Source organism: Pongo abelii, chromosome 8 (genome assembly GCF_028885655.2).
Source record: "Pongo abelii isolate AG06213 chromosome 8, NHGRI_mPonAbe1-v2.0_pri, whole genome shotgun sequence".
NCBI lineage: Eukaryota > Metazoa > Chordata > Mammalia > Primates > Hominidae > Pongo > Pongo abelii.
In genome coordinates, this window is record NC_071993.2 from 60043818 (window position 1) to 60115906 (window position 72089).

Genomic DNA, 72089 nt, shown 5'->3' on the forward strand with positions numbered 1-72089 from the left:
GAATAAACCTCTTGTAATTTCTGGATAATGATTTTATAATTACCTTGAATCACTGAAGTGTGTGTTGTTATTTCTTATCATTTAACTACTCTCGTACTACTTTAGAGTGTCTAATAAATGTTGATTTAATCTCTTAAAACAGTGGCTTCTAATGATTAACATTCCCCACCCACAGTAAAGGCTTCTGCCTCCAGCACTGCCTTCTCTCACTAGAATTAGATCCTCCTAGCAGTTACCCACTCCCACTGCTCATTGGATGCTGTCTTCTAGAACGATGGGTTTCCAGCCATTCATCCTTGTGTTTCCCCACAGCTGGTGCTAACAGTTCATTCCCTCAAGGTGTACTAAATGGAATGAACCTATTAAATCCCTAACTCTACTAACAGATCATACCAAACCAGTAACGTGCCCTCTCTTAACTTCCATTTATATTCCTGTTTGGGAGTCATTCTGTGTTGCCGACCTCAGTCCGTTCAGCCTGCATACTTAAAAGTACGTAACTGGGCCTTCTCTCTTCCTCCCCCGACCCCACCATGTGAGGACACAGCAAGAAGGCTGCCATCTACAAGCTAGAAAGTGATCCTTGACTGAGTGTGGTGGCTCACGCCTGTAATCCCAGCACTTCGGTCTCAGAAAAATAAAAGTGATCCTTCACCAAAAACAGAACATGCTGGAACCTTGGAGTTGGATTTCCAGCCTCCAGAACTGTAAGAAAATAAATTTTTGTTGTTTAAGCAAAAAAAAAAAAAAAAAAAAAGAAAAAAGAAAAAGAAATCTTCAGAAAAGTACATAACTGGGTGGGGTGAGCTTGTTTGTATTTCAGAAGATCCCCTCTGAATCATAAGTAAGTAATAATTAGTTACTGAGGTCATTTATCAAAAGACAATGCTTTAGATATCTGTTCTTACAGGACAGTGAAGTATTAGAAAATCATGGGAAAAAGAAAATCACCAGCAAATTTTTTCCATTTTAAAATGCCCCATGCTAGTTTTGAAAAAAAAAAAAAAAAATCCTGAAATAGAATATGCACTTCAGAAATGAAATGCAAAAAAATGCTGTATCTTAGAAATGAGATAATTCAACTACCAAGCAAATAAAATAAACCTGTAACATTCCTCCAGCGAGATGGCCATGGGCCTGTTTTCTCTGTGGACTGTGTAAAAACACTCTGGGCACACAGGTGAGGAAATCCGTCAGGCATATGGAGGGCTAACTTGGAGGAATGATGGCCCACTGACACCATACCTGTGGGTCATCATGCCGCTTTTACAAATTGCCCAGTGGAAAGCATAAATTGAACGTTTAAAAACTACTAAACTTGTGTATACAGTTGTGAGGAAAAACGTCCATTCAGTCCTGCCAGAACACATTAATTTTATCTCTGAGTGTAGCCACGGGGATCCCCGCACTTCTACTATCTGTATCCAGTGAGGTTGCAACAACCTCACCATCCATCAAGCTCCCTCTGGAAGGTGGAAGGTTGAGAGAAGTCCCCTGAGGAAGAAGAGTGACATTGTGCTGGGTGACTCAGTCTGACGCAAGCCACAAATGAGGCAGAACAGGATGCTGAGGCTGAGGGGAAGAGCTTGTGCAAGACCTCCCCTCATGCTAACTGGGCAGCAGCCCATGAGAGGCGGGCCACAGTGGTCCTTATGATTCTCCTCCCCCACCAGTCTTTTATTTAGGTTCATTTTTGCTTGTGGCAAAAAATACTCTCTTCATGGTTCTCAAATGTTAATGAATTGAACGTTCACTGTCCATCTGCCTGAACTGCTTCACAAAAGAATCTTACTTTAAAGGTGGAAAGTCCTCAAGGTCACAGCTTTCTAATCTATTCCTGAAAAATCATTTCCATTTTGTGCTAGTTAAAAATGGAATGCATTTAGGAAGAATTTCATCTTATTGATTAAATTGACCTTAAAAAATGGTTTGATTTGTAGCTCGGAGTGAACTGGGCAATACAAAAAAGGACTATTTTGTACCGTAAGAAATAGATGTGAGGAAGGCACGATGATTTCCAGTATCCTTCACTGAGGTCAATTTTTTTTCGCAAAAAACTTAAATGTTCCTGTTCTATTTCCTTTAATTTACTCAGAATACTGATTCCCAAGATTTTAAAACTGACTTACACTTTAATAGAATCTCAACCTATTTAATTTGTATAGTGCTTTTGTGATTCTCAAGCAAAATTTTACTTCAACTTTTACTTTGGATTCATGGAATAGATGTGCAGGTTACCTGCGTATATTGCATGATGCTGAGGTTTGGAGTACCAATGATCCCACCACCCAGATACCGAGCATAGTGTCCAATAGTTTTTCAACCCTTGCCCCACTTCTTCCTCTAGGAATCCCAGGTGTCTATTATTACCATCTTTATGTCCATGAGTAGCCAATGTTTAGCTCCCATTTGTGAGAACATGGGGCATTTGGTTTTTTGTTCCTGGGTTAATTTGTTGTTTGTAACAGGATGATGGCCTCCAGCTAACTCTATAAGGACAAGCTTGCTTTCTTTTATATGGCTATGTCAAACACGATTTTAGATCTATCATCTATCTTCCCAGCATAATTGGTTAGGGAGTTTGTCTCATTATTCTTCCCAGCCATATGACCTTGTTCAAAGATCAAACTTTGGGCAAAGAGTTAAATTCAAACATCAGCTATTGCTAGTGTAGCTGGGCCATCCTACCCCACTGGAATTATGTCTTGGGTATCACTCAGTTTTAGTACCTTTAACCTGGACACATCCTACCCAGATACAATTTCAAGGCAAACATCCCTGCCTGTCTTCCTAGGTTTTTTTTTTTTTTTGTCCAGCAGGAGTGCAGTGGCACAATCGCAGCTTCGAAATGATATCCTTAAGCAATCCTCCTGAGTAGCTGGGACTACAGGCATGCGCCACTGCACCCTGCTGATTTTTAAATTTTTGGTAGAGATGGGTTTTTTTTGTTGTGCAGATTGGTCGTGAACTCCTGGGCTCAAGCAATCCTCCTGCCTCAGCCTCCCAAAGTGTTGGGATTACAGGCATGAGCCACCACGCCTGGAGGTTTTAACATGTTAAGCAAAGCACACACCCGCAGCCAAATGGGAAATCCAGCTTCAAGAGAATTTCCATTTCTTACTATCTATTTCCACTTTGTCCATCTCTCCCTGCAAACCTCCCCCATCAAGGATCCATTGTATGAAATGCCCATACTACCTTTTTCTGTGCGCTTTACCTACTATGCTTACTCTTGAAAATTTCCTCCTGGGCCATCTTAGAAACTTATTATTCAGTCTGCATTTCCATTTTGCTTACCTTTCTGTGACACTCATCCAATGGCCTATGGCCATGTTTACACGGATTTGATATGCTTTAGAAGGCAATTACTTTTATTCATCATTGTCTCCCCTGGGCCCAGCTAGCATAGCACCTGTTACATAAAAAATTCATGTTTTCTGACCGTTCAGTAGATGCCATTTTAAGCAACAACTCAAAGGGCCTTTTTTCTTGGGATTACTTTAAAACACGTTTCATTTATCCTTTAGTATTTCAGATGATGTCAGAAAATGAAAAATGGACATTTTCCTTTTTTACCTAAAGCCTATCACTTTGCAGGTCATTACTCTTCGCTGTGAATGAGGAAAAACAACAACTCTGTGGTATGTTAACAAGAGCCAAGAAACTAGTGATTTTTTTCTATTACCATTTACAACTGGTATATTTTACAAATGATCACATTTTATATATCAGCTTACCTTTTATATGTTATTTATTTATTTATCTTTTTGAGACGGAGTCTTCCTCTGTTGCCAGGCTGGAGTGCAGTGGCACCATCTTGGCTCACAGCAACCTCCGCCTCCTTGGCTCAAGCGATTTTCTCGCCTCAGCCTCTCAAGTACCTGGGACTACAGGTGCACACCACCATGCCCAGCTAATTTTTGTATTTTTAGTAGAGACAGGGTTTCACCATGTTGGCCAAGAAGGTCTCCATCTCTTGACCTCATGATCTGCCTGCCTCGGCCTCCCAAGTGCTGGGATTACAGGCGTGAGCCACCGCACCCGGCCACCTTTTATATGTTATTTTACATAGCCTTCATTGTCTTAGCAAAGTCAGAGGAAGTCCAATAACATAATGTCATTAAATTAACAACAACAACAACAAGACAACCCAGGATGGGGGCGGTGGCTCAAGCCAGTAATGCCAACACTTAGGAACGCCAAGGTGAGTGAATTGTTTGAGCCCAATTTAAGACCAAACTGAACCCCTCTATTAAAAAAAAAAAGTACAACAGTAAAAAATCCTTGGTTTTCTAGATAAACTGCCTGATACCATCACTGAAATGATATCATTTTGTATGTGAGTGATATTAATTTAAAAAGACATAAACTTTGGGTTCTAAAAGGTGACTAAAGAAAAACAGGCACTTTAAGATCACACTGATATGGGTATCAGGATGGGGAGGAGAAAAATAGAAAATTGGCATTTACATTTTTACTAATAAAAAAAAAGCATCAATAGCTAAGACTTATGTAATGCTTACTAAGTGCCTGCACGTTTAACCATAAACCTATAAGACAGGTTCCAATATATTCATTTTACAGGAGAGGAAACTGGGCACACAGAGGTCAAGTAATTTGCCCAAGGTCACATAAGAAGTAAGAGTTGAGATTCAAATAGAGGTAGTCTAGCTACAAGTATCATGTACTTATCACACTGCACTATACTACACTGGCAAGAAATTAAGTTGCTTTCTTGAACAAATCCCTATTCAAATGGCATGCATATGATTCACCTGGAAAAATTAGACCAATCAACATCTGGCTAAAACTTTTGTTTCAGAAATAAGCCTCCCATGTACTCTGAGATGATTAATAGTATTTCTGGATTACTGTAATAAACATTTGTCAAAAAGAGCAATCACCTCAGTCATCATAGACTTCTTTCCCTTCATTAAAGACTTCTAAAAGTAACTCTTCTGTATCAAAAAACTTACAAATGTCTCAAGAAAGTAATGGTGTAGCAGTGTAAGAGAAGTAAAATTCTGCTAGGGGAAACTAATGAAGCATTTTCCTCATTACACTTTTGGGTTGATATATTTCATTAAGACAGAACTAGTTCTGTTTTGCTTTGCTTTTTAGTGCTTAGTCTGAGAGGCAATGCAAGAAACCAAAAGTCTTAGGAGAAAAACTGCTTTCATAATTTCGAGTGTAAGCCACAAAGAAGCTTTTCTATAAAGGCTTGAAAGCTTGAAGAGGTGACAAGAGCAAGCTGTATTCAATTAGACAGTTCAATATATATGCAAAAATAAAAAAACACTTAGCAATCATGAGTATACTGTTTGTATTCTGGAAAAAGCAACATATTTCATGCTTTGAATATTTTCTCTTGAGAATAGTTTTAAAGTTATTTCCTTTTGTAACATTCAAAAGTAAAACACACATATATAATTCCATCAAGGATTCTCTGTATGATTAACATTCTGTACAAGTGAAACATGACCACATCTATATTGGAAAGAGAGCACTGCGAAGCAACAGCAGGAGAATGCATCACCTGTGTCTGTTTCAGGATGAACAGTTTTGTTAAGTTCAGCAGATGAATGTAACAATGAAGACTTGTTTCCAAATACCCAGATGTTTCTTACTGGATACTCACTAATCAATAACACAAGTGCTAAGTCCTAAGTATTTAAAAAAACAAAAGACTGCAGGTGACTCCTTCTCTCTGGTCCCTTTACCAAAGCTCCAAATCACTTATGACATTAATTACAATATTCTGCACTCCAAAAAAATATGCAAACACAGGTTTGCTAAATTTTACTTACTCAGCAAACCTACTAAATTTTAAAGTAGAAAAAACACTTACATTCTCATGACACAAACTTTAGCTTTCACATTCACTAAAACATTTTAAAATCACTCAAACATGAGAATTGAAAATGTGTGTGCTTATTTGGGAGAGGATTACTGCATTTATTCTCCAGAAAAAAAGGCAGACCTGAGGCATCACATTACTGGAACATTTAAACATGATGACACATTTCTTATCTTCTAAACTTCAACGAAAGCTGCTTGTACAAACTATTTAATGCATATCTGCCCCATTAAACAAGTAAGATGTTTGATGTAGCAGAGAAGCCAGAAGCTGAGTCACTTCATTTCTTTCTGTTGCCTCCAGTTGCCAGCATAGTTGCAACTCGCATAAATATATTTAATGTATCCATGTAGATACCCAGCATCCTAGAAAAGAAAATTATGCCCATTATATATGATGCAATTCTAATAGCGATGTTGAATTCTTAATATAGAAAAGAAGAAAAATACTATTTGTCTTAGTGATATAAAATGGAAATTAAAAATAAGATGTTTAACTGCCAACTAATGAAGTCCTAGACTAGAAAATGGTTAAGGTCTTCCTTTTGGCAGACTCATCTTTTAAATGTTAAACAGCAGTTTAAAAAAATCATTATTTTATTCTCTGACACTCTGCATATATCAACTTGCAAAGAATACTAGGTGGCAGACAATGAAATAATCAAAACAAGACCAAAGAAACACCTTTATTAAAACCTGTTAGACACAAGTCTAGCATTTTTTAATATAAAAGACCCACTTCACCCCTCTAAAGAAAACTTCTACAAATCTGTAAGCTTTACAGCAACTTTTTCTTCCCCCTAAGCCATTACATTAAGTTTTATTTTTAGATAAAATCAAATTACTTTAAAAAAATGTGACAGACACAATGAAACTCAAGAAAATTGTTTAAATAAAATAACCCACTTTGGTAGACTCCAAGAAAAAAGAAAAAAACATAATAACACTTAATACCAACTAAAGTTGCATATCTCTGAAACTAGAATCTTTATACTGAAGAATTTCTAATTTCTAGAAGTATAAAATAGGCTTTTCTATTAAAAATTCCATGTCAATTATATACATTTTCCAATAAATAATACTTGATTAATACATTTCTTCAGTTTTAAAGTCTGCAAAATACACTACCAAAAAAATTAACTGACCAATAAGAGCACATTATTTATTGCACCCTGAGGCTGGCTCACAAAAATAGACAAAATATTCTGATAATGGAATGAATACCTAAGTATTACACTAAGTTGCAATAAAATCAAGAGGTTTTTTGGATAGTTTACTAAAGAGAGAACAGACAAAACCACAACAGAAGTAAAACAGGAAATCTGACAAAGCCATTGGTGTGGTTTAGGCTGTGACCCTCCTCCGCCCCCCAAGAAAATATGATAAAATCATAATCCCTGGTACACAGGAGGAGCACCATGTGAAGATGGAGACAGAGACTGGAATGATCCATCTACAAGCCAAGGAACGCCAAGGACTGCCAGCAGTAACAAGAAGCTGAGAGGCAGGGAACAGATTTTCCCTCAGGGCCCTCAGAAGTACAACTCTGCTAACACTTTGATTTTAGATTTCTGGCCTCCAGAACTACAAGAGAATCAAGTTTTGTTTTAAGCCACCCAGTTTGCGATACTTTGTTAACAGTATCCCTAGAAAACTAACACAGCCATAAAACAAAACAGGTCAAATACACACAAGCATCCTTACGTGACAGAGTAACAGTGTTAAGTAAAATGCATTACTTACGAGTTAATGGGATCATATTTTTGAACTCCATACATTGGTGATACTTCTGCACGCTTGATTACTTTCTGGGTATCATACAGAAGGAACATGCTGAAAAGAACTAATCCACCGTACATTGCCACTGAGTAAAGAGTGGCACCAGCCACAGTGGTAGGTGGAAGAAACATAGATCCTGAAATCAAAATGCGAAAACAATTAAGATTTTTTTTAAAAAAGGATTTCCGATACCTGAGTCTATGATTTATATTACTTAAAAAAAAATCTCCTTGGTATACTGTGTAGGTAAGACGACATCTGGGTACACCTACTGTCTAATCTTATTTACATTAGTTCAAAATCCATGATACTCATTCCTCCAATGAGCCACTTGCCCATTTCATAGGAAGGTTCTTGCACCAGAGCAATATTCATGTTCTCCAGACCAACTTTCCCATTTTAGATATGTTTGGTAAAGCCAGTAATAATCATTGACCATGTTGCCATGATTTTTATATGATGCCAGGTAGTAAAATCCAGTCAAATTAGCATAAATCTTTAAAAAATCCTTTAAAATAAATGACTCAATCAATTAGGAAATTAGAGTATTTCAGGTTACAGGAAACTATGCACCAAGAATTAAATGTTAAAACACAGCAGCTTACCCAGTGAGGACACAAAGACGAGACCCAGGCCCACTCCCAGGGGTGCACCCATGTTCAGAAACTTTTCACTGGGCGCACACATGGCCACAGTGGAGAGGCCTCCCACAATGCCAGCTGTGTACCATGCAGCTCTGATGAGAAGAGGACCCCCTAATATTGTCAGAGGAGCCACCACTGCACCCATCACACCTGAAGAAAGAGCAAGTGCTCATTAAGTATTTACTAAATAACAAGCAAAAGGAAAAATACCATTTCTAACTTGCCACTTTATATTACACCTTACTGTTTAAGCACTATGATTCAAAAAGTTCTGCCTTTAGATAATACTACCCCCACCAAATTCTACAACCCAAACTGGTGACTACTCAAATTCTATATCACAACATTAACACTATTCCTAATCAATCACACTCACAAGCAAACACTAATCTACTTATTTAGTAACCATCAAATTCCATGTAGCTATTTGAATCTGAGCTTACCACTAGTTTCTACAACATTCATGTAATAATTGAGATAAACAAGCTTAAAACAAATAACTCAAGGTCAAACCTACTGCTGTCAAAAGGGAAAGCATATGATGATAAACTTAAAATGTGGGAACTTCTAAGACAGACACTGCTGTTTCTTTACGTAATAAGGACTGCTAACAGCTTATAAATAAGTAATTTTAGTTGTCAGATATTTATAAACAATTTCATAAAAATTACAGTAAAAAATTTACCAGTAATTCAACAAAGGTAAATGGAACTCCTTAATTGAAAAAAAACTTAGATAATGCATTATTTCAGTGCTAAGCAGAGTAAGTTACCTTTTCCTTAAATGTCGTTTGCCTCATAGACTAGGCACAAAGCTATCTTTACACTGAATTTTCAATACTAGTTTAAAGAGTAACATTTCTAGATCAAGTTATATGGTTAATAAGGTATACTATCTCATGATGATGAATAATTTAAAAATACTTTTTGCTCTAGGCAAAACAGTGGGTGAAATTTCTACACAGAACACTTCTATTAGGACTCCTCTCAGTTTTTTGTATTTCGCAGCAACATTTTTAGCACAACTTTCTCTATCCTCAGTTTTTAATTTTTCTAAACATACCAGACAAAAACAACTCTCAAATGATGCGTACTAGATATAAAACCCTCCTGGTATTGAACAAAATACACAAAAGTAAATCTCTGCATATACTAGACTGTCAGAAGACACAAGTTTCGTATTGAAGAAGTCCATGGTCTTAGTAGCAAAATCAACTTTTCAAAGCAAAGGTCTGGCAATAATGCAGCCAGTAATGACTGCAGAAAACAGTGTTTTCTAAACATGAGGTTTAAATTCCATGTAGGTCATTTACAACTGTGAAGAGACACCCAAAAAAGGTAGTAGTCAAGGTTGTCTCATAACAATTTAAAACAGAACATACCAGAATGTAGCAACCATGCAAGATGCTTTGGGCCTGGGCTCTGGTCATATGGTATTGATCGTACCAGCATTCCAGCTCCAACCATGGCTGCAAAGGTCACACCAATTGTCTGAAAGACAAGTACTATTAAGAAAAACTGATCCTTATATGAAAACAAAGCAGAAACCCACAGGTTTGAAGTACAATTAGTTACTTCTAATAAACTAGTTGTAAAAATATTAAAGATAATAAATCAAAGCTTAAGGCCAGGTGTGGTGGCTCACGCCTGCAATCCCAGCACTTTGGGAGGCTGGGGCGGGTGGATCACCTGAGTTCAGGAGTTTGAGACCAGCCTGGCTAACTGGTGAAACCCCATCTCCACTACAAATACAAAAACTAGCCAGGCGCAGTGGTGCGCGCCTGTAGTCCCAGCTACTTGGGAGGCTGAGTGAGGCAGGAAAATCACTTGAACCCGGGAGGTGGAGGTTGCAATGAGGCAAGATCGTGCCACTGCACTCTAGCCTGGGCGACAGAGTGAGACTCCATCTCAAAAAAAAAAAAAAAAAAAAAAATCAAAGCTTTAATTTTTCTGGCACATTAAAAGCTCTGGGTTTATTTCAGAGTTTTGGCTAAGTTAGCACGAGTGCCCCCTACTGCCATATATGAGGTTTTGCAGACAGCTTCAAATGCATGTCTTAAGCTTGGACTGGCAACACATCTTTTAACAATTTTATTCTTGTTGGACAGAGGTGAAACAAAAACCCTTTAGAGATCCCAAGATAATTAACTCTTAATTAAAAAATATATTTTTGTATAGCACAAACAGCATTTTCTTTAAAATCAATAATGCTTACAAATTAGTAATTTAAAAAAATATATATACAGCACATCACTTTGAATTCCGTATTTGCTAAATGAAGACTTGAAAAATAGAAAGTAGATTATCACAGCACATGGAAAAGAAAAATGAGAAATAAGATTCTACACTTCTACCCTTCCAGGTTTATGGCTAATTTGGTCCTCATTCCTTTTCTTTGCCTATCTTAGATTTCCAGTGTTATATTTAAATATTCCTTGTGTACGACAAGAAGAGATGTATTAATATGTAATGGAAAAAAGACGATGCTAATCTCTAAGAAATTTAAATCAGAGATTGCAAACTTGTAGCCCTTGGAATCAGGCCACAGATGTTTTGTTTGTTAAACTATGTAAAAAAAAAAAAAAAAAAAAGAACATGGTGAACGGTTTTAGTTGAAAAGGCTACTCTAGATGTCAGTAAACTCTAGATGTCAACGATCTCCTGTGTGACACGCTAGGCCTCCTCACTCATCTGTATTATCTGTCTCACCCATGAACATCAAAATATTCAACCTCTAATATAAAGTACAGGTAAACAAAACAGCTGGTTTTGCCAAGAATGGGAAAATCTTAACACGAAAAAGCATACTGAGCTGGGTGCAGTGGTATGCACCTGTAATGTCAGTTACTTGGGAGGCTGAGGTGAAAGGATCACTTGAGCCTGGGAATTCAAGCCAAGCCTAGGCAAACATAGAGATCTAGTCTCTATTTTTAAAAAACATTAAAAAGAAAAGAAAAGCACATCAAGCTCCACTCCACCATTTTCTAATGAGAAATAATTACTACAAACTATTTCACACATCCTCTGTGGACAGCACTTTTGGGATATTTTCTGCAATTAAATTTTTTTAAGATCTTCTATGATCCAGTCTCACTCCAAACTCTGCATTCCAACCATACCGAACTGGCACGGCTGCCAACATGCCCCAAAATTTCAGGCCTCCTTAATTCAATCCATCATGCCTAAGAATATCTCCTTCCATATGGTCGACTTACTGAGGTATTATCTCCTCATCTCAAAAACTTTTTCTAGTAGGTACCCTGGCTGCCCAAGAGCAAGATCAGATACCTCTCCTCAGAAGCACTTGGGACAAACTTTGACATTTTCTCTGTGTCTATGTGTGTGTTTGTATATATATGTCTGTCACACCCAAAAGGTTACATCTTCATCTCTGCAGCACTCGTCTTTGGCTTTCCTGAGTATTTTCTGTATTACTAACAGTGGAAGAGGGTAATCTTTTGTCCAGAAGGGACTGAGGATATGGCCCAAACACAAAACTTCTTTGAAGCCTCATTTTAGGGCCTAAAATTTTAGGTAAATATTGCCATGTTTATTACAAAAGTATTGTTTTAAATTATTTGCTTTTGATTAAAACTGACATCCCCAGTGAGAACATTCTGTGCCTTTGTGAACCTCTGGGCTGGGAGATTCACGACATCTATGTGAAAAGCATGATCCTAAGAATATATAAATGTCCAAATGGCTGCTACTGTAAATGGTTATCCTTTAGTAAAGTACAACACAGTGAAAATATTATGGTTTTGGTCCCTATGTAAGGAATCAGTGTTACATGAACTCTCCTTCCCCTCCAGTCTCACACTCTGCTCTAGTTCAGGTTCTTATCAATAACAAGGGCTCCAGAGAAACTGATTAAATATAAAATCTTCTATGAGGTCAAGAATCTTAGGAATAATAGTAGCAGCACTATTCTGCTCTTAACTGCATAGGCATTTCCCTCTGACTTCTAAGATGATTTTGCATTTGCTTTATTTTTTTAGTAAACTGCCACAAATTAGAGGCTGTCTGATATCTGCTGCTAGACAAGAATGCTGTCCCTGTAAGTTTGATTTCTAACTCCTCTGGTATTATTCGAATACATGTTTAATAAAGAATAATAGCTGACCTACCTAGAATGAACTTCCTACTTTTATCTCAGCTGCACTAATACAGGTTGAGTATCCCTCATCAGAAATGTCTGGGACCAGAAGTGTTTCAGACTTCAGATTTCGGACTATTTATCACTACACTTCATTGTTGTTAGGGTTCAGGATCCCTAATCCATAAACCCAAAATGTGAAATGCTACAATTTTCTTTGAGCATCACGTTGACACTACAAATGTTTTGGATTTTGGAGCATTTCTAGATTTTAAATTAGGGATGCTCAACCTGTAATTCATACATTATTTGAACAAAAACTTGTTCAATACAGTATTCTTTCCATTTAATAAGCCTTCCCTCCAATATATTTTATCTAATCTTTTGATCTTTAGATGAAAAAGGAAAACAAAAACTGATGACTTACCACCCAAGAGCCTCTCATCATGAAGTTCATGAGAACAGGCGTTCTGCTGATTGCTATGGCAGACAAAGCTGTTAAACCAATACTCCCTGCTAAGTACATATAGGTGGAATGAATTCTATCCTTGACATACTGAGGCCAAATTCTGTAAGAAACATGACATGATTAATTTATGAAATTACGGATTTGTTTTCTGGTTGAGTCACACACTAGCTGGGTGACCTTGGGATTAATCATTTTACACTTTAAATGTTATTCACTTCATTTATCATGGAAATAATTATGATAATTATGCATACTTGGGAGTTACTGTAAGGACTAAACGAGATAAAACATACAAGCACATAAAAAAACAACATATTTTTGGCTGGGTGCGGTAGCTCATGCCTGTAATCCCAGCACTTTGGGAGGCTGAGGTGGGTGGATCACCTGAGGTCAGGAGATCGAGACCAGCCTGGCCAACATGGTAAAACCCCTTTGCTACTAAAAATACAAAAAACAGCCGGGCGTGGTAGCGTGTGCCTGTAATCCCACCTACTCAGGAGCCTGAAGCAGGAGAATTGCCAGAACCCAGGAGGCGGAGGTTGCAGTGAGCCAAGATCACGCCACTGCACCCCAGCCTGGGCGATACAGCAAGACTCCCTCTCTCAAAACAAAAAACAAAAAACAAAAAACATATTTTCTCTTTGCTTAAACACATATAACCTTGCTAAAAGATTTTTATTTAGATTTGAATGAATAAATGTCAAAGAAGCAAAAAGAGATTCTCTATTTGTGTGTATACACAAAGACTAGACACAAAACATTCCAAAGTGACTAAAGATAGGAATGAGAAGAAAATTGGAATTTTTGTTTTAAGGCTGGAGTTGTTTAGGAACAGTTTACTTAAAACGATTTACTTACACAGCCTTTTCAATAGCTCCAATCTCATTAGACAGTCCTAAGCCATAGTAGCATAATGCTCCAAGACCAACAGCAGCCCCTCCAGCAACAAACCATCTTCCCATCTGATCAACTGCAGAACACAGAAGGAAATGCAGGTTAGTACTGGCACGTCTGGACAAAGCCTTTAAAATATTTATGAAGGGAATCAAATCATGTACCATATTTAATAGAAGCCATAATCAGTGCATATGGGGTACAGAAATTGTCTCAATGTTAGGTAACCAGTAGAAAAAAACACTCCTGAAACAAAGGTATAAAAATCAGTACAAAAAAGAAAGGATCAGGCTTGGTGAATCTTCAACCTCACTCCAACAATATTTGAGGGAGCAGTATACCTGTAGATGTGGAGCTACTTCTGTGATACATATTATTTTACTAATAAGAGGTTGAAGTATATTCACATGACATTCATGGAAAGCAAAAAATGAGAAGGAAATGTTAACAGTCATACCATACTGCATGGTATTAATACAAATGATGCTTTACGTGGAAATCAAGAAAAAAGAGAAAGAAAATATAATCAGTGTTTATGCAGCAGAATCAAGTGAGAGGAGGCTCCCGTTTTAGGGTACTGAGAGACAACTAATCAACTCTAACTCAATAGAGGTATTCATAAAGGGCATCTTATTCTTTTAGTCTAATTCGTTTACTAAGAATATTACTAGGCTGTCACTACATAATTTGCATGATTTGGTCTCTAGGGTCAAATCAGAAAGAAATGACCTGGAGGATACTGATTAGGGCTCTCTCCCACTGTAAAGACATTTTGCAAGATTATTAAGGAGCAGCGGTATTCTTTGAATAGCTTTAGGATGATTAACAATCTAGTTTCTGAACTTGCAAAGTTGATATCCAAATTGAACCAAACTGGCAATATATTAAAGTACTGCCCTCCTGAGGCCCTATGTGAGCAGTGAGTTAAAGGACTCTTCTTGGACAGCTAGGCTTTTATTAACATCTATGTGTTGGCGATTTATTCTTAATCTGAAACATACACAAATATTATATGCTTGAATGAGGATTCTACACACTTAAAATGAACTTTCTCAACAGAGTATACCTTTTGGACCATGGCATATTAATAATCCTTTTCTTTAAAAAAAAGGAAAGTAAAATTTCCACTGGAAGAAATATGACTGATAACCACTGAATCCAGTGCAAAATACCAATCTTTTCTGGGTCGTCAGATCTCAGAATAACAATGTGGTCTTCCCAGAAAATGCAGAAAATACACATATATTTTTAGGAAGTTGTTCATGGACCTCTTAAAACATATCCATAGATTCTAGGTTAAAAACATAAGACAGTCACCTACTTTTAAATATTTTTTCCATCGATGGTTCCAATGCTGCCTCTTTGAGTTCTTGGCCAGTTCTCCCACGCCGGATCCCAATTCTTGTTTTGGTGGCATATTCCTGACACACACACACACAAAGACACGTACCACCCACAAGAAAATAGAATGTTAATAAAATAAAATGCAAGATCTCTTTACACTAAAAAACTCTAGTTAAAGAAACTTGGTACTTTCTATATACCTAACTTCACTATGGAAATTTATGTGCCAACTTAAAAAACTAAATGTAAAAATAAATAAATAAATGTAGACCTTACCTGTGCTCCACCTTTGGAAGTTAGCAATTCATTATATTATTCTTAGTTTCAATTTCAGAAAAATTGTTTCTTTCACAAACTATAGATTTACATACCTAGAATTGTTATATTTTAATCCTAACCAAATACCAAGATGAGAATCTATTAGCATTTTTAAGATATGCATTCTACAAGCATTATTAGCTGTATTTTGTCATCTGGGATATGGACTCAAGAACGGCGTCTTTCCTTAACACGAAGCCAAGAAGAGGGAAGACTACTACTTCCATTTTGGCTCTTTTTCAACAGTGGAACAGTTAATTTAAAAGAGAAAAAGTCTCCTAGCTTCTGTATATTGTCCTCATTACCTCACACTTCAAACCTTATAATCTGAATGCTAGAAGATAAATCTATAATAAAGATGGGTTTCTTTCTAACCTGACAGATATTATCAATCTCTAAATAAGAGATAAAATAATATATTTAGTAATTTATTAATAAGCTATTGGCCAACTGGTAATGTCCCTGGGTTCTTAAACTTCTGACTATGCTCCAGGATCTCCGTTACACTATATAACCCTCAATCCCTCACAACGTACTCTAAATTTTCTAAATGAGAGACTCCAGAAGCTGTAAGCGAAGACAGAGTTACATAAACTCATTTTCTATTTCATATGGGATAAGGAGGGACCAGAATGATACAAACTAATGGGGAGAAAGAGCTGATTGGGGATATTATCAGGGCTAACTGACGTATAACACACTAAAGGCAGAGCAGCCATACTCTGCCAAAAAGAAAGGGCACAAATGGAAAAAGAAGCAATATAAAAACATTCAGATTATCTTTACCCTGCTAGGTGTTAACAGCCATTGATTCTTCGTGATGGAATTCTTCACAACAGGGGAGGCCTTGGTGAAAGCTGGGTGGAAAACCCTAGAAGGTAGTGTCCGGAGACACACCAGCCTTGCAGCCAACATGGTGGTGGTGCACCAGGTCTACCAAGCAGATCTGAAATGCTAGTTAAAAAAAAGGCAAAACCAACCAAAAAAACATAAATAAAACAACCCACTAACCAATTAAGAGAAGGACATATGAGAGTCAGAGTCAAGGAACAAACAATTTTTTAGTAGAACAGGAAATAAAGCAACCTTTTTAATTTTCAGCGATTAATTCTTTGCCCAACCATCCACTGTAATGCAAGAAACCCATCCCAGAGAACATAGCTGAGGATGGAGGAACAAACTAGGTTTAAGTCTCAGTTTGACCAATCAAAATAGATGACTGCAAAAATTATGTGTAACATAGAATGGCGGTTAATAACTGGACGTGATTACAGAGTCTGTGATGGCTTTTACAAATGTAGTTTTGGCTGAAGATTTATACCAGCATCCAGTGGGAAAATTTAAAAGAATCTACATAACTTTTGGGCAGAGGAATAGTGTCATCCAAAGAAGACATGAATAGCTTTTCAAGGTTATACTGCATTACAAAGCTAAAAGGTATTAAAAGAAGCCAACTATACGAATTTCAGCTAATCATACCAAATATTACTTTCCTTCAACATAAGATATAAAAATATTCTAAGTTAACCTATTCTATATGTCCTACTATAATGCGTAAAGGACATTTAGTCTTTCAAAGTAAACAAGTAAACTCAGTTACCAACCAGGTTTCCCTTACATTAGACTCCCTCAATGGTGTCTTCAAAAGAAAAGCATGCTAAAAACTGGATTATCTTAGCTCCAGGGCATATTATACTAGATGGGTGGTCAACCAGAAGTCAGCAGATAGTGTTTCTGTAATGCTAAGGTGAGGTGACTACGATAGGTCAGAATGAAATGACAAGTGTAAACCAACTGGGGCTACTACCAGCTCATCTCTGCCAATGATTTGTAGTGAATTTTAAGCAAATGATATCCTTCTGGGTCCATTTCCCCATCTGTAACATAACGATTCCGTGTTCAGACTACAGTGTTGACCCTTAGACTACCTGCTTGAAAGTGCCCCGGACGCATCTTAAAATGTAGGCTCCTGGGTCTTTCTTTGCTCCTAATGATTCTACCTCTAGGAATAAGACCAAGAATATGTGTTTTAACGAACACTCCAAAAGCTAAGAACTATTGCTTTAAGATACCCGAGCGTCCTCCGAGCTCTGCAACTGAACTATTAAGGGTCTTAAAATTCGGCACCCGGCCTTTGGGAAAACACCCAGCGCTTTTGGAACTTTCGTGCCATTACATCATCTCAACCTATGGCTGTCCTGTATCTTCCCCAGTACTCAGTCCACTGGTTGGGGCCGAAGAGATCCAGCTCAGAGTGACCTCCATGTGGCGTAACAGCCCACAGTGGGAATCCCGCTTCTGACACGTTAGAAGTGACCTTGTGAGGAGTGTGGATCTCTAAGACTCAGATGTCGTTGCTATAAAATGGGGAAAATACTACCGACCCTAATCCAACGGCTTATGCCTTCGTGAGCATTGATGAGTTTGGGTGCATGGTCCCCGAGAAAGTTCACCCAGCCCGCTAGATTCGGATAAGAACCCGGCAGCAAACCTCCCTGTCAACCCACAACACCTCTGCCCCTGCCCCAGGTGCCGCTACCAGCGCAGCGGCTGTACGGCCTCCCCGCAAGGATGACTCAGCACCCTGTTGCCCGAGAACAGAAGCACAGCTACACTGAGCCCTTGCCCGCCTGACCAGGGCCTTGTGGCCGCTGGCCTCTCCACCAGGTCACCCACAGGACTGCGACCCCAACGCGCAGGCCGGCCCTGACGCAGCCAGCAGCACCGCTGCTTCCAGCCCTTCCCCCCGCACCCAGCGGTCCTGTGAGGGCGGCTGTCAGGACCACCGGGGATCCCGGGCGTCCGCCAGCCAGCCGGAGCAGTACCTCGGTCCCCGGTCACCTTCGCCGCGCACTTTCCCTTCCGGGCCCCCAGCGTCCGCCTGAAAGAGCACAGTTCCTCCGGCGCACTACATGACGCAACATCGAGAGGAGGTAAATAGTACGAGCAGCCAATCACGGGCAGGCCTCTGTCGGAAAAGCGGGCACATTGAGGGAGGCGGGGTTCCGGGTTGCGGAGGCGGGGTTCCGAATTGGTGGGAGGGGGCCAGTTAAGGATTGTTGCAGGGAACGTCATAGTCAGCGTCCATTTTGCGTGTGGGCATGGGAGTCGTCTCGGCCATCTTTGTTTTGGGCAGTGCAGCTGTGTTTTGCTTTTGTTTTAGTCGTTTCACTCGCCGCAGATATAAGAATTATGTAAAAATTGAAAGTAATGTAAGAGTTAAAAATTATTCCGTTTATTCTGTTCCTTTCTTTTTGAAGGCCTTTTTGTCCCTTAATTTATTGTGAGATAAATATCTTTCCAAATGTGTCTGCTTCTGAGCCGAGTCATCCGGTTCCTGGGGTCTCACGCCAAAGGTTAGATGGTGAAATCCAGAAAAGACTTTTTTCTAGATGGTTTTTCCATTGCTTTGTGACTTTCCCGCCCACATTTTCAAGTTTCACCCTAAACCTGTGTAATAGGCCTGATAACAGCCGCTTCTGCCTCGCACCCGGGGTTGCTCTGAGGCCTAAGATGTTTCCATTGCACGTAATTTGATAGGTGAAGAGCTAGTTGTGGAATATGCGAGGGAGTTACTTTCTTTTTCACTCTCCCTCTATTTCAACAAATATTTACTGAATGCTCAACTTGGTACCAAGCTCTGTTCTAGAAATATATACAAATAAATCAGCCGGGCGTAGTGGCTCAAGCCTGTAATCCCAGTACTTTGGGAGGCCGCGGCGAGTGGATCACTTGAGGTTAGGAGTTCGAGACCAGCCTGGCCAACATGGTGAAACCCTGTCTCTACTAAAAATACAAAAATTTGCCGGGCGTGATTGGTGTCTGTAATCTAAGCTATTTGGGAAGCTAAGGCAAGAGAATCACTTGAACGCGGGAGGTAGAGGTTGCAGTGAGCCCAGATCCCACCACTGCACTCCAGCCTGGGCGATAGAGGGAGATTCAGTCTCAAAAAAAAAAAGAAACCGAAAAAACAAAAACAAAAAAAGAACACATGAATTAAACTCGTGCGTGCTACCACTATTTTAACAAAATAAAGTCCTTGCTCTGTGGCTTTACTTTCTGGTAGAGACCGAACATAGAAAAAATATAGTGTTGTGATAACTTAATACCATGAAGAAAGAGCAGGTTAAAACCCTGAAAGGGTGATAAGGTGATTAACAACATGCAAAATTCATGAACCTTTATCTCCTAAGCAGTAGTTAATTGTGATTTATGATTCCTAATCATGTAAACCTTGACAAATATAAAGACTTGCCTTCTATGTGGATAATAAAAGAGTCTGGCAGCAACACGATTCTTATCTCTTTACACTGAAAATGGCAGGAAAACACTAGAGAAATCTCACGAAACTGAACAGATCAAGCATGATCAATTTAATTTTTATTTTGATCTATGCCCAATTTTATTAGCTAGCAAATAGGTTTTCTGTTTGGCTCCTTCAGTGATAGTCTTTTTTTCTAGAGCTTCTGTTATCAGCAAAGAGAAAGGATTTACAACACAGTACCAGAATAAAGATCTTAAAGTCAATGACTCAAGATTTCTTCAAGATTCCTATTAAAGCGTATTCTCTCCATATTGGAAGAAAAATGTCTGATTTCATATTTTCCTTTCTCAAGTAAAGGGCTTGTGTTGTTGTTTCCACAGGGGTCAAATATTTTGAAGCAGGGGAGGAATCTGGTCATATCATTGGGAAATACATGCTCTTGTGGCAGTGTAGGAAGGGAGAGGTTCCATGGACCAGGAGACCAATTAGGAATTTATTGTAGTTGTTCAACCAAATGGCGATAAAGGCTAGAATTAAGCCAGTAGAAAGACACAGAGGGGTTTATGACAGAGATATATTGCTGAAGTGGAGTTTGCAGGATTGAATGATCGATCAAATATAGCTGATAAGAATGAGGAAGGCTCCCTGAGTAATCCTGAATTGGGTGGATAATTATATCATTAATTTAGCAATAGGATACAGGGAGAGATACAAGTGAGGGGAAGTAGATACATAAAACTTAGTTTGAAGTGTTAAATTGTTAAGTTCTCTGCATCTAAGGTCTTAGAGTGTAGAAGAGAGAAAAGGACAAGCCGGGAATGGTGGCACATGCATGTAGTCCCAGTTACTGGGGAGGTAGCCCAGGAGCTTAAGGCCAGCCTGGGCAACATAGGGTGATGCTGTCTTTATAAATAAATAAGTAGGCTGGGTGTGGTGGTTCACGCCTGTAATCCCAGCACTTTGGAAGGCCGAGGCGGGCAGATCACAAGGTCAGGAGATCGAGACCATCCTGGCTAACATGGTGAAACTCCATCTGTACTAAAAATACCAAAAAAAAAAAAAAAAAAATTAGCAGGGCATGGCGGTGGGCACCTGTAGTCCCAGCTGCTCGGGAGGCTGAGGCAGGAGAATGGCATGAACCCGGGAGGTGGAGCTTGCAGTGAGCCGAGATTGTGCCACTGCATTCCAGCCTGGGCAATAGAGTGAGACTCCGCCTCAAAAAAATGAAAAATAAAAAGTAAAAGAATAAATAAGTAAATAAAAAGGAAAAGATATGATTAGTAAATTCCAGTACTATATATATGTCACGGTTTTTATTACAGGCTGCTGATGAATTCCTTATTCTCCGCTTGCTGGCCAAGTGAGATATGCTGCGTTATAGTGGAGAAAACTCACAGACAAGGACAAAAGATAAAATACTTTATTTACTTTCAGTTAAAATAAATGCTGTCACCTTGCCCTACTATGCTTTCCCATCAGAAGATGTGGTATGAGTGCAACAGAGTTGGAAAGGGAGTTTGCTGGGGCTTTAACCTCTGCCCTCCCTGATGGAGTCTCCCAACAAAGGGAAGGTGCTTCTTCCTGAAAGGTTGCAGATGTTTCTGAATGTAGGGACCAATTGGCACCTGCTTCTCATGTGGTTGCTAAGTGGCAGACAACAGAGCAGGTAGGAAAGTTACAAGATCTTCCCCATCTTGGCCTTGTTTTCCTTTGGAATCCCCAAGGCCTAGATAAACACAAGAATGTGATTGTGAGCATGCACCTGCTTGTCTGCACCCTTCGAGATGCTGCTCAGTAGTGAGGCGACACTAGAAGTATGTGTGGGTGAGATGCCCAGATGGGCACCAACAGACCACTTAGTGTATGACAAGGCAGAGCCATTTGACTCTGCTTCGGTGAGAGATCAAACTGTGCCAACTTCAGAAGTTATATCCTGCCAGCCATAGAAAGACAATGAAGCCATGGGGACTACTCCGTTTAGATTTTGCTGAACGGCAGCTGCATGACAATGCAATGACTAAGAGGTAGAGTGGAAGGACAGAGAAGCTACACTTTTCCCCTCCTGTTTAATGTAAATGTTTCTAATCCAGGTGGGGCCCAGGATAGGAGAAATGACTTTGAACTCCAATGTGACTGATGGTGATAAATCCTGAAACTGACAGACAAATTGTCAGACTGTTCTGAGCTTGCAAAATGGAATAAATAGGCTGTCTGCTCTAAACTGACTGGGGCCTTGAAAGTGACATCTATGGCAGTTTAAAGAAAAATGTAGCTCAATTTTGCATTCACCTAACTGACAATATATACCCCTCACATATGTGCAACTAAATGCTGTAAGTGGGCCAAAGGACAAGGTCATTAGTGGGGTAGTATCTGTGGATGGACAGACATTGGCAGAAAATTGAGAATAGTGTCGTGCTTTCTGGTCAGGCTTCCAAGAGGAAACCAACACTCAGAAATTGTAGTGGCTTTTCTTAAGAAAAAGGTATTAGGTTGTTCTTGCACTGCTATAAAGAAATACCCGAGGCTGTGTATTTTATAAGAAAAGAGGTTTAATTGGCCCATGGCTCTGCAGGCTATACAGGAAGCATAGTGGCATCTGATTCCGGGGAGGCTTCAGGAAGCTTCCAATCATGGCAGAAGGCAAAGAGGGGCAGGTACATCACATGGCAAAAGGAGGAGCAAGAGAGAGAGGGTTGGCGGGGAAGGGCCACACACTTTTAAATGACCAGATCTCCTGAGAACTCACTATCTCAAGGACAGCACCAAGGGGATAGTGCTAAACCATTCATGAGAAATCCACTCCCATGATCCAGTCACTTCTGTCAAGGCCCCTCCTCCAATAACGGGAATTATAGTTCAACATGAGATTTGGGTGGGGACAAATGTACAAACTATATCAAAAACATAGCAAGGTAAATGGTAGATCTGGGTCTAGAACATGTGATGGAGGCAAAAACTGGTGCTTGAGGGATTAAAAGAATCTCTCTTTTAATATATAATGCATGGATATGCAGACAGCACATGTGCCAGTAAAGCTATGACATTAAGATGTCAAGGGGGAGGGAATCAGGCAAAAACATCTGAAATGAATTCTTAGGGAAGCAATAATAAAAAAAGGCTGAGGAGCACTGGCCTAGAATACAGGATTTCTGTGATTCACTCTGATGTCAGGCTTATCAGAAAAATTTTTGGTGTTACCCTCTATGATTCTATCAGTGAGTTGTTATTTGAGGTGATTTTGTGATCTTGAAGGAAATGAAAATATTTCACCCCCAAATATATTTTCTTGACATCGTTCAAGATGACTATTCAGAAAGGCTGGAAATAAAATAATAGCTAAAAAGCTGTCTTTTGTGGGAGAGATTAGCATTTGTAAAAAAAAGTCTGCATTGATAAAGTCCCGCATTCTCCGAAGGTCTTCTCTTGTCTGGCACCATAAAGGTCTGAAAGAAACATTTACCATCTTTCTCTCTGAAGGCTACCAACTGTGAATTTACATCTGCATAACAGGATCGCTGTTGCTAGCCAACCCTCCTCTTCTCTCTCTGCCATAACCTGTCTTGCCGCTGTAACCTGACTTACCACCATAATGTATTTTTGGCCATACTCTGAGCCCCCATTCTTTCTGTAACCTGGAGACAATGTATAAGCTTTTGTACCCCATTGTGGGGTTGGGGTTATCACTCTGTGATTTCCCCCATACATGTTAACAGACTTGTGTGTCTTTTCTCTATATTAATCTGCCTTTTGTCATCTTATTTTTCAGCAAAACTTCAGAGGGTGAAGGAAGAATCTTCCCTTGGGTCCTACAACCTCTTGATAAATATTCCACAACTATATCCCTTGTGCTTCAGTATCACCTTTCCTTTTCCTTTTCCTTTCCTTTCCTTTTTCTTTCTTTTGAGATGGAGTTTCGTTCTTGTTGCCCAGGCTAGAGTGCAATGGCCTGATCTCGGCTCACTGCAACCTCCACCTCCTGGGTTCAAACAACTCTCAGCTTTCCGAGTAGGCAGGGTTACAGGCATGTGCCACCACGCCCAGCTAATTTTTGTATTTTTAGTAGAGACGGGGTTTCTCCATGTTGGTCAGGCTAGTCTCGAACTCCTGAACTCCAGGTGATCCGCCCACCTTGGCCTCCCAAAGTGCTGGAATTACAGGCATGAGCCACTGTACCTGGCCCCAGTATAATATTTCTAACTACCTTAGGACATCTCTATCTAACATATCTGAGGACATCTCTATCTAGCATATTTGAAACCAAATTATAGCCTGGAATCTGAAATGGATTAGAAAGCATTTATTACTGGGAAATATCTCAAACTCCAAGGGTAGGAAGTACAGCTGGGTACCATAAAGACTCAAGTCAAGAACTGGAAAGTCAGGAAACACAATCCCTGTATCAGCTTTGATTTAATCAGATAATTTGGACTGTTAATATGGAATAAGGAATACATGAGAGAAATAAAACCTTATGTAATTGTGGCAGGATCTGAGGAAGTAAAGATCCAAAATGCATCAGAGAAAATTCACTGACGAGACTTGGTGCTATCAAGGTTGACAGGAAGGTGAGCTGGATGTGGAGTGAGAACAGGCAGGGATGACTTGGAAACCACTAGCACCTCTGAGTCTTTCCCTTATGGCCCTTGATCAATGATGATCAATGGTGAGTATCACCTACTCAGCCTTCCTTCTGCCTCCTAAGTCTTATCAAGTTTCTCTTGCAGCCAACCCTAACTCTGAACCATGTAGGGAGGGATTTTTTTCTTTATTGATCCTGTTTTGTATCTTTTTTTTTGACACGGAGTCTCACTCTGTCACCAGGCTTAGTGTAATGGCATGATCTCAGCTCACTGCAACCTCTGCCTCATGAGTTCAAGCGATTCTCCTGCCTCAGCCTCCTGAGTAGCTGGGACTACAGGTGTGCACCACCATGCCCATCTCATTTTTGTATTTTTAGTAGAGATGGGGTGTCACCATGTTGGCCAGGATGGTCTTGAACTCCTGACATTGTGATCCACCTGCCTTGGCCTCCCAAAGTGCTAGGATTACAGGCGTAAGCCACAGCACCTGGCCCTGTTTTGTATCTTTCTTGCATATAAACTATACCTGTGACTATAATGGCTTCCGAATCCTGTGAGTCCTTCTAGTGAATCTTCAAATCTGGAGTTCATCTTGAAAACCACCGATACAGTAAGACATCACATTAACCTGATTATTGAGAGAGTCCTCTAGTAGGCATATACATGGTACTTAAATATGTCCATATTCTGAGCCAGTTTTTATAAGTCCATTTATACCTCTCTCCCAGATCATCTAATGCCAATCTTGTTTTTTCAAATTCTTACCAGTAGGCCAATCTTGTAGCCACTGTCCAAGAGTCAGTGTAGACCTGTATTTTAGTTCCTATATCCTTTTAGTGCAAATTGAACTTTCAAACGGTCTTTTCTCCTAAGCTCTTACTTCCCCACTGGGAAGACTTATTTTCATCACTGTCTTTCAAGGCTGTCCCTGAGTTAGGGCTGTAATATAGCAACATGCAGACCCAACTATAGGTTAGGCCCATGTCTATGCTCTTAGGTTAACTGGTCACAGAAAAAGGTCCATGAAATCATAGATTTGGGTTGAGAAAAAAGGGGGCAAAGCAGTAATAAAAGGTACTATGAGAGTCTCAGACATTTACCCAAGGAGTTATTTGTGTCCTCAAAAGCTGCTTGAGACTATTCCTGTAAATACTATCTCCATTAACAAAAGCATAATGTTGAGAATGTCCAATCTTATTGATTTGGAGGATCAGGCAACACCCAGTTTATGATCCTGGGTCCTGAAGTCACTTGGATTCCTTGGCCATGTACTCATGACCTCTGCTGCCTTACCAAACAGGTGCCACCTTTTTGCCTTGGCAACTAGATGCCGCAATTATCTCCCAATTAATTTCTCTGGACTTACACTTCATTCCTCGTCACTACCAGTAACAATTTGGGTAACTACGATGGCACCACATGTCTGCAAAAGAGGTGATCTGTCCTCTAATCAAATGTGTGAGCAATTTTAGAATCCTATTTTGAAGGTTTGTCTCCTGGGTACCACTTATTTTGTTAGCATCTGGTAGGAAACAGATGGTACATCAAAAAGAGGCAATTGAAGAATGTCTAACAAAGTCACTATTGACAAATGTGTATGCTGGGATAACAGAAACAAGAAGGGATAGTAAAGCACCCTGGAACTGGCAGCAGTGGGAAGCCATTACCATGTTGGTCCTAGAGGAACAATGGGTGGGAACAGTTAGTGGATCCTGGCAAGGATTGGAGGTATAGGAGAAGGATCACCAAACAGGTGCCATAGCCACCATTCAATCATGGCATGGCAGGATGGGAACCAAAGGGATAAATATTTCAACCTCTCACCCTCTAATTTCCTCCTGATGGCTGAACCCAACTCTAACACAGAAGGAGCTATGACAATACAGTTCCCAGGGGTCAGCCTCCCAGGGACCAGGGTAGGGTGAGAAGTAGATCTCAAGTTTCTCATCTGTTATGGACTGAATTGTGTCCCCCAGAAAACTCATACATTGAAACCTAAACCCCCAATGTGACTGAATTTGGAGATGGGGTCTCCAAGGATGGAATTAAGGTTAAAGGAGATCATAAGGGTGGGGGTTGATCCAATAGAACTGGTCTGGTGTCCTTATCAGAAGATGAAGAGAAACTAGAGATCGAGCTCTGTCTCTGCCATGTGAAGACACAGTGAGAAGTTGGCCTTCTATAAGACAGGAAAAGACCTTTCAGCAGGAACCAACCTGGTTGGCACCTTGATCTTGGACTTCTGGCTTCCCAAACTGTGAGAAAAATAAATGTATATTGTTTAAATCACCCAGTCTGTGGTATTTTGTTACAGCGGCCTGAGCAGACTAATGCGTCATCTATAAGATGAAGACTGTAACATGTGTCTCATGAGATTCCTATGATGATTACATGAAATAACATGGATTAGATTTCTAAATACAGTACATGCATGATAATTACTAATATTTATTACTTTTATTATTGGTATTCAGAGTTAAACAACCAGAGTCTCATTTCATGGTTTTTAGTTACCCCCTCTCTGTTTTTTCTTTTTATAAATTCAATTATCTTTCTTGAGGTGAATAAAATAGATCTTTATACATTATAGATACTATGTGGTCTAGGATACCTTCTTGTATTCTATTTGTAATCTGCTTTTGTTAATGTCTCACTTTTTCCACCCTCTATCATATTGAATTAGTGTCTCATTTCAGTAGTTAATAATGTCTTCCTTACTGGTTTATAACAGATGGTTCTGAGCTCATTACTCTGTAAATATAGATTATATATTTATTTTCAGAGTGAATTATTTTGTATCAGTCCCTGTTGAAGTTCACCTGCCATGTTTGAAAATGTTCTTGTCAAATAGCAGCTCCAACACTATTTTCATTTTTAACTTCTATATTTTACATCTTGCCTTGCTTGTCTTTTTAGTACATAAATGCTTATGGGTGGAAAGCACTCATTTTATATTACCTTATATGTCGGTTTTAAGCATCAAGCACACTGATAATTTTAAAAAAATGAAAATCTTTTTAGTTTAAACATTTCATATATTTTAGCACTAGACTTCTTTAGATTTACTGGAACGGTGGGTCTGCTTGTAATAAAGCACTGTCATCTGGACATTTCAGTTCTGAGCCACATGATCAGAGATGCACAAGTGAGGGAACTGCATGGATTTTTTTTTTTTTTTTTTTTTTTTTAAACAGAGTCTGGCTCTGTAGCCCAGGCTGGAGTGCAGTGGTATGATGTTGGCTCACTGCAACCTCTGCCTCCTGGGTTCAAGTGATTCTCCTGCCTCAGCCTTCTGAGTAGGTGGGACTGCAGGTGCCTGCCACCATGACTGGCTAATTTTTGTATTTTTGGTAGAGATGAGGTTTCACCATGTTGGCCAGGCTGGTCTTGAACTCCTGACTTCAGGTGATCCACCCACCTTGGGCTCCCAAAGTGCTGGGATTACAGGCGTGAGCCACCGCGCCCAGCCTGCAAGGATCTTTAAAAGATGGATAGTAGTAGCTGCGTGCAGTGACTCATGCCCTAATCCTAGATACTCAGGAGGCTGAGGCAGAAGGATTGCTTGAGGCTAGAAGTTCAAGGCCAGTCTGGGCAACATAATGAGATCCCATCTCTACAAAAAATAAAAAGGATAATAATGATGAGTTTGTTAGCTATTAGGTTATACCATTTTAGCAATAGTACAGCAAGTAGGCCAAAAGAGTAGTTTAATCATAGTTATGGGTGATTGAGTTCCACTCTGGGCAGACATTACTAGTACATTGGTCATTTTGCATTTATTATACTGTAACCAGGGACAGGGCTTTTTCAGGTATGTGTACTGGTGGGCAAAAAGGGCCACCGAATTAAGGATTTTCAAGGGAGGAATTACAATGATGGACCACAGGTCTAGGCTAGGTCAGAATGGAGGAGAGAAGGATGAGAGAAAGTAAAAACTGGTTTGGTGGGTGGATTGGAGATTTTCAAATTTGTATAATTGCTTGAGCTGGTGGTTTCAATGAAATGTTATAGTAAAAACAAAAATTAGATGTCTGAAATTCAGATTTTGGAAGAAGTGTAGTTGTTGGTAATGGCAAGATCTTGGGTATGACCAAAGGATAGGTGAGTGAGGTACAGTAGAGGAAGAGATAATTATACAGAACAAATAGCTGAGAGGTCTAGGTGTTGGAAGGATCTTCAAGCAGAGAATGGTGACACTGCCAGTGTGGAAGGAAAAGCTGGGCGTGGTAAGCACAATATTGGCCCCATAAAGATGTTGTAATCCTCAGGACTTGAGAATGTTACTTTACACAGCAAAAGGGACTTTGCATATATGATTAAGTTAAAGATTTTCAGATGGGAAGTTTATTCTGCCTTTACCTGGAAGGAGGAGAGGGAATTTAATCACAAGGGTCTTAATAAGAATGAGGCAATAGGGTTAGAGTCAGAGAAGGAGATGTGACCCTGGAGGCAGAGGTTGGAGTGATGTGGGGTCTTGGGTCAAGGAATGTGGGCAGCCTCTAGGAGCTAGAAAGGCACAGAAATGATTCTTCTTCTCCAGAAGATAGTACCTGCAGAAGAAACATGGCCTGGCTGAAACCATTTTAGACTCCAGAACTGTAAGATAATACCTTTATATTGTTTTAAGTCAATAAGTGTGTCATAATTTGTCACAGCAGCAATACAGCAGGTATTACTATAGAATCATCAATAAGGAGAGGGATGGTAGTAGGGATGGCATGGGTGGTAGATGACATAACTAAGAAGGGAATGACTGATGCCTGCACTGAAATATTACTGGGGTTGTAGAAAGAGGAAGGAATTTTACAGTTGAGTCCCAGGGGTCATAGTGGAAGACTTGGGAAGGGTGGAAAATTAATCAGATTAGGGTAGCCATAGAACTATGGTAATAGAGAAACTGGGGAGTTTGGGTTTCTGGTTGTATCTGGATAAACAAGGGAGAGAGGTAAGAGCCCAGAGGGTCTTTTAGCTCCAAGTACTGTAGTTTCATTTACAGTATTCCCTGTTTATCTGTGGATTCACTTTCTAAGGTTACAGTTACCTGAGGTCAACCACAGTCTAAAAATATTACATGGAAAATTACAGAAATCAACACTTTATACTTTTATTTTTCTTTTTAAGAGATGGGGTGTTGCTACATTGCTCAGGCTGGAGTGCAGTGGTATTCACAGGTGTGATCATGGCACACTACAGCCTCAAACTGTTGGGCTCAAATCATCTTCCCACCTCAGCCTCTCAAGTAGCTGGGACTACAGGTGCATGGCACTGCACTTGGCAACAATTCATAAGTTTCAAACTGGGTGCATTTTGGGTAGCATGATGACATCTCAAGCTTTCCTACTCTGTCTTGCCTGAGACATGAATCTTCCAGCGTATTCATGCTGTAAATGCCCCCCACCCATTAGTCACTTAGTAACTGTCTAGGTTATCAAATTGACTGTCACAGTATCTCAGTGTTTGTGTTCAAGTAACCCTTATTTTACTTTATAATGGCCCCAAAGCACAAGAGTAGTTAAGCTGGCATATTGTTATAATTGATCTATTTTATTAATAGTTATTGTTGTTAATCTCTTACTGTCTCTAATTTATGAAAAATTTATCATAGATATGTATGTATAGGTAAGAACATACTGTTTACAGGGTTTGGTGCTATCCACAGTTTCAGGCATCCATTGGGGGTCTTGGAACATGCCTCCCTGAGGATTGGGGGTGTCTAGTAGATTTACTCAACACATATTTATTAAACACTTACTCTGAGGAGGCTCTGATATGGATATGAGTGGTTTAGTGGCCAAAGGGTAAGCAAGTGCATCCTCCTGGGAACCCCAGGAATTAGAGGTGCTCCAAGCTTCTTTCTGTTCTGGAGGCAAAGCAGTGTGATAGGCTGTGTGGGTAGAGGGGGAATGAGAAGGAATGGATGCTGATGGGAATTATGTCTTGCTTGGAAAAGGTAGCTTGGGATTTCCACTTTCTCTGGTAGTTCGATGGGAAAGAGAAAAGACAGGCAACCTAAAATGGAAGAAGAATCAGACTGATGTCAGATTTCTTATCCACAGCATAGGATGCTAAAAGTCAGTGGAGCAATGCCTTCAAAACTTTCAAGGAATAGAACTGAGAACCTAGAATTGTATAACAAGCAAGAATACAAGCAGGCATGCCAGTCTTTGGCCTCTGTGGCATAATATGAAATATACCTATTTGGTCTTTGTCTGACATTCCTGTCATAGAGCTCCTAAAACACCTGGAATTTCCTGAATGATAAGAGTATCTTTTGTTACTCTAAATGAGCCCTTGTGATGACTCCTCAGTTTATGCTAATGAGATTAGTTAGGATAGGGCCAGTCACTGGAAAGACCAAGTGATAAGAGGACTAGAGAGTTAGAGCTTGCAGCTCTACCTACCAGTCTCTGGAAAGGGCAGAGATGCAGGTGGGAGTTGGGGAGGGTGAAGATCAAGCTCTATAAAAACTCTTGAGCAAGACTTGATGGGCTTCCTTGTTGTGGAACACATGGAGGTTGCTGAACACTTGGAGGTGCTAGTGAGGGAGGATGCACACCCAGAAAGGATGTGAGAGCTTTGCCCCACCACACCTCACACTATGTATCTCTTCATCTGGCTATTCATCTGCATTCCTTATAATATCCTTTGTAACAGACCAGTAAATGTAACTTATGTTGGATATGAGTTCTAAATTTCTTTTCAAAGAATCAGTATGCCAGTTTGTTCAATTCTTTGCCTTCTACTTTTAAACTTAACTTCCTCATAAAGCAACCTTTTTTGATTACCTGCTTCACTCTGACTCCTTTCAATCACCTGCTCCACCCCGACTCATTCCAATTACCTACTCCACCCTGACTCATTCCCATTACCTGCTCCACCCTGACTCATTCCAATTACCTACTCTACCCCGACTCATTCTGATTACCTGCTCTGTCATAACCATATTTCCTGCCAAACCACCCACCCAGTCACTCTCTTTAAATTAGCCAGTCAGAATTAGTTTAGCGTGTGCAGTCTAACCCTAGCCAGTAGGGGAATGACACAGCAGCAGGGGCCATGTGCATCAGGGATAGCACCCCTTCCCCTCCCTTGTCCAAGTGTGCCCTTACCATTGCTCCATCTGTAAGGGTGCACCCTTCTATAGGAGTACCTTGCCTTGCTGAGAATTAAAATAAATTTTATATTCGAGTGCTATTTTTTTGTGGCACTGAAACTTTATGTATAATAATTTGGGGGCTCGCCCGTGATTATATTCCCGTCTGGGGACACTCTCTGGTTCTCTCTCATGAGGAGGTGTGCCCTGCCCCCTTGTGGTGGCCTCGGGGGTGAGAAATCAAGGCCCACCCAGTGTGAGGAATAACCCAAGCTCTCAGCAATGCGGAAAAAAAAAAAAAAAACTGGCCAGCAACCTAGCTTAAAGGATCCTCACATACTGTGGCGATGACTCTGTGCACAGACCAAGGAAGGAGAGGCCATGGGAGCTGGTAAAGTATTTCCTTGGTGGGCTGGGTGCAGTGGCTCATGCCTGTAATCCCAGCACTTTGGGAGGCCGAGGTGGGCGGGTCATGAGGTCAGGAGATCGAGACCATCCTGGCTAACATGGTGAAACCCCATCTATACTAAAAATACAAAAAATTAGCTGGGCGTGGTGGCAGGCGCCTGTAGTCCCAGCTACTCAGGAGGCTGAGGCAGGAGAATGGTGTGAACCCTGGAGGCGGAGCTTGCAGTGAGCCGAGATCGTGCCACTGCACTCCAGTCTGGACGACAGAGCAAGACTCCATCTCAAAAAAAAAAAAAAAAAGTATTTCCTTGGTGGTCTGGACCAAGGTAAGAAAGCTGTGGGGGGGTGCGGTGAGGAGGTGTGGAGGGGGGTTAAGTACTCCTTGGTTGGGGTGGCTTAGAGCTTAAAAAGATGCGAGACATCCCCATTGGGGGGAATTGAACCTCACACAAACCTCCAGTAGTAGAAAAGGCAAGAAATTTCCAGTGGGGAAATTGAGCTTCACCCCAAAAGGCAAGAAATTTCCAGTGGGGAAATTGAGCCTCACCCCAAAAGGCAAGAAATTTCCAGTGGGGGAAATTGAATCTCACCCCAAAAGGCAAGAGATTTCCAGTGGGGCAAGTTGAGCCTTACCCCAAAAGGTGAGAAATTTCCAGTAAGGGAAATTGAACCTTACCCCAAAACCATCAAGATGGGAAATACCCCAAGCAAGACAGGTAACAAAGGGGATAAAGATGGTAACAAAGATATCATCCCAGGTACCCCCCTAGGCCTCATGCTAAAACACTGGAAGGATAATGAAAGGACTGAACATAGGAAAAAGCAACAAATGATAAAATATTGCTGTTTTATTTGGACTCAAGGACCTATCCTCAAACCCTCAATCTTTCAGCCAAAGTTTAAGCCGAATGAGGATGTAATGTGTCAGCTTCTAATCTGATATATTAATGATAAAAATCCAGTGTCTCAAGAAGAACTAGACTATGCTCTTTGTTGGAGGCAAGGACCTGCCTCCTTTTTCCCTTAAAAACAAATTGGGAAGAACCCAATCTGGCACCTCAAAATGAAAAGTCAGAGGAGCCAGCTTTTATGCCTAAAGACTCCAGCACATGGGATCCCCTAGGCTACCTTGCCCCACTCAGTGTCCCCAATCTTTCCCCTCAGAGAGCCACTGCCACCACAGATCCCATTCCAAATTCCCCCTCTACTCGCGTTATCCCTCCTCTTTATAACCCTGAGTCTTGGGAATTACCGTTTTACCAGCCTGTTCCCCTCCCAACCTAAAGACTCCTCTCTAAAAGGACTCCAGCGTGAGGTAGAACAATGTAAAAAAGATATTCAGAATTTCCCGTTCCCCTCCGTACCTAAGAGGTCAGCCCCGACCCTCTTCCCTTTGAAAGAGGTACTACAAGAAGCAGGGGCCTTTGGCTTTGTAAATGCTCCCTTAACCAGTTCAGAAGTCTGGAATTTTAAAAAAGGAGCTTAAACTGCTACTAGATAACCCTTACGGAGTGGCAGACCAAACTGACCAATTCTTAGGCCTTCAGTTATACACTTGGGTCAAATTAACATCCATCTTAGGCATCCTCTTTTCAGGGAGAAGAAAGGAGTATGATTCAAAGGGCTGCTATGGTAGTTTGGGAATGTGAGCACCCTCCCGGTATAAACGTCCCTACCATGGACCAGAAATTCCCCTCCTAAGACCCCTGGTGGGATAATGACAATGCAGATCACTGGGAAAATATGCAGGACCCAAGGGAGATAATAATAAAAGGAATTCAGGAATCAGTACCCTGAACCTGAAATCTTTCTAAAGCATTTGATATACAACAGGAAAAGGATGAAGGGCCTATGAGATTCCTAGACAGACTGAAGGACCAAATGAGGCAATATGCAGGCCTCAATTTGGATGATCCCCTTGGGCAAGGAATGTTGAAACTCCAATTTGTCACTAAAAGTTGGCCAGACATTTCAAAAAAGTTAAAAAAGATAGATGTTGGGAAGACCATCCCCTAAGTGAGCTTCTTAGGGAAGCTCAGAAACTATATGTGAAAAGGGATGAAGGAAAACAGAAACAAAAGACAAAACTTATGTTTTCCACCTTCCAACAGATGGCTCCAAACCCAGGTACTTCTAGGCAGAGTTTCCAGGGAGCCAGAAACTATAAAGGGTCTGAACCATCTCTTAAAGGACCCCAGCCTCCATCTGGAGGACCAAGGTCCTTGTCTACCAGGCCCCCTAAATAATATGGGGAAGCAGGGTTAAAGAATCCCAGAACTGAGAGAGGAAAGAGAGAGAGAAGGGAAAGAGAGAGAGAGAGGGAAAAGAGAGAGAGGAAAAAGAGAGAGAAAAAGGCAGAAAGAGAGGAAGAGACAGAGATACAAAGAGGGAGTCAAAGAGAGAGAGAGAAAGACACAGAAAGAGAGAAAGGAAGAGAGAAAGAGAAGTGGTAAAGAGAAAACAATGTACCCTATTCCTTTAAAAGCCTGGGTAAATTTAAAACCTATAATTGATAATTGAAAGTCTTCTCCATGACACTATAACACTCCAATACTACCTTGTTGTCAGTGTAAACAAGGGCATAGCCCGAAAACACTGAGGCCACTGACAACCCATAGCCTTCCTATCAAAAACCCTTAACCCAGCAACCCACGGATGACCCAAATGCATTCAATCTGTAGTGGCAACTGCTTTCCTAGCAGAAGAAAGTAGAAAAATAACTTTTAGAGGAAACTTCATTGTGAGCACACCTCACCAGTTCAGAACTATCCTAAGTCAAAAAAAAAAAAAAAGGCAAAAAGTAGCTCACTAACCACAAAATCTTAAAGTATGGGGCTATTCTGTTAGAAAAAGATGATTTAACATTAACCACTGATAATTCCCTTAACTCAGCAGGTTTCCTAACTGGGGATCTAAATATATATTTTTTTGAGACTGTCTCACTCTGTCGCCCAGGCTGGAGTGCAGTGGCGTGATCTTGGCTCACTGCAAGCTCCGCCTCCTGGGCTCACGCCATTCTTCTGCCTCAGCCTCCCAAGTAACTGGGACTACAGGAACCCACCACCATGCCCAGCTAATTTTTTATATTTTTAGTAGAGATGGGGTTTCACCATGTTAGCCAGGATGGTCTCGATCTCCTGACCTCGTGATCCACTTGCCTCGGCCTCCCAAAGTGTTGGGATTACAGGCATGAGCCACTGCACTTGGCCCAGGGGATCTAAATCTTAATTAATTACCATACAAAGGTCTGACCAGACCTAGGAGAAACGCCCTTCAGGACAGGACAATAGATGGTTCCTCCCGGGTGATTGAGGGAAAAAGACACAATGGGTATTCAGTAAGTGATAAGGAAATTCTTGTAGAAGCAGAGTTAGGAAAATTGCCTAATAATTGGGCTGCTCAAATGTGCAAGCTGTTTGCACTCATCCAAACCTTAAAGTACTTACAGAATCAGGAAGGAGCCATCTATACCAATACTAAGTTAATATGGACTGAACAAGGTCTTTTTAATAGCAAAGAATAATTGAAATCCCAAACTTACAAGGTTTTCAACAAAAGTAAAGTTTGCTAAAAGTTAACAGTGTAACATATATTATCTTAACTTCTAATCTTTTGGCCTTAGACAGTATAGTCCACAGAAATGAAGAAAGTTCGCTTTGGAAAAGAGTGGTTATCATCTTTGAGAAAAAATTAAAAGGTGGGGGGGAGGGGGAGAATGTATGTAAAAAGGAATGTTATATGGTAAATTCTTGTCCTAAAATAAATTAACTGGTTGTTTAAAAAAAGGGATGTTTGCAACAAGTCAGAAAGTTGTAGCATGTCAAAGAATTGTCTGTAAAAGTTGTGAAAAAATATTATAAAAGGGAATTTATGCAAGAAATGTTGTATAATTTAAAAGTAATTAGGCCTCCTGAATGTAAAACTATTGAAGAAACAGTTTATATGCAAGGTGTATACGGAAAGTAAAATATACCTTTGGCAAAAGGATTATAAGGAGGCATAAGAATGTGGATTTTTACCTACATTAAAGGGTTAAAAAAATTTTGTTTTAAAAGTTTAAGCAAGTTTTGAAATGTTAATTGTAAAGGAAGTTCTGTGTGTAAACATATTGGCTAAAGTTAAAGAGATATCATCCAGTTTTTCTGTGAACTGGACATTAAAATAAAAGCACAACTGGTTTTTCTTAAAGCACTAACCTGCTCTTTAACACAAATATAAAAGTTTAAAAAGAGTCTATAAAAATCTTACCTTATGGTAAGACATTAAAATTAGATAAATATGTCTACAATGTTTTATTGCAATTGAGTTTAACATTAATAACACACTAATATAAAGTTGAAATTTAGCTTATCTGGTATAAAAATCATACGGGAACCATTGTCAAATATAAAATGGTGTTTGACTTCTTTTAGTCTAAAAACTAATAAAAATAGGTGCTAAAGGAAATTTCTCAGTAAGAAGGCACCAAGGATGATAAAGTCCACTGCTGATGTCCCCACATTTAAAACAAAAGGTCAATTTCTTAGAAATTATATACTTGGTTTATCTTCCACTTTCCTTTCCCTCAAAACTAAAAGTCTTTTAGCACAGGTACCACCCCTAGAATTTTCAGTAAACCAGCACGAGCCTGAAGATCACATTCTCATCAAAGGGTGGAAAGAAGGAAAACTTGAGCTAGCCTGGGAAGGACCCTACCTTGTGCTGCTAACTACTGAGACTGCTGTTCATACAGTGAAAAGGGGATGGACTCATCACACCTCAGTCAAGAAAGCACCACCCCCTCCAGAGTTTGTAGGCCATAGTCCCAGGGGAAAACCCTACCAAACTAAAGCTAAGAAAAATTTAACTCTTTCATCTATCTATTACTCTTTCTTCTTTCCTTGCTCTATTGCTGACCATCTAGTTATTAACATAACCAAGTCAATTTCACTTCAAACTATTGCATTTAATGCTTGCCTTGTTATACACTGTGGGGACTTGCCAGGTCAAAGACAGTTCTCTACTTCAGAAAAGTACCTCTGTCTCTCCTGACTTTCCTCAGACTGGGCATTAGTGAATCAGGATCATTTAATCTGAGGAGTTTTCGATAAAGACCCCAGTGTCAACCAGGAGTCTTGCTCTCCGATGTGGTGCTTTTATGCCATAGTTGGTCCAACATTCTGTGGACCACTAAAGAGCAAGAATGGACCATCCCAATTGGTTTTTGTAATTTCCTAAAACCATACATTCATTTTACTAGAGGGACAGCCCTTCCCCTTAACTGTCAGCTAAACCAGTGTAATTCTATACAGGTTATTATCTCAAACCCCCAAAGTTCTTCCCCTTTTCTCAGCCAGTTCCCTTCTTTAAGCCAGTTTTATGGTATGGGGGCTGAGGTTTCAGAGACAAACCCTATTAGATTCATTTCTTTGATCCCCCACCGACTGCACCTTCCTCTAAGCCTTCTTCCAAAAACTCTTACAATGGAACAATTGCTCTTCTTCCATCTAACAACAAGACCAAGATAGCTATCATAAAAGTTAAAGACTTAAAACAAACTTTGGCAATTAAGACAGCATACCAAGATGCAAATGCCTGGTTGGAATGGATCAAATATTCCATCCCCATGTTAAACAAAAGCAATTGTTATGCTTGTGTGCATGGCAGGCCAGAGGCCCAGATTGTCCCCTTTCCACTAGGGTGATCCTCCAGTCAACCGGGCATGGGCTGCATGATAGCTCTTTTCCAGGATTCTACAGCCTGGAGTAATAAGTCGTGCCAAGCTCTCTCTCTGCTATATCCTGAAGTCTGGCACCCTGTGGGTCAGCCCCTGAGGGACATCCAGCTTCCCTCTCCCAACACTAAGTTCAATTCATGTCTCTCATGACAGGGAGGAAACTTAGCATTTTTTGGAGACCTGAAGGGATGCAGTAAACTTAAGAATTTTTAAGAGCTTATCAATAAGTCAGCGTTTGTTCTTCCCCGGGCAGATGTGTGGTGGTATTGTGGCGGACCTTTACTGAACACTCTGCCAAATAACTGGAGTGGCTTTATTTGTGCTTTAGTCCAATTGGCTATCCCTTTCACTCTGGCATTTCATCAACCAGAGGAAGGAAAAATAAGACATTGTAAAGCTAGAGAAGCCCCTTTTGGGTCTTTCAACTCTCACATCTATTTAGACAAAATTGGAGTCCCAAGGGGAATACCAGATGAATTTAAAGACTGAAATCAAATAGCTACAGATTTAAGTCAATATTTTGGTAGGTGACAATTAATAAAAATGTAGATGGGATAAACTATATCTACTACAACCAACAGTGATTTATTAACTACACTAAAGTTGCTGTTAAAGGAATAGCTGAACAATTAAGGGCTACTAGCCAGATGGCTTGGGAAAATAGGATAGCCTTAGACATGATATTAGCAGAAAGAGGAGGAATTTGCATCATGATTAAAACTCAATGTTGCATCTTCATCCCAAACAATACCACCCCTAATGGAAGTATAACAAAAGCATTGCTAGATCTGACTGCTCTATCCAATGAGTTAGCTAACAACTCAGGGGTAAATGACCGCTTTACAGGATGGCTAAAAAAGTGGTTCAGTAAATGGAAAGGAGTAATAGCCTCGATTATTACTTCCCTCACAGCCATAATGGGTGTACTTATTCTTGTCGGGTACTGTGTCATACCGTGCATCCATGGGTCAATGCAGAGGCTTATAAAAATGGCACTTTACTGAAACCTCCCTTAACTATCCATCACCTTATCCAGAGAAGCTTCTTCTTTTGAAAAATCAAGCGAAACAACTAAGCCAAGATGTGTTAAAAAAGTTTGAAAAGAAAGCTGTAAGGAAATTCAAGGAGAGGGGTTGTTAGATATGAGTTCTAAATTTATTTTCAAAGAATCAATATGTCAGTATTTTCAATTCTTTACCTTCTACTTTTAAACTTAACTTCCTCATAAAGCAACCTTTTTCGATTACCTGCTCCACCCTGACACCTTTCAATCTCCTGCTCCACCCTGACTCATCCCGATTACCTACTCCACCCTGACTCATTCCCATTACCTGCTCCACCCTGACTCATTTCTATTACCTGCTCCACCCTGACTCATCCCGATTACCTACTCCACCCTGACTCATTCCAATTACCTGCTCTGTCATAACCATTTTTCATGCCAAACCACTCACCCCGTCACACTCTTTAAATTAGCCAATCAGAATTAGTTTAGCCTGTGCAGATGAACCCTAGCCAATAGGGGAATGACACAGCAGCAGGAACCATGTGTGTCAGTGATAAGAACCCCTTCCCCTCCCTTGTCCAAGTGTGCATTCACCATTACTCCATCTGTAAGGTGCACTCTTCTATAGAAGTACCTTGCCTTGCTGAGAATTAAAAGAATTTTATATTCGAGTGCTATTTTCTTTTGTGGCACCAAAACTTTGTATATAACAGTTAAGTGTTTCCCTGAGTTCTGTGAGTCACCTAGCGAGTTATCAAACCCACGGAGGGAGGCTTGTGGGAAGCCCAGTTTATAGCTCATCAGTCAGAAGTATCTGTCTCCAGGGAGATAGTATCATAATTGAATTGAATTATAGGACACTCAGTTGGTATTGAAGGAAAGCAAAATATTTCCTCCCCAAATATTGAGAATTGTTAAGTTAAAGGAAAACACTGCATCAGCATCTGTCTGACTGATGGCAGGACACAGATCTTTCCTTACTGGGGACAGCACTTGCTTATCAGCCCAGAGAAGGCACCAGCAGGTACTAGAGGAATCAGGAACACATTTTACTATCTTCCCACATTTTCTTTTCTTTTAAAAGACTGGAACTGCTCTCTTTTTTGTCTTGTCACTTTGCAGGGTTTATGGTTCTTTAACAGCAGAGGTTAATAAACCTCTGCTTGTTTTTCTTTTGTTAATCTGACTTTTGTTTTCAGGAGAGTGTCTCAACTAAGAACCTAAAAAGGGAAAGAAAAAAATTATGTTTTCTCCCCTACAATTTGGCAATCCAGCCAGGAGAAACAGAGACAGTCTGTGGCAGGCCTGGTTTCCATTAGCAACCAGAGTGGCCAGTTACCACTAACCATTTACTATAATTCTGATGACTGCATAAGTTAAACATTAAAGAACTGGAGAAACTGATGCCTGAGTATGAGGGCTGTAATGAAAAAACAAGCACATTAAGACCCCATCTGGGTTTTCTCAGACCCTAAAGCCTGATTGAATGATAAAAACATTCTGACACATACACCTTGTACCATACCCCACTTAAGGCTAAGAAACTTTCCAAAGCTCTACAGTGTTATATATAAAGTTTTGGTGCTGCAAAAGAAATAGCACCTGAACGTAAAATTTTCTTTTTAATTCTCAGCAAGGCAAGATAATTCTATAGAAGTGTGCATCCTTACAGATGGAACAATGGTGAATGCACACTTGGACAAGGGAGGGGAAGGGGTACTCATCCTTGATGAACATGGCCCCTGCTGCTGTGATATTCCCCTATTGGATAGGGTTAGACCACACAGGCTAAACTAATTCCGATTGGCTAATTTAAAGAGTGTGACAGGGTGAGTGGTTTGGCAGGAAAAATGGTTATGACAGAGCAGGTAATCAGAATGAGTCAGGGTGGAGCAGGTAATGGGAATGAGTCAGGGTGGAGTAGGTAATTGGAGTGAGTCAGGGTGGAGCAGGTGATTGAAAGGAGTCAGGGTGGAGCAGGTAATCGAAAAAGGTTACTTTACGAGGAAGTTAAGTTTAAAAGTAGAAGGTAAAGAATTGAACATACTGACATACTGATTCTTTGAAGATAAATTTAGAACTCATATCTAACAACAGAAAACTTTCCAGACCACAGACCCTGTAGCAGGACAAGCCACAGACAAAACCCCTCAGACACGGAGTTAAAGAAGGAAGGGGTTTATCTGGCTGGGAGCATCGGCAAGACTCCTGTCTCAAGAGCCAAGCTCCCTGAGTGAGCAATTCCTGTCCCTTTTAAGGGCTCACAGCTATAAGGGTGTCCACTTGAGAGGGTCGTGATCAATTGAGCAATCAGGGGGTACATGACTGGCGGCTGCATGCACCAGTAGTTAGACTGGTACAAAACAGGACAGGGATTTTCACAGTGCTTTTCTATACAATGTCTATAACCTATAGATAACATAACCGATTAAGTCAGGGGTCGATCTTTAACTACCAGGTCCAGGGTGTGGTGCTGGGATGTCTGCTTGTGGATTTCATTTCTGCCTTTAGTCTTTACTTCTTCTTTCTTTGGAGGAAGAAATTGGGCACAAGACAATATGAGGGGTAGTCTTCTCCCTTATTCCTCCCCCCCTTTGAGAATCTCACTCAATAGTGAGAGTTCTCACTTTCATTCTCACTACCCATGTCTTCTTGCAAAACAGATTGATAGTGATTCATATAGTACAACTGTGCTGAAGCATTTTGGTGAACTAAGGTAGCGATGAAGCTTTTTATCATTTGAAGAGGTACAGGTAGAAAACAAGGGAGCAGTAAGAAGGTTCCTATTACTATTATAACTCTTATTATAAGAGTTTTACATCCTCCTAGCACTGGGAACCATTTTCCAAACATGGCCCCAGGATCAAATCCATGCCACACTTGCACAGGCACATGTGTCAGTTTTGTCATATCTCTAACTAGGTCTTCAACTACTTGCCCTTGATCATCTATGTGTAGACAGCAATTAGTAAGGTTAAATTTCCCACAGACCCTTCCTTCTGCTGCTAGCAAGTAGTTGAGAGCCAATCTATTTTGATAGATAGCATTTCTCATCCGAGTTTTTTGCTGGGCCAGAGTAGTCAAGGCTCTGCCAGTTTTATTAGTGATTATTTCTAAGACAGCTTTTAACTGTATGATTCGGTTGATCACGTAAATGGGGGTCCGGTATCCCCACGAGCCATCTTGTGCCCAAGTAATAGGCTCATAATATTGTATGATTCTCTCAGGGGGCCATTCATCATCTTTCCAACTTCTTATAGCTATGCTTCTCTTTTTGTGGGAAGCATAGACAGGGAAACCCAGGAGTTCGCCTGTTTTTATGGGCAGTAGGAAGAAAGATGGTTAAATATTGCCAATAACACAACTACCTGCCTACTGGTCAGGTAATTTGGCATAAGCTTTATGCCCACATATCCAGTATAATCCAGTGAGGGCTGTCCTGGATTATACTGGATATGTGGGCATAAAGCTTATGCTGTCCTGGTGGGACTCTGGGTGGGTCCACATGGTTTGTAACTTTGGGAATTTACTAAATGGATTCCTCTCTGTTTGATTTGAACCCTACCAAGTGACTGTTTCTGTGGTACCATTATACAGTTTCTGTCCTAGACAACTAAGTCATCCTATGGGGTGAGTGAATTCTTTTCCTTCTCTGGCTATGCAATATTTTCCAATAATTGAGGATTTTAGGACCCAGAAATTATCAGGGTGATTCTTCTGAGCTGGGAATTCATCAGGAACTGGGTCTGCAGGTACTAATTCTCGGGCTTCCTATGGCCATTGATCTCCTATTACAGTTCCTCCACATACATAACATGAAGTGACATTGAGAGACTGGGCTACATGCTCAGCTAATTGCAAAAACAAATTTCTTGTTTTTCCTGCAATTGATGGTACTGGCACATTTAGTTCATCATGGAAAGTTTGAAACACTGGCTCAGGAGAGTGTTTGTAAACTTCTCCTCAAACCAAGATATTTACTTGAGGATCCAGTCTAGCCCTGTCGATTCCTTAGGTCACATGCTCCCCTTTTTTCCAGTGAGGATCAAGGGAATTGGTTATTACTAGCTCTAAGGGGTTACATTGTCCCTTAGTACAGGAAGGGCTATTTTTTCCTTTCTGAAGGTGGACTGGATCCTTTTCATTTTTTATCCAAGTGGCCTAAATGACACAAGACCAGTATCCACATTCATTTCCACACAGTCCTAATTCATGACAAATGTACTTATTTTTGGTCATGTAGCCTTTTCTCAACTAAAAGAGCCACATCCTCTGCCTAACTTATTGCTATTAATGACAGCACAGGCATCACATTTCAAGATTATGCATTTGGGCACCCTTTTTCTTCTCTTCTGGCTAATACTTTACTTGTATCATTTATGAGTCCCCACCAGTCTTCAGTCCTTAATCTTATTTCAAAAGCTGTGGACATGGGAGGCTCAGAGGGGTCATAACACACATCTGGTCGGTCATTTCCTGGGCTACATACCTTGCACTGAGTGTCATTATATAAACATGTTCCTTTTAAAGTTCTTAGGCATTCATAGTGACTATAGAACAGAAAGATTGTTTTAACTTGTTGCCCTACCTCAGTAACCTGATGTATACACTGAGAGCAGTCCTCCATGCAGGGAAAATCAGTGGAAGTTTTTACTATACAAGTCCAAATTATAAGGAAAATGAGTCCTATGATGATTCTCCTCATGCTTCAGCTGTGTGTAGACCAGTCAGCTTCCAGGCATGGCTGGAAGAGGGCTTGTTGTCCTCCTCAGAGTCACTTGGCAGGAGTTGTCCAGGCTTGGTTTTGCCTCCCAGGTTTCATCAGCTGCAGGTTTCACATGGCTGTGGTGGATCGAGGCTAGGATTCCTTCTACCTTTAGAGCCATGGGGGTGGTCAGGATGACGGTCTGAGGTCCTTTCCACCATGGCCACAAAGGGGGTACGTTCCAGTCCTTCATCCACACGCGATCACCTGGAGAGAAAGGGTGAACTGGGAGGAATAAGCTGATGGAACATCTCTCATTTACCCAAGTTGAGATTGTTTGTGTAATTTTTCCAAAAGCCTGTAGCTGTCACTGTAATTCAATTTCACCTAACTCTGCAGGAGTGCCTGGAACCTCCTGTAGTATAGGAGGAGGCCTATGATACAGTATTTCATAAGGGGAGTATCCTGTTTTCTTAGAAGAAGTGCGCCTAATTTTAAACAACACCATAGGAATGGCTTGTATCCACTTTAATCCTGTTGCCTGACATACTTTCCTGAAACTATTTTTGATAGTCTGATTCATTCGCTCCACCTTTCTGGAACTCTGAGGTCGGTAGGCAGCATGTAGCTTCCAAGTGATTCCTAATGCCTTTGCTCTATTCTGTACCAAGTCAGCCACAATCGCCAGCCCATTATCTGAGCTGATTCATAAGGGCAGTCCAAATCTAGGAATAAGATCTTGGAGAAGCACACGGGTTACCTTGTAGGCCTTTTCAGTTTGTGTTGGATAAGCCTCCACCCACCTAGAGTAAGTACACACAAGAACCAGCAAATACTTGTTACCTCCACATTTCAGCATTTCTGTGAAATCCACCTGAAGATCCTCAAAAGGAGCTCCATAAACTTGTATGCTAGGCGGAACAGTGGGGCCTTGCCTCGCGTTGTGCTGTCGGCAAGTAACGCACCATTGTGCTACTGCTTTGGCAAGGGCCAGCAAGTGTGAGACGTAGAAGTACCGGCCTAACAATTTTTTAAGTGACACTTGCCCTAGATGAGTGGTTTCATGCATGGCCAATATGACTGCAGCTCCCAGCAACTGCAGCACAGCTACCCTCTCATCTGGCAGTCTGATCCATCCTCCTTTTATTGCTTGACCCCCTTCTGTGTGGAAGAAGTCTTTTTCTTCCTTAGAATAGGTAGGTACCAGGTCAGGTGTTTGAGGGAGTAAGGGGGCTGCTACCAATGCCTGGTAAGGGGTAGATGCTGCTTTTTGAACTCCTGAATCAGCTCAAGAGTTTCCTAAGGCCACTGAGGTGGAGGTTCGCTGGTGTCCCCTGCAGTGCATGACTGCCACCTTCTGAGGTTTCCACACTGCCTCTAATAATTGTAGAATTCCTTGTTGATATTTTATGTCCTTTCCTCCAGAGTTTAACAGGCCTTTTTCCTTATATAATGCTGCATGCACTTGGAGGGATAGAAAGGCATATCGAGAGTTAGTGTAGATGTTTACAGTCTTACCTTCACTAAGTTCTAGAGCCCGAGTTAAAGCAATGAGCTCAGCCTTCTGGGCTGAAGTGCCCTGTGGTAACAGTTTGGCTTCAATGACAGCATCCAAAGTTACCACTGCATATCCTGCACATCTTTCTCCTTGTGAATTGATGAAGCTGCTTCCGTCCACATATAACTCCCAGTCTACTGATGCCCATGGCTGGTCCCGAAGGTCAAGTCTGCTAGCATAGACTGAGTCCAACACCTCTACACAGTTATGCTTGACCAGGCTGTCTGATACTGGGAGCAGGGTGGCAGGATTTAGGGTGTTACAGACTTCAATGGTTATGCGGGGATTTTCACATAGCAAGTTTGGTACTTGGTTAATCTAGCATTTGTTAGCCAATGATGTCCTTTGGTATTCATCAACGTTACCACAGCGTGGGAGGCCTTTATTTTCAGGTTTTGCCCAAGGGTTAATTTATCTGCTTCTTGTGGTAACAGGGCTGTTGCTGCCAGGGCCCTTAGACATGGTGGCCAGCCTTTGGAAACCCCATCTAGTTGTTTTGAGAGATAGGTGGCCAGGACCTCACAGTCTGGGTTACAACTCCAACTGCCATTTTTTCTCTTTCTGACACATAGAGTGTAAAGGGCTTTGTCAAATCTGGTAGTCCTAGGGCTGGGGCTGCCATAAGTTTTTCCTTTAACTTACAAAAGTGTTGCTGTTGTAGAGGCCCCCATTCAAAAGGCTCCTGGTCGCCCCCCTTCATAGCCCTGTACAAAGGTTTGGCTAGTACTGCAAAGTTTGGAATCCATAATCTGCAAAACTCCACAGCTCCTAGGAATTCCTTGCTTGCCTTCTGGTTCTAGGTTCCAGTAGGCTGCAGATGACCTGCTTTCTTTCTGACCTCAGGCTGTGCTCCGCTTTCCAAATAGTGAATCCCAGGTAGCGTACCTGCTGTCTGCAGATCTGAGCTTTCTTCTTGGACACCTTATACCTACAGTCCTCCAGGTGCCACAGCAGAGCATCCATCCCTTTTGCACACCCAACTGCCATGGAGTGTCCCAGTAGAAGTTTGTCCACGTACAGGAGCAAGATGCAGCCTAGGTCTTTAGCAGGAAACTTTTGCAGGTCTCGAGCCAGGGCCTCCCCAGAGATAGTAGGGGAGTTCTTGAGCCCTGGGGGAAGCCGGGTCCAAGTGTACTGTGTAGTGACACCTGACTCCAGATCTTCCCACTGAAAGGCAAACAGCCTCTGGCTCTCAGGAGCTAGTCTGATGCTAAAGAAGGCATCTTTTAAATCCAGACAGGTAAACCAGCTGTCCTCAGCTGGCCAGCAGCCCTAACAATGTGTAAGGGTTAGGAACTGTTGGGTGCAGAGTCACTGTAGCTTGGTTGTACTGGCCAGTAGTCCTTGGTCCCTGGCTTAGGGACAGGCAGGAGGGGGGTGTTCCATGGAGACTGTCAAGGAACTATAATTCCATAGGCTTTCAAGCACATGAGATGAACCTGGATTCCTTTGAGAGCTTCTCTGGGAACCGGATACTGCTTTTGTCTAATTGGTTGGGCCCCAGGCTTAACTTCTATGAGTATGGGGGCTTGGTTGACCGCCAGTTCCGGAGGATTATCCTCTGCCCATATGCGGGACCATCGCTTAGCTAGAGCTGGTTTTATCTCTTGGTGGCCTGGCTTGGTTAGAAAAAGTCTCCATTCTTCATCCCAGGGGACAGTAAGGGCCATGATAACTCCTGTTCCCAGTAACTTTAGCTGTAAACAGCCCTGTTTTGTAAAGGAGATGGTGGCTCTCAGCTTGCTAAGCTAGTCTCTTCCAAGCAAGGGCAAGGGACAGTCAGACATTTACAAGAACTGGTGAACTATCTCATGTCCCTCCACTGAGCAGGTTCATGGTAGACAGAAAGCCTGCTTAGTGGAAACTCCTGTTGCTCCGATTATATCAATGGTTTTGTTGGATAAGGGGATGACCGAGGTGGTCACTACTGAATGTTCAGCACCAGTATCGACCAAAAACTTAATGTCCTTGCCCCCAGTTGTAATCCTGACTGCGGGCTCCTTGGGGGTGCTTAAGCCCAGTCCCCTTCAGTCCAATAGCCCTTCAGCCAGATTGAACAAATCTCCCTCATCTTTATCTGAGGTCTTTTGTTGCGAATCACCTTGCTTTTCCTTCAGTTGGGGACACTAATCTTTTCAATGTCCTATTTCCTTACAATAGGCGCATTGGTTACATTGCAAGCATGGGCAATTAGACTGGGTATTCTTCCTGGAACCCCCTTTTCCCTCTCCTTTTGGGGGAATTCCCCTAATGGCCATGGCCAGTAAGTCGGCGTTTTGCCTAGCCTGGCGTTCGCCTTCCTTGCGGCTTTCTCTGGGGCTTGTTGCATCTCTATTCACAAACACTTGATTGGCTATTTCCAGTAACTGTGAGGTATTCATACCCACAAACCCAGCCTGTTTCTGCAATTTTCTCCTGATATCTTCTGAATTTTGACTAACTAAGGCCATGTTAATCATGCGCTGATTTTCAGGGCTATCTGGATCAAAAGGAGTGTACATACGGTAAGCCTCACACAGTCTTTCATAGAATTGTGCTGGATTCTCCTCTTTTCCTTGGATGACCTCAGAGGCCTTATTTACATTTGTAGCCTTTTGAGTCCCTTTCTTTAGACCTTCTATTAATGCTTCATGGTACCATCTAAGCCTCTCCATATCTTGTCCCTTGTTTTGGTCCCACTGGGGGTCTGTTCCTGGCAGCTGAATTCTTATATATTCTTAGGGGTTTTGGTAATTGGCTGGGATGTGCTTCTGTAGCCGCTTAGTTTCCACCCAGAGCACCCTTCACCTTTCATCTGTATTAAAGAGGTACATAAGCAGCAGGTGGCAATCAGCCCAAATAGGATTATGAGTCTGTATAATAGTTTGGAGCAAGTCAATTAAAGCTTGAGGCTTTTCAGTGTAAGATGGAGTATTATTTTTCCAATTGAGGAAGTCAGCAGAGGTGAAAGGTTGATACACAAAGGCATGCCTTTCCACCATATGTCCATCCTCATCTACCCCAGTATATCACTGCTCTCTCAGGGGCATTTGGATTCCAGTTTTGGGCTGTAAGCAAGCTGCCAAGGGAGGAGTTTCTCCCATGGCTTCACTTCCTCTTTTGTCTACTCTGGGTGGTCTAGGGGTGTGGTTATCTGGTGGAGGTGTAGGTGCTGTGGGCTCAGGGGTGGGGAGCCCTTCCTCTCGATAAGGAGGGGGTACTGCTGGTACCAATTCCTGCCATGATTCTTCTAGTGTTGGGTCAGACAGGACTTTTGGTGCTGACTTCCCTCGGTGGGTGGAGCGAGAACCTTCCTTAACTACCTCTTTGCTACTAGTACTGCTGCTGCCTGTCCTCTTAACTACTGTGGGGGGCCCAAAATTAGCTGTGATCAAGAATCTATATAGGGGAAGTGATCTGGGTGCCCTGACTTACAGGTTACCCTGTGCTATACTTTTGAGACAAGGGACCTGTCCATGCTTCCTTCTGATGGCCAGCCCACCTCTAATGCTAGCCAGTCTATCTCACACAAAGTTCTAAGTTTTCCTGGTGTCATGGTGACTCCATAGTCTCCCTTAAATCCCTTTTTGAAATTTTTCAACATAGTTCCTAGTGGGGTGGGCTTACTTTGTGCCTGACCCATGTTTCCTTGAGACAAAAGACCAGGTTCACACCACATGCACACCACAAAACAAAGAATGGGTAAAAAGGGCACACACACACTTTTACAGTTTACACCAAACCAGAATCAAAACAAAATCAGAGTATCAGGAAATTCAAGCCAGGTCAAAACCAAAACCAAAAAATCAAGCAATCCAAGTCAAGTCAAAAAACAAAAACCAAAGTGCTGGCACAGGCACGCCGTGGGTGATCAGGCCATGCTTCCACTCAAATGGAGTGGGCAAGTTCCAAAGACTAGTCGTACCAAGTTTCAGATGTCCGGACTCCAAGTGCCAGTTCCTTCCTAGTGTTCAGCCACTGCGTTGATCCTCCACGGGGGCCTGCCACGCACTGCTCTGGCGGGGCATTCCACCAGGGCAATTGCCTACCCAGGAGCATGCTCAGGATCTGGGTCGCTCAAGCTGGCTGGAGTCCCCCGCAGGGATACTCCACAGGGCAGGCCTAAGCAGCCTAAGGGGCTGCCTCAACCTTCCATTAATCACCTTGCTTCCAGGTCAGGGAACCAAGAAATGTAGCAGGACAAGCCGCAGACAAAACCCCTCAGACACTGAGTTAAAGAAGAAAGCGGTTTTGTTGGCCCAGAGCATCGGCAAGACTCCTGTCTCAAGAGCTGAGCTCCCCAAGTGAGCAATTCCTGTCCCTTTTAAGGGCTAACAACTATAAGGGGGTCCACTTGAGAGGGTCATGATCGATTGAGCAATCAGGGGGTACATGACTGGGGGCTGCATGCACTGGTAATTAGATTGGAACAAAACAGGATAGGGATTTTCACAGTGCTTTTCTATACAATGTCTGTAATCTACAGATAACATAACCAATTAGATCAGGGGTCGATCTTTAACTACCAGGCCCAGGGTGTGGCGCTGGGCTGTCTGCTTGTGGATTTCATTTCTGCCATTTAGTTTTTACTTCTTCTTTCTTTGGAGGCAGAAATTGGGCATAAGAAAATATGAGGGGTTGTCTCCTCCCTTAACCCTAGTTAAAGATTAGATGTAGATTGAATGAAACACTCCTGCTTGTAGTGCACTCCCACATGTTGTCATAGAACTTAAAATGTACATAAGTATTGGAACAAAACCTGTAACTTTGAATTGGCCTGGTGAGTTTCCCTGATCTTCTCCCTGTAACCAGTTGCAGAAATAAACTCCCTTCTTATGCATTCTGTTTGGTTTTTGTTACTAGACCAGGAGAAACAAGCAGCCAAACCTTCTTTGTCCAGGAACAACTCCACTCACTTCAGGACCTATGGATAGAATCCTGGGAGAACTGGCAAATACCACTTGGTTATTGGGGTTTTTAGTTTTCTAACTATGGTCTTTGTTTTCCTTGTCTCTGTCTCTTTGTGTGGTTTGTCATGAGGAGGAAAATCATAATAAAATTCTTCTTTTGTCTTATTTTATTTCTTGAGAAGTGTGGCTTTGCAACCAGCAAATGTATTCTCTAGTCTCTGCCACTCTGCCAGCATAAGTTCCTGGGTTTCTGTCAGGCAGCCAGCTGAGAGTCCAGCTGGGGGACCAAAATGTCTGTCCAAATGTGCTGGCTCTTGTGAATTTGTCTTAATTGTCTCAACCTTCATTGCCTTGCTAATAATGAGGGTCTTTACTTTCTTAGGCCATCTTTGAAAAAACTTGAGATCTTGAAAGAGATTGCATTTTTCCACCCTCTTTGGGGACATAATTGTTGTGTCTGGTTATAAGCCATAAAAAGCTTACTGGTTTTAAGTCAAAATTAAATCAAGTATTCCTTGGGAATTTAGGCTTTTGTATCTAAAAGCATTTTTTTTTTCTTTTTTAAAGAAAGCCCCCTCAGTTCCTTGGAGATGTAAATCTTTTTTTTTTTTCTTTTTTTTCTTTTTTTTTGAGACACAGTCTCACTCTGTCACCCAAGCTGGAGTGCAGTGGCAGGATCTCAGCTCACTGTAAGCTCCGCCTCCCAGGTTCACGCCATTCTCCTACCTCAGCCTCCTGAGTAGCTGGGACTACAGGTGCCTGCCACCATGCCTGACTAATTATTTTTTTTTATTTTTAGTAGAGACGGGGTTTCACCCTGTTAGCCAGGGTGGTCTCGATCTCCTGACCTCGTGATCCACTCACCTCGGCCTCCCAAAGTGCTGGGATTACAGGCGTGAGCCACCACGCCCGGCCTGGAGATGTAAATCTTACCATGTCTTTGCAATGTTAACATCCAGGGAATTAGCTAAGCAGCATTCCTTCTGAGATCTGATTTAAAACAAGAGTTAATTTAAGAAAGGAAAAACTAAGAAATAGGAATGTTTGCTCTTTGCCCAGTTAAAATCTGATAAAAATACTTTTTAAGGAACTCTATAGTTAAAAGTTGACTTTATTAAAAGCTGATACTTAGACTATATATGCATACATATATATTCTTAAGGCCTCTGTTCTCTCTCTAGAAAAGCTTCTCTGTAGACTAACTTGCTTTCTTCTTAAACCATTGCCAATCATATGTGCTTCCTCTGTCTGTTTCTCCTCTTGTTAATATAATTTTTGCCTCAAAGACTTTTCTTCCATTTACTTCTGTCTGTCCCTCTTTCCTCTTGCCACCCTCTGTGCCACATGAGGGGATCTAAAGAAGATTTCTAAAAGCCCTGGTATCCCTTGAGAAAACAGAAAGAGCTCCACAGACTCTTCTGTTTTAGGAGAACTTCTGTTTTTCCTCATAGACTCCCAAGAGTTGTGAGTGGAGAGATTTCTCTCAGGTCTAAAGCTCCACTGTCTTTTACATTAAACTCCTTGATCTCGTTGGCTTTTAGGTACACACATATGTGTGAATGTTAATATTGAGCATCAACTTGATTGGATTGAAGGATGCAAAGTATTGTTCCTGGTGTGTCTGTGAGGATGTTGCCAAAGGAGATTAACATTTGAGTCAGCGGACTGGGAGAGGCAGACCCACTCTTAATCTGGGTGGGCACCATCTAGTCAGCTGCCAGCATGGCTAGGATAATGCAGGCCAAAGAACGTGGTAGGACTAGACTTGCTGAGTCTTCTGGCCTTCATCTTTCTCTGGTGCTGGATGCTTCCTGCCCTCAAACATCAGACTCCAAGTTCTTCAGCTTTTGGACTCTTGGACTTACAGCAGTGGTTTGCCAGGGGCTCTCTGGCCTTTGGCCACAGACTGAAGGCTGCACTATGGGCTTCCCTACTTTTAAGGTTTTGGGACTTGGACTGATCCACCACTGGGTTCTTTGCTCCTCAACTTGCAGACAGCCTATTGTGGGACTTTACCTTGTGATTGTGTCAGTCAATTCTCCTTAATAAACACTCCCTTTATATAACTCCTGACCTCAAGTGATCTGCGCGCCGTGGCCTCCCAAAGTGCTGGGATTACAGGAGTGAGCCACCATGCCCAGCTGAACTTAAAAAAAAATCTTGGCTTATTTTAATTGATAAGCACTCATTTATCTTAATTTGGTACCATATAGACAATATACAAATATATGTATAGACATATACATACATGTAGACATAACATATATATATATATGAAGTCTCCTGTTAGTTCTGTCCCTCTAGAGAACCCTGACTAATACAATGAGTATTATAAATTAAATAAATAGGCCGGGATATTTTTTAAGTTTGGCTGGGCACGGTGGCTCACGCCTCTAATCCCAGCACTTTGGGAGGCCGAAGTGGGTGGATCACGAGGTCAGGAGTTTGAGACCAGCCTGGCCAACATGGTGAAATCCCATCTCTGTGAAAAATACAAGAATTAGCCAGGTGTGGCGGTGTGTGCCTGTAGTCCTAGCTACTGGGGAGGCTGAGGCATGAGAATCGTTTGAACTCAGGAGGCAGAGGTTGCAGTGAGCTGAGATTGTGCCACTGCACTCCAGCCTGCACTACAGAGCAAGACTCCATCTCAAAAAAGAAAAGAAAAGAAAAGAAAAGAAAAAAGAAAACAACAACAACAAAAAAACCCACCAGAAACAAACAAAAAAACAAAAAATCTCAAATATTTTTTAAGTTCATATGACTTAGGTAAATCATTTGGTAAATGAGATTAGATTAGTATTGTTGGGTTAATAAGGATAATTATGTCTTCTGGGTTATCAACAAAACATACATGTATTTAACTTTTAAAGTTCTTGATTTTATAATATTTGCCTAACATGCAGTCATATGCAAATGGTTAATGAAAAATTTAACTTGAGGTGATAGCTAGATTTGTGTAATATGAATTTTCAAACATAATTGTTAAATAAATAAAATAGTTATAAATGACATAAATAAACTACATGGATATACAAAGTTAAAGAAAGAAAGAGAATCAAAAATTTATAAGAGGTTATAAAAAGTTTATAGACATCTTATCTTGTCTGGTCAATGTCCATTAAAATTGGATGGATTGGGTGTGGTGGCTCATGCCTATAATCCCAGCACTTTGGGAGGCCAAGGTGGGCAGACTGAGCCCAGGAGTTTGAGACCAGCCTGGGCAACATGGTGAAACCCTGTCTCTACCAAAAATAAAAAAACAAAGCAGGGTGTGGTGGCTCATGCCTGTAATCCCAGGATTTTGGGAGGCCAAGGTGAGTGGATCACCTGAGGTCAGGAGTTCGAGACCAGCCTGGCCAACATGGTGAAACCCTGTCTCTACTAAAAATACAAAAATTAGCCAGGGATGGTGGTGGGCATCTGTAATCCCAGCTACTTAGGAGGCTTAGGCAGGAGAATTGCTTTCTCTGCCCGTGAGGCAGAGGTTGCAGTGAGCGGAGATTGCACCATTGCACTCCAGCCTGGGTGACAAGAGTGAGAATCTGTCTCAAAACAACAACGAAAAAAAAAACTGAGCCACTCATGGTGGTACATGCTTGTAGTTCCAGCTACTGGGCAGGCTGAGGTGAGAGGATTTCTTGAGGGGAAGTCGAGGCTGCAGTGAGCCCTTATTGTGCCAGTGCACTCCAGTCTGGGTGACAGAGTGAGACCCTGTCTCAAGAAAAAACAAAAAACAAAAACAAAAGATTAGATGAATTTGTTTGTAAGGTTTTATTAAAATTAGACTTAATATTAATAATATATGGATAAAAAGCTAAAATTAGGTTCTTCTTTTGAACAAGATTTTTATATATATAATATTAATGAGATAATAAAAAAGTTAGGTTCATCTTTTGAGTAAACTGCAAAAACAGAAGAGGGAAGTGTTTGCCTCATGCTGTCTGTATTAGGTCTTTTGTTTAAATAATTGAGTCTCCTCTCTATCAAAGAGGTTTTCACTTTCTGAAATCTTTTTTTTTTTTTTTTTTTTGAGACGGAGTCTCGCTCTATCGCCCAGGCTGGAGTGCAGAGGCATGATCTTGGCTCACTGCAAGCTCCGCCTCCCGGGTTCACGCCATTCTCCTGGCTCAGCCTCCTGAGTAGCTGGGACTACAGGCGTCCGTCACCACGCCCGGCAATTTTTTTTTGTAATTTTTAGTAGAGATGGGGTTTCACCGTATTAGCCAGGATGGTCTTGATCTCCTGACCTCGTGATCCGCCCGCCTTGGACTCCCAAAGTGCTGGGATTAGCGGCGTGAGCCACCGCGCCCCGCCCTGAAATCTTTTAGTTGTCACTGGCTAAATGAATGATTATTATTCCACAGCAACCTGTAATCCTATTTTGATCAAGTGTTTTAAACTTCTGATATATTTGATAGGCTTCCTAAAATCAAATTTCCAATTATAAATTAGATCTTTTTGACCTCAAACTAACTTTCGAACATTAAAAAAAAAAGCCCTTTGAAGTCAAAAGAGACATATTAGGATTATTTGGTATGTTAAATTGTACAGGAGACATTGTCAAATACAAATAATGTTTAACTTTCTTTGAGTTATATTTGCATAAATGTGTTATTAATATGTTTTCCCAAACACATAAGTATGAGTTTTCTAAAACAAAAAAATTATGGTATGTGTTGGCATATGTTATCAGTTATAATTCTGATTGTGAAGTTAAATTATATATGCCACAGAATTAACCAAATTTCCTTGTCAATTGCATCTTTAACTATAGCTATTCTAAGTCTTTTCTTATCTACAGGCAATTATTGTTTTACTTTATTTTCCTCAAAAGGCAGTTTACAATTGGCTACATTCTAAAATTTGCTTCTTCTTCAAGGAAATTCATAGGAAAGGCTCATGGCAAGTACTCTTGAAGATAGTTTTCAATAAGCTTAGAAATCATATCATTAGATTAGGTAAAAACTTTCAGAAAGAAACTAATGGGTTCATAAAGATTACTAACCCAATGTGGAGCAAAACAAGAGTTAATTACATGGGACTTAACCAACAAAAGACCAAAATGATTTTTTTAGTGACTTCTTTTTAGCTTAAATCATTGTCGATTCCTTTTATGGTTTGTTTTCCAAAGTCAAGAAAACTTATTTTTATTTTTTAAAGCTATTTATAGCTATTTTTAAATTTGGGTAAATTATACTTTTTGAACAAACTTAGAATATTTACCTTTCTTTCTACCTGATCTCTCCAGAATTTAGAAATTATCTGTGAATATTTTTGTTTTTTGACAATATAGTTATTTGCATAAGTTCAATAAATATTTGCTTTTTTCATTGCAGAACAATTGGAAACACAGGTTACATTACCAACGTTTTGACTGGGATGTCATATTTTCAAGTATAACCATACTGCTTTAAGGAATTAAGGCCAACTTTAAAGAGCCATTCAAGCTGTTAGAAGAACCCTCCTGAGACCTTATTTCCACAATTCCCTTTCAAGGTTTCTAGCCTTGGGGTAAGTAAAAATGTTACTTTCTGACAGGCCAAGAAACCCCAGAATATTTTGGGGACCTCAAAAAAATTAACCCAGGTACTACAGGTAAAATCAAATGGTGAATTCATGGCTTGGCTTCCTAGCCTGGAGGGGCCTTTAAAGGTCTCATCTGAGATTCCTTATGATAAACTTCAGCAAAGCAGATTTAAAAAGAGCCTGGATGGCTAATTACTACTCTTGTTCCACTTTATACAAATAATCAGGCCAAGTAGAATAAGACTACAACTTGTTTTACAATTAAATTAGTCTTATTATAAATATCTTTAGTAAAAATGGGGATACTTGTAAAAAGTTATAACTCAAAAGAAAACTATAGTACATCTGTCATTAGATTTTAGCCCTGTCATTTTTGAGTTTAATTATCTAGACTAAATCCTGAACTTTCAGTTTTCTCCAATATTTGGCTACAACTCTCCAAACTAGCATTTCTAATTTTTCTCCCACTCTTCTGTCTTAAAAATCACTAGAAATTTAAACTACACATTTCCTAAAGCCATGTAAGCTAAAGTTAGACAATTTGATATAAACTTTGGAGAAATGACATAATTTATTTTTAGATGGAAAGTTCACTGAAACATCTCATACAAACTACAATCCAAGAAAATCTGTCAGATTACCTTTGTTTACTTCCATTCCAGCAATATACTCTGAACACAAATCTAAAAATCTTCTCAGCTGACTGCCCTCCAGAATCAGACTAGTTTGTAGACTGCTTCAGACATTAACCTTTTTCTTTTGCTTCTATAGAAGTACTGCTTTCTAAATGTTTGTTTGCCTATACCACATAGAAAACTAATATGATGAAAACCCACCTACAACATCACCTCCTGGAATTAGACACAGCTGTTCAACTGAATCTGACTGTTCTCAGGACTAAAAGATTATTTCAATAGGATATGGGACAATGTACCCAAACTTGTTCTTTTTTCTGGTTCCATGTTTTTTTCCCTGCTTGCCAATCCCTTATCTCAAAACCTCTAACTCAAATCTCTCCAAAGCTACCAACTTAGATTTTAATATGTAAAACTTTCTGAAAGTAATGTTTTAAAATGGGTCTGAAGGAAACTAAAATATTTCTCCCCCAAATATTGAAGATTGTTAAGTTAAAGACCCTGAAAAGGCATTGGAACACTGTCCCAGCCTCTATTTGCCCAGTGGATAAATCTTTCCTTACTGGAGGCAATACTTGCTTATTAACCCAGAGAAGGACCCACAGGCACCAGGGGAATCTGGGAACAGGTTTTACTATTTGCCCATATTTGAATGCCTTTTAAAAGACTGGAACTGCTGTCTACTATGACTAGTCACTATATAGATTTATGGTTATTTGTTAAAATGCTATTCAAGCATGGCCCCAAGCCACTGCCTTGTGAGAGAAATACTCTTGAACTGAGGCCTCTCCCGTGAGATGAGTACAACATGTGTTAATACACTTCTACATGTTTTTCTTTTGTTAATCTGATTTCTATACTTTCAGGAGAGTGTCTCAGCTAAGAATCCAAAAGAGAAAGAAAAAAATGTTTTCTCTCCTACAGTGTCTACTGGACATTTGGCGTGGGAAGAAAACCCTCCACACATCTGGTCACAGAAGCATTCTGTGTTGAGTGTGTGAGTAGGAGGAGAAAAACTGTTTCTTCCTTTCAGCCTGTTTTCTCTGGGATGATTCCTCACCCTTCCTCTGCTCTGCATTGCAGGGGACTGGTCATGTGGGTTGCATTTCCTAGGCCTCTGTTTTACTGGCTTCTGGTCGGATTCAATCAATGAAATACAGGAGGAATGAAGAAATCAGGGTATGAGTCTCCTATCCCCATGCCTCTAGTCGAATCCTACAGTGGCTGTGTCTTCTTTCCGGCTCTAGTTTCTTCTAGGTGACCTGGCTCATGTCTGGGATCTGCTAACATTGCCTCCTGCTTTGTCCCTCAAGCCTAAAGAAGGCTGTGAATGTCCACTGTCTGTAATGCCTGTGTTGCCTTTCACCCTTGTTTGGTTCTCATTTCTTCCACTATTTATGCAACTGATTTTCTCCATTTAAGTCCCCCAGTTTAAATACTTACAGTGATTTCTGTTTCCTTGGAAAACTGAATAGATTAGGACATTTTCAGGCATTCATGGAATCAGGTGGCTTATCTCTAGCATAATCCTTAGGAAGTGCCATGATGATATGTTCTAGAAAAATTAGGAAGGAGTTCCAAAAAGAGGATGAACCCAGTTCAAGAGGGCAAGAGGGCACAGTGGATACAATCTAAGAGGGCAGTGAGGGGAAATCCAGGCAAGAGCCATGGATTTAGCCTGGAGCACAGTTTTTCTTGAAATAGCAGTACAGGAGGCTCAAAAAAGGCCATTTGAAACCTCCCCCAAAATAAAAGTCACGTGAGACCACAAGTCACTGTAACCCAAACTGAAACAAAACAAAATATGCAATGATTTTAACACAATTGGTAGAGTGTAAGATAACCCATTTCACCTTGATACAGGGATCACGCTCCTCTCTGTGGCCCACGGATTGGCACTGAACTTGCAAAAAGGGAAATATAATCTTAGCATTACATTTGGCTTTGCAGTAAAAAATATTTAGAGTCATATTAATGTAAATGCTGCTTATTGGTTTTTAGCTCTTAAGGTCAACCTAAGTAGAAAGAGTGGAAGGCTTGGTTGTAGTTACAGCTGAGAATATAAACGTTAACAACCTTAGTACTGTAAAATGAAAGTGAAGTTGCAGAAGGTCAAGGGAGGAGAGTTGAGAGGGAGGGAATGAGCATCAATATTCCCATTTTGTGAAGGGAAGAATGAACCCACTAAAGTTGATGAACAAGTAGAGGACTACTACATTACTTAAAACTATTAAGGTAGCCAGTAGTGAAATTAAAAACAGTATTATAATTGCAAACATTAGGGGAATGGAAGCAGAAAATGTGCATTCAATAGATATTGCCTCTAATTGTTAGATCAGAAACAGGCTGTCTCTGGGGCAAGGAAGGTGGGAGACATGGTGAGGGAGGGAGGGCAGGGAGGGTTGAGGTAGTCTATGTTTCTTTCCAGTGTAAACTTTCTTTTTTATCCCTTTCTTTTCTTTTCTTTTCTCTCTTTTCTTTTCTTTCTTTCTCTTTTTGAGATAGAGTTTCACTCTTGTTGCCCAGGCTGGAGTGAAGTGGCAGGATCTTGGCTCACTGCCACCTCTGCCTCCTGGGTTCAAGTGATTCTCTTGCCTCAGCCTCCCGAGTAGCTGGGATTATAGGCATGTGCCACCATACCTGGCTAATTGTGTATCTTTAGTAGAGAGAGGGTTTCACCATGTTGGTCAGGGTGATCTCGAACTCCTGACCTCAAGTGATCTGCCCGCCTCGGCCTCCCAAAGTGCTGGGATTACAGACGTGGGCCACTGCGCCCTGCCCAGTATTAACTTTATTTTATTCTTTAGGTTGTTAACATGTGTATCTATTACTTTAACACTTAGAATATATTTAGATGGTTTTAGAATGTATTGGAATAAATCAGAATAAAATGTTGACAGTTTGTCTCTGGAAAGTGAAATTGTATTTCCCCCCTTCTTTTTGCTTTATCTTTTGTTATGAGTATTTATTTACTTTTTCATAGAAGCATTTGTTTATGTTGAAAAAATGAGCAACTCTTCCACTTTTCTTCGTCTTGGAGAAAGTTAAGTTCAAACTCTGTATTATCAAGAGTCAAGAGTGGGTAGTGGCTATCAGTGTGGTTCAAACCTTACTAGCCATGTAATGTTGGACAAGTTATGTAACTTCGTGGTGCTTCTGTTTCTTATCTGTACAATGTAGACATGAAATGTTGTACCTGCTGATTAATGGCTATTCTGAGGATGACACGAGGGAATCTATAGTAAATGTGAGGAATGGTGTCTGGCTTGTGGCCAACTCTCTGCAAGTGCTTACTATTTTATTGCTTTGGCTCCAGGGTAATCTTCCAAATGTCTCTTTCTGCACTTGCTTTCTGAACTGTTTGCTGTTCTTCCTATGCAGATTTTATTGTCCCACTTTTCCCTTCTCTCTCAATCTCTTCATTTCCCAATCAAATTCTTCCTTCTAGGTCTAGCTCAGGTACCACTTCTCCAGGTAGCTTTCCCTGATCTGCCCAGCTAGAAGTACCTTCTCTCTCTTTTATACACCATATCTTTCATCTATGCCATCAGTCTTATGGCACTTCATACTTCTGATGTGGGATACTATTTTTTCCAATTAGGTCAGATGTTCCTGGAGGACAGAGTATTTTAAATTACCTGGCAGAAAGTAAGTACCCCCAAAATGTTTTAAAATATAAATAAACAAGTTAAAGAAGAAAAGTACAAGCAATGTTGTAACTTAGTTAAAATAAAAGGCTCAGTAGTCTTTCCCTCTCTGGTAAAATTGCTATTATGCTGGTTTCTCTTGTTTCTCCCTTACAATAGTCTGGGATAAGACTTAGAAGGGGCCTTAATAATAAACCATGTTTTCCAATTACAATAAATCTTCTGTGGCTCAGTGCTGGGGCTCATTAGAGTAAGTTCCTTTTGTTTATTGAACAAAGACCAGAGTTTTTTTTTTTTTTTTTTTTTTACTACAATGCTGACTCATTTATTCATGACATTTGATCCAGTTCAATTGTTGCAGAAAGACCCTATTTACTAATAGCAGAATTTTTTATTGTTTCTATAGGTGGCGCTAGCTGTGCATGTTAAAGTCACAAATCAGGCTAAAAATGAACCTTGCCTAGAAATAATCGAATGTCCATTTGCTTTTCATTTTTTCTCTTAAGCTTTTTTCTTCTTTGTATTTATTTACTGTTCAAAAATTTCCCTAAGCAATGTTCTGCAGATGCAGCATTCGAATAGGTCATTAAAATCAGGTCCATTAACATGGGACCATTTTTAATATCTTTGGATAATTCAGGCTTTAAAGAAAAGAAAATATTAATAATGAAAAACCTTAACTTATTTATAGTGATTTTAAATCTGTTATGCTGTAGGATTAATTTAAACAAATTATGTCTCGATAATTCCTGATTAAATGCCAAATGCTATTTATTAATATCAATGGAAGTACGCCTATTGTAGCAGTTCATATTTTATATCTCATGCCTAACCCCCCTGTAGCCTTATTATACCTCTAAGTAAAATGCTGACATTTCTCCCTTCAATATTCTTTTTTTGTATTATGAGTCTGAGCATTTAATGTTATTAAGTTTAAGGCAATGTTTTATGTTTGAAAAATAATTTACAGCAGAGACAAAAGGTGAGCATCTTGTGCTTTGGCCCATGAGTCCAAGGCCTGAACACACCTGCTAGTAAGCTCAATGAGACAGAGTAAATCAGAGGCAGTGTTCTCTGCTTCTCTTTCCTTTTTTTTTTTTTTTTTTTTGAGACGGAGTTTTGCTCTCGTTCCCTAGGCTGGAGTGCAATGGCGTGATCTTGGCTCACTGCAACCTCTACCTCCTGGGTTCAAGTGATTCTCCTGCCTCAGCCTCCATGAGTAGCTGGAATTACAGGCACACGCCAGCATGCCCAGCTAATTTTTGTATTTTTAGTAGAGATGGCGTTTCACTATGTTGGCCAGGCTGGTCTCGAACTTCTGACCTCAAGTGATCCGCCCTCCTCGGCCTCCCAGACTGTTGGGATTACAGGCATGAGCCACTGCACCCAACCTCTGCTTCACTTTTCAAAACATATTCCCCAGGGTTCTTGACACACACACACACACACACACACACACACACACGAACAACATTGTCTATGTGTAAGAAATTGATCAGAGGAATTGCAGTGGATACATGGAGAGAAGTGCAGCCTATATAGACAGTATGGCACTGACTGTGGGGAAAAGCGAATAACATTTCTAGAGGTAAGGATGTCTTCATGGGAGTGCAACCTGTGCAGTCACCTAGAGCCCTCTGCTTAGAAGAACTCTGTGCTTGATTTAATGCTCTGTTTTTGCTCTCTTGAAATTTGTAATTTTTTAAAACATCTTCGTTTTGTGCTGAGCCCTTCAAATCATGTATCTTGCCCTATTTATAGATTTAATGGCTTTAAAAACAAGCTGCAGGGCTAAAGAATTATAATATAATATTAAAATAATAGAATTATTATTAAAAATGTTATAAAGAATTAGGCTACATTAAAGAATTGTAATGGAATTATCCTATGTGACTATCTTTAAGGCTTTGAGATTGAGTGAAACAGAGATTCAATAAGAAATTCCTTGGAAATGGCCCCAGCACATTGTCAGTGGGCCATGGGGCAGCTTTCCCTGTAAAGCCTCAGCGGAAGGCAGCTGAAAACTCTGCTGCCAGCCTTTGCTCACCCAGATTTCAAAACGCACAATCAGCATGCTCATTCTGACAACTTTTTTGTTAAGGATTTTTGACACTTTTCCAGAAATACTCATATCACTTCCCATCGCATTCATTTCCTGTGTGGATGTTGCACAAAACGTATTTTCTGATAGGTGGAGTGCATTTCCTTGCCAGGCCTGCTAAGTAAGACAATTAGCAAAGATAGAATCAAGTCACCTATATATTTAGCTTAGTGCAGTGGCAACAAATCTATAATTGCATTAGTAAATAGGGTGGTTTTAAAATTTGAAGCTGAAACTCATAACTACGTTCTTGGCACCCTTTTGCAGAGGGAGAGGGAGAGAGAGAGAGAGAGAGGACTTTATCAGCTGTTCACATGGCTGTGTTCATCAGCAGAAAATAAATGAGTCTGTGCTTAATACAAGTTCTCCTTGGATCGAGCTTGCACTGAAGTTTTTAAAATTAGATCTGGGGGAGAAATCTGAGCCTGCCATCATGGCTTTGCCTCCTGCTATGCATTCTAGATGCCTCTCTTGGTATGTTGTACAGGGTTTGAGGGGCTTATCTATTGCAGCTATTTATATTATCATATCTATTTAATAAGAAAAATTCTCTGTTACAGCCTTTATAATAAGCATTTTAACAGCAACACATGGAGACAGCATTCATATCACCATGGACTTGGCTCAGCAGATTTTCTGAGAACACTTGAATATTTAGTATGTTGGGTTTCTTGAGCCTTGTCCTTGAAAGAAACTAGAATAATATTTAGATCTAAATCCCTTTATGTAGAAGCACTTATGTTCATTCATTTATTATCCATTTGCTACTTATTCTTGGTTCTTGCTTTAGAAATAAATATAAATTTGAAGTTTGAAGATTTATACCGGGCAAAGGCTCTAAGGTTGAGGTCAGTGATAGTTGGAGTTAAAAGAGATCTTAACGTTCTCTTGTGTGCCCCTTCCAGAAAAAGGAAGGAGTTTATTTAAAGTTAACAGATTAATTAGTATCCACTTTAAATATCTAGCCTCCTTTGAGGCTATTTTCAAGGAAAGAAGTCATCATGTATCTCAGAACTACCAAGCTTAGAGTAGATGGGACCCATACAGCTTGCACACTAACCACAACATTCGAATTATTAAGACAGTGGGGAAGCAGCATTTGATTCCTCCTGCCAGGTTGTGAGTGCCCATGAGCCAGGGCCTCTGAGAAGTAGAGCTGGGCTTTTGCTCTGAAGGGCTAATGACAAAGACTGTTTGGGATGTGATATGATTTGGCTGTGTTGCCACCCAAATTTCATCTTGAATTGTGGTTCCCATAATCTCCACTTGTCATGGGAGGGACCCAATGGGAGGTCATTGAATCATGGGGGCAGTTACCCCCATGCTGTTCTGATAGTAAGTGAGTTCTCACGGGATCTGATGGGTTTTTATTTTTTTGGAGATGGAGTTTTGCTCTTGTTGCCCAGGCTGGAGTGCAGTGGTGTGATCTCCACTCACCGCAACCTTCACCTCCAGGGTTCAAGGGATTCTTCTGCCTCAGCATCTGGAATAGCTAGGATTACAGGCATGCTCCACCATGCCTGGCTAATTTTGTATTATTAGTAGAGACGGGTTTCTCCATGTTGGTTAGGCTGGTCTCGAACTCCTGACCTCAGATGACCTGCCCGCCTTGGCCTCCCAAAGTGCTGGGATTACAGGTGTGAGCCACCGTGCTTGGCCTGTGTTTTTTTTTTTTTTTTTTTGAGACAGATTCTTGCTCTGTCGCCCAGGTTGGAGTGCAGTGGTGTGATCTCTGCTCATTGCAATCTCTGCCTCCTGGGTTCAAGCGATTCTCCTGCCTCAGCCTTCTGAGTAGCTGGGACTACAGGCATCCACCACTACACCTGGCTAATTTTTTATTTTTGGTGGAGATGGGGTTTTACCATATTGGCCAGGCTGGTCTCAATCTCCTGACCTTGTGATCCGCCGATCTGATGGTTTCATAAGGGGCTTTCCTACTTTGCTCGGCACTTCTCTCTCCTGCCACCTTGTGAAGAAGGACAAGTTTTCTTCCCCTTCTGCCATGATTGTAAGTTTCCTGAAGCCTCCCCAGCCACGTGGAACTGTGAGTCAATTAAGCCTCTTTCTTTTATAAATTACCCAGTCTTGGGTGTTTCTTCATAGCAGTGTGAGAACGAACTAATATAGGATGAATCAGATCTCTGCATCATTTTACCAGAAGTCAATTCTTTATCTTGCAATTTCTGCAGGAGATCATGGTATTTAATTATAATTTTATATAGTTTGAGGTCAGTAAAGCACTGCTAATACAATCGTTGTTTTACAACAGTTTAGGATTGAACTGAATCAATTGAAGGATAGACTTCAGTTAATTTCAGATGTAACATAGCAAACATTTATAACATAAAAACTGGGAGAAAAACCAGTTTGTTCCTTTATAGATGTGTGGGGATAGTGGTGAGAATTTATGGATTAAGATTTTCTTCCTTATTTGGAGTTCCATTAATGTAAGGTAAAATGCTGTCCTTATGGTAAAGCAATTCATTTGCTATTTTTATAGTCTCATTAAAAAAAGAACGTTTAAAATAGCTGAGCATGGTGGCACATGCCTGTATTCCCAGCCACTTGGGGCTGACACTGGAGGATCTCTTGAACCCAGGAGTTTGAGGTTACAGTGAGCTAAGATCGCACTACTGTAGCAACAGTAGTGGGCAACAGAGTGAGACCTGGGCAACAGAATGAGACCTTGTCAGTAAAAAAAGTACAAAACATTTTAAAAATTAAAAAATTTAAAATAATAAAGGCCATATGGAAATATTTGGGTAGTAATTGTCAAATAAAATGAATATTTCTATAGAAATATGCACCAGAAGTTTATTCTTCTTTTTAGGACAGTGCCCAGATGCTGTTTTTTTTTTTGTTGTTGTTGTTCCCTCTTCAGTTTTTTATTACAAAATTGTAGGGTCAGAGGAAGCATCTCATCATTTGGTTTAATCTTTTTCCTAGAAAGGATGCTGCCCATAGCTGGGGCTCCCAGTGAGTGACCAAGATTATCCTAGAGACTTGTAAGAATTAAAAATGTGCTACAGAAGCAAAAACAAAACAAAACAACCTATAATTTCAGTGGTCAGAGATAAGCACTGTTAATACAATGGATATATAGTTCTAGAACTTATTCTATTAATGTAAGCTAATCCCTGTTTATCTCTATTTCTTTCATTTATCTATCTTTAAGTTCCCCCAACAAATATGTATCCATAAAGTAATTTTACTGCCTTCAGGACAATTGTCTTTTTCATGTACTCTTCTGTGCTCCTCCTGAGAGAGGGGCTTAGAACTAAACCTTCTCCTGGTCCATCCCCCACAATTTCTGTTTTTTTGTTTGTTTGTTTGTTTGAATGTTTGCCTGTCTGGGAACTGCCAGCCTCGCCCATCCAAATCTGCAAATCTTCCTCTAGACTTTGGGAGACAGAAAAGTAGCTCCTACTTCAAGAGGAGCTTGAAGTAATGGCACTTTCAAGGAAAAGGGTCGTTTACCTGAGTGATAAGAATATCTGGAGGAGAACTCATCACTAGTCGGTGTGTAGTTGCTGTGACTCCGTCTGTCCTGGCAATTTCTAATCTGGTCCTGCCTGTGAATTGCAGAGTGCTCCACGGTGCTCTCCAGCACCCCATGAAGAAAAGCCTGTGATGGGATTGCAGTTCATTCTGTCTTGCTATGATTGCTTGTCTGTTCCTGTGGCTTCTAGTGGCTCTTTTCCTTGCTGGAGTAAGAAGTTTCCTTTTTTGCTACTTCAACTTGCTATTTCTTAAAAAATAAATAAATGGAAGTCATCCTTTACTTCACAAGCAAGAAATGGAGGAGAGAGAGCTCAGGAGATTGAGAAATAGAGAATTTCCCTTAACATTCATTACTTTTATTTCACAACTTTCAGTCACCTGTGGGTCCATCTGTTTGTACTCTCTTTTTTTCTGCTGTCTCTTCTAAAGTATTAGCTTATACAGGTTTCAGGAAAGAACTTGGGAATCCAAAAGTCAATAGAATTCAAAGAATTGTCAACATACTTATGTACAATAACCAATCTCAATCAACCTCAAATGAACAGGGCTAAAACTTGTCTATAAAGAAAACCTATTTCAACTGTTCGCCAAATTATAAGTCTATGAGTCATTTTATTTGCCATCTTCACAGATACCATGTTATTAAAGTCATTCACCTACTGGGAATATTTTTGAAAAAATTTATTCTCTCATGGGAAATTACAAAAAATTTAGAATGGCACATTTTAACTACTGAATATTAATGCAATCTTTCCTAACTACTAGTAGAAGAATCAAATCCCTGTTGCAATTAAGGAGTTGGACCAGCCTCTTTCATATGCACAAGTAATTTCTTCACTATGGTATTCATTTTTACTTCAGGATTTAGACAGGATTGTAATGGGACCAATGCAAGCAGAACTATGTACTTTGTAACTGTGCAGAAATGTGCCCATCTTTGGCTTTATGAGAATTGATTGTAGTGTTTACATTTGAGATGAATGAGTTCAGAGTCCTTCATTCCATTTGTGACATATAACATTATAGGGTGTTATTTTCTGTTAAAAGATTCAGTTAAGCTGATGGTAAAATTGAGTTGACTACCTTGACTTAGCTATGACATGTCAAACGTCTTAACTTGGGAGCCCAATGAGTGGATAGGGATTATATTGATTCTATTAAGACCAGTGATTTTGGAATCAGGAAACTTGGATTTTAGTCCTATGTCTATTTTTTAAAGTTTTTTTTAGAGGGTGAGTGGGCAATCTTTCCTTTATTTTTTTATTTTTTTGGAGACAGAGTCTTGCTCTATCCCCCAGGCTGGAGTGCAGTGGCATGATCTTGGCTCCCTGCAATTTTCACCTCCTGAGTTCAAGCGCTCCTCATGCCTCAGCCTCCTGAGTAGCTAGGATTACAGGCACCTGCCACCACGCTCAGCTAATTTTTGTATTTTCAGTAGAGATGGGGTTTCGCCATGCTGGTCTCAAACTGCTGACTTCAGGTGATCCACCCGCCTCAGCCTCCCAAAGTGCTGGGATTACAGGCATGAGCCACTGCACCCAGCCCCTTTATTCTTTATTTTTTTTGCCTTTATTATTATTTCTAATTGTTACATAATAATTGTACACACTTATGGGGAACAGCATGATATTTCTATATGTTATACTATGTGTTATGATCAAATCAGGGCAATTAGCATATCATCATATGTCTATTAATAACAAAATTAGACAATTGCGTTTGGGCCGTGTGTGTGTGTGTGTGTGTGTGTGTGCGTGCATGCATGCACAGATGTGTGTGTGTTTATTAAAAAAATGGTATAAGTTTCTATGTTCTGAATGTTAGTGTGCCCCCCAGATTCATATGTTGGAACCTAATACCCAATGTGATAGTATTGAAAGCTGGCACATTTTGGGAAGTGATTAAGTTATGAGGGCTCAGCCCTTATGAATGGGATTAGTACCCTTACAAAAGAGGCTGAAGGGAGCTGCTTTCCACCTTTCACCCTTCGAGGACACAGCAACAAGGTGCCATCTTTGAGGCAGAGATCTGGGCCTCACCAGATGCTGGATCTGCTGGTGTCATGATCTTGGATTTCCTAGCCCCCAGAATTGTAAGTACTAAATTCCTGTTGTTCATAAATTACCCAGTGTAATGTATTTTGTTATAACAGCAGAAACAGAGTAAGACACAAGGTAAGAAGTTTAACATAGCTAAAACATTGCAACTGTGAGCAAGGGATAGAAGATAGCACTGGACAAGTAGATCAGATCATGAAGGATATTATATGTTATGCTAAGGAAATCGGATTTGATTCTATAGGTATTGGGGACACTAATTTTTAAAAATGTCTTAGTTTGAAATAACTTTAGACTTAGACTTACATAAGAGATGCAAAAATGTATAGAATCCCTATTAGTATACTATCTACCCAGCTTCCTCTAATTTCAACATTATACATAACCACATTATAATGAACAAAACAAAGAAATTAACATTGGTATAATACCTAAATACCTAATAACTAAACTACAGACTTTATTCAGATTCTCACCAGTTTTCCCACTAAGGTTCTTTTTCTCTTCCAGGATCCAAGCCAGAATATCAGATTGAATTTAGTTGTCAGGTCTCCTTACTATTCTCTAATCTGTGACAGCTTTTCAGCCCTTTTATGGCTTTCTTCACCTTCAAATGTTTGAAAAGTACTGTTCAGATATGTTGTAGCATGTCCTTAAATTTGGGTTTGTCTGAAGTTTTCTCATGATTAGATTGAGGTTATGATTTATGTTAGTCTGTACTTGTGTTACTATAAAGGAATACCTGACACTGGGTAATTTATAACAAAAAGAGGTTAAATTGGCTCACAGTTCTGCAGGCTGTACAGCAAGCATGTTTTTTGGTGAGGCCTCAGGAAGCTTTTACTCATGGTGGAAGGTGAAACGGGAGCTTGCATGTCACATGGCAAAGCAGGAGCAAGAGAGAAAGAGTGAGGGGGGAAGTGTGACACACTTTTAAATGACCAGATCGTGTGAGAACTCACTATCATGCAGACAGCACCAAGCTATAGAGTCCTATGGGAAGTAAAACAGAGACTGTGTGTATAGACAATACTATCAGTGGGTTTGAAGGAACTGAGAAAGAGATGAGAAGGTAGGATGGAAGAAGGCCCAAGTTAGGAGGTCCTTATTACATACTCTCCCCTCATCATGCTCATAAACTATGGTTGTAAGTATATTATTTGGTAAGTATGTGTCTTTGTTTTATGCTGCTATAAAAAAACACCACAGACTGGGTAATTTATTTTTAAAAAATTATTTCTTACAGTTCTGGAGGCTGGGAAGTTCAAAGTCAAGGGGCTGCATCTGGAGAGGGCCTTTGTGACGCCATCCCATGGTGGAAGGTAAAAGGGCAAGAGAGCAAGAGAGAGCCCAGTTGGCTTTGATATCAACACACTCTCAAGATAAACACACTCCAGATGTTAATCCATTCATGAAGGCTCTACCCACATTGCCTAATCAACTCTTAATGGTCTCACTTCTTTATACAATCACAATGGCAATTAAATTTCAACATGAGTTTTGGAGGGGACATTCAAACCATGGCAGTAAGTAAGTATAGTATTTATTCTTTATCATTAACCTAGATAATTCCCCTTATTTCTCTAAGTGCTTTATATTAAAACATGCACAATGTTATCTGATGGTATTCTACATAATTTGTCATTATGTTGTCAAAGAATGTGCTTCACCTGGTTGGCACAGAATCACCTACAAGCATTTTATCTCAATGCTGTTATATCTCAATTTAGCTTGTTTGGATTGAGTATTTGGAGAAGGTCTCAGTGTGCTCAGTAGATGGGTCAATTTGCTTTGCTTGATCAGGCTCCCAAGTGCCCCCCAGACCCCAGCCTTACAAATGCCTCATTATCAGCCGAATGGAGAGCAAAGTGAAAGGAGAGAAGATAGCTCAGCTCCAATCTATCCCCACGAGGGGATAACAATTCAAAACACATGCCCTGCTCATGCAGGAGCAAGAGTGTTATCTCTGTAAAACATTACTCAACATGGAGGTCACATTTTTCTTAGTAAACAAAATTACTTCTTTTATTCTGTCGGGAAAGAAAGAAATATTTGCCTCTAGAACATGCTTTGAGCATGAGAAATTAAGCCTGGAGTATAATTCATTTGAGCTGAAAGTACAAGAGATTCTGGAGGCTGAATTTGGGCTTGTAACTGTTTATTTACATTTATAATGGACATCTTTTTACTGTGAAAACAATGTAATAATATTACAGAATGTTAAAAAAAAAGGAAAGAAAACCACTCTTAATCCCATTAACACAGTTACTCTCCTTTTTTTTTCCTGGTTTCTTTCTATATGCATCCATATTTCTACATAATTACAATTGTATGGAATATACAGTTGCATCCTTGGCTGTTTCACTGACTCATGAGCATTATTCTGAGTTGCAATGTAGTCTTTATAATTATTCTTTTTATGACTGCATAATATTCCATGGAATGGATGTGTCCTCAGTTAATTAAGCACTCCTCCACTGTAGAACATTTAGTTTGCTTCTAATTCATCACTATCATAAATAAAGCCATATTGAAAAATGTCTGCTGTATTTTTTCACCTATATTTTGTATTATTCTCAAGATGTATTTCAAAAGCAAGGTTACTGAGTCACAGAGGATGAACATTTAAGCTCTATCTATCTATCTATCTATCTATTTATCTAGCTATCTATCTTATATTGCCTTTTAAAGAGTTTACTGATTATGATGTCACCAGTTAAGGTTTGCCTAGTGAATGTGAGCTAGGAGTTTGGCAGGACTGGTTTCACCAGATATGGGTCACAAAGACCCCACTGAGATAAAACCGGAGGTGGTAAAGAAGCCAGCCAAGTCCAGGTGTGGTGGCTCAAGCCTGTAATCCCAGTACTTTGGGAGGCTGAGGAGGGTGGATGGCTTGAGGTCAGGAGTTCAAGACCAGCCTGGCCAACATGGTGAAACCCTGTGTCTACCAAAAAATACAAAAATTAGCCAGGCGTGGTGGCATGCGCCTATAGTCCTAGCTACTTGGGAGGCTGAGGTGGGAGAATCGCTTGAACCCAGGAGGCAGAGGTTGCAGTGAACTAAGATTGTGCTACTGCACTTCAGCCTGGGAGACAGAGTGAGACCCTGTCTCAAAAAAAAAAAAAAAAAAAAAAAAGGCCAGCCAAAACGAAGATGGCAACAAAAGCAACCTCTTGTTGTCCTCACTGCTCATCTTACATGAATTATGATGTATTAGCATACTAAAGGAAATTCCCACCAGCACCATGACGATTTACAAGTGCCATGGCAACATCCAGAAGTGACCCTATATGGTTTGAAATGGAGATAAACCCTCAGTTCTGGGAATTCCCTACTTCTTTCCTAAAAGACTCATGAATAATCCACCCCCTGTTTAGCATATGATCAAGAAATAACAATAAAAATAGCCAACCAGCAGCCGTCAGGCTGCTCTGCCTGTGGAGTAGCCACCCTTTTATTTCTTTTATTTCTTTTTTTTTTTGAGACAGCGTCTCACTCCGTTGCCCCGGCTAGAGTGCAGTGGTGCGATCTCGGCTCATTGCAACCTCCACCTCCCGGGTTCAAGCGATTCTCCTGCCTCAGCCTCCTGAGTAGCTGGGACTACAGGCACGTGCCACCACGCCTGGCTAATTTTTGTATTTGTAGTAGAGATGGGGTTTCACCATATTGATCAGGCTGGTCTTGAACTCCTGACCTCTTGATCCGCCCACCTCGGCCTCCCAAAGCACTGGGATTACAGGCGTGAGCCACCGTCCCCAGCTATTTCTTTACCTTCTTAATAAACTTGCTTTTACTTTACTGTATTGGCTGGTTCATTAATTCCTTCTTGCATGAAGCCAAGAATCCCCATGTCCTCTCAGGCTGAACCCCAGTTTTGAGGTGTGTGTGCCCCGTGACAGACGGGGAATCCAAAAAGCCAGAGCAGGGTCAAGTGGAATGGGTCTACTCATGTGGGAAGAGGTGGAAGGGCACTGTGAGTTCTTTCCAGGGATTTGCTGAAAACCAAATTTAGTGAAGATGAAATTTTGTTGTGAAATTCAAGCCAGAGGTGGAGTTCCATGTAGAGGAACAAATGGAAATTGGAAGTCATAAAATGGGTCAAAAGTCTTTTTTTTTTTTGAGATGGAGTCTTGCTCTGTCACCAGGCTGGAGTGCAGTGGCGCGATCTCAGCTCACTGCAACTTCAGCCTCCTGGGTTCAAGCGATTCTCCTGCCTCAGCCTCCCGAGTAGCTGCGACTACAGGTGCGTGCCACCATGCCTGGCTAATTTTTGTATTTTTAGTAGAGACGGTGTTTCACTGTGTTGGCCAGGATGGCCTTGATCTCTGGGTCAAAAGTCTTATCGACTCTTAAAAGATTAAAGAGACAATGGGGATGGAGAAGCCAAAAGGGGTGTGAAGTACTAGGCAATTTCAGCCAAAAGTTTTGAAGTGTGAATTGGTTACAGGCTGGGCGTGTATGGAACTGACACATTGGAGTATTTCAGACATGCACAATAACACTGGAGTTGGCAAAAATTAAAACTTATTTAGTGTTCACTCTCTGCTGGATACTGTCTTAAGCTCTTCATGGATTCTTTCATTTAATCTTTACAACATTCACGGGTACTACTATTATTCCCATTTTCAAGTGAGAACACCAAAGCATAGAGATGAGTGGCCAAGTGACTTTCTGGTGACACAGTGGTCAGCCGTGGAGCTGATTCAAATCCAGGCCATCTGGCACCTGGCTTCTTCTCCACTGTGCTCTCTGCTCTTCTGGAATTTCTTATTTTGTGAATGTAGTGTGGGTAAAAAATATATCATTCTTCTTTTAATTTTTATTTCTTTGGTTTCTAGTCTTGTTTAATATTTGAGTAAGACATTTTTAATGTAAGTTTGGGACATGGATGATGGGATCATTTACACATTTGAAAAATGTACTCACGGACAAGGAAGTGAACATATTCTATATAATAACATATTGATATTAAGACTATGTGAAACTGAGTAAAGACATCCA

At 40.5% G+C, this 72089-nt stretch overlaps 1 protein-coding gene across 2 annotated transcripts; it reads right to left on the reverse strand.

Moving 5' to 3' along the window:
- Window positions 1–5306: 5306 nt before the first annotated feature.
- On the reverse strand, window positions 5307–18267 carry GHITM (growth hormone inducible transmembrane protein). Of its 2 annotated transcripts, none has more exons than XM_054521818.2 (9): window positions 18152–18264; window positions 16186–16353; window positions 15059–15158; window positions 13702–13813; window positions 12802–12943; window positions 9661–9769; window positions 8241–8429; window positions 7600–7771; window positions 5307–6222 (listed from the first exon to the last, which is right to left on the reverse strand). In XM_054521818.2, the coding sequence occupies exons 2-9, from the start codon at window positions 16312–16314 to the stop codon at window positions 6138–6140; spliced, it is 1038 nt and encodes a 345-aa protein (XP_054377793.1). In that variant the 5' UTR covers window positions 16315–16353; window positions 18152–18264; the 3' UTR covers window positions 5307–6137.
- Between the last annotated feature and the right edge of the window lie 53822 nt (window positions 18268–72089).

What these genes read in the sequence shown, in the direction of transcription:
- GHITM (XM_054521818.2), bottom strand. Translation starts at nt 16,314, where the DNA reads ATGTTGGCTGCAAGGCTGGTGTGTCTCCGGACACTACCTTCTAGGGTT. An exon ending in TGATGAGAGGCTCTTGGGTG is followed by an intron (nt 9,770 to 12,801) that starts GTAAGTCATCAG and finishes CTTGTCTTTCAG; the next exon opens with ACAATTGGTGTGACCTTTGC. An exon ending in TGCATGGTTGCTACATTCTG is followed by an intron (nt 8,430 to 9,660) that starts GTATGTTCTGTT and finishes CTCTTTCTTCAG; the next exon opens with GTGTGATGGGTGCAGTGGTG.